General features: G+C 40.5%; 3 protein-coding genes across 8 annotated transcripts in view; 2 read left to right on the top strand and 1 right to left on the bottom strand.

Moving 5' to 3' along the window:
* LOC145652792 (NACHT, LRR and PYD domains-containing protein 3-like) overlaps positions 1 to 3,750 on the bottom strand; it is a 14,071-nt gene extending 10,321 nt beyond the window's left edge. Inside the window, exons 1-3 of the mRNA XM_081704274.1 lie at positions 3,683 to 3,750; positions 2,400 to 2,548; positions 1,821 to 1,889 (exon numbers count right to left, since the gene is read on the bottom strand). Of these exons, the coding sequence (XP_081560400.1) occupies positions 1,821 to 1,889; positions 2,400 to 2,517 (187 nt within the window). The 5' untranslated portion in view covers positions 2,518 to 2,548; positions 3,683 to 3,750. The remainder of the gene's footprint in view (positions 1 to 1,820; positions 1,890 to 2,399; positions 2,549 to 3,682) is intronic.
* Positions 3,751 to 23,830: 20,080 nt separating this feature from the next.
* Positions 23,831 to 49,358, top strand: LOC113568713 (NLR family CARD domain-containing protein 3-like). 5 transcript variants are annotated; one of them, XM_081704268.1, is made up of 12 exons: positions 23,880 to 23,935; positions 24,371 to 24,587; positions 25,875 to 25,945; positions 30,919 to 31,123; positions 31,250 to 31,279; positions 31,400 to 33,293; positions 38,342 to 38,515; positions 39,269 to 39,442; positions 41,638 to 41,811; positions 41,993 to 42,166; positions 48,063 to 48,109; positions 48,203 to 49,358. In XM_081704268.1, exons 4-12 carry the CDS (start codon positions 30,940 to 30,942, stop codon positions 48,739 to 48,741), a joined length of 3,390 nt encoding a protein of 1,129 aa, XP_081560394.1. In that variant the 5' UTR covers positions 23,880 to 23,935; positions 24,371 to 24,587; positions 25,875 to 25,945; positions 30,919 to 30,939; the 3' UTR covers positions 48,742 to 49,358. The 5 variants fall into 5 exon arrangements, with proteins under 5 accessions (XP_081560396.1, XP_081560394.1, XP_081560395.1 ...); XM_081704270.1 differs by lacking the exon at positions 24,371 to 24,587 and having other exon boundaries at positions 23,831 to 23,935; XM_081704269.1 differs by lacking the exon at positions 23,880 to 23,935 and having other exon boundaries at positions 23,953 to 24,513.
* An 11,692-nt stretch (positions 49,359 to 61,050) lies between these two features.
* The window catches only part of LOC145643329 (NACHT, LRR and PYD domains-containing protein 12-like), a 22,579-nt gene continuing 11,540 nt past the window's right edge, over positions 61,051 to 72,089 (top strand). Inside the window, exons 1-5 of one of the 2 annotated variants that reach the window (XM_081704266.1) lie at positions 61,089 to 61,130; positions 61,502 to 61,535; positions 62,258 to 62,412; positions 62,922 to 62,990; positions 65,092 to 66,859. In XM_081704266.1, the coding sequence (XP_081560392.1) occupies positions 62,295 to 62,412; positions 62,922 to 62,990; positions 65,092 to 66,859 (1,955 nt within the window). In that variant the 5' untranslated portion in view covers positions 61,089 to 61,130; positions 61,502 to 61,535; positions 62,258 to 62,294. Of the gene's footprint in view, positions 61,131 to 61,501; positions 62,413 to 62,921; positions 62,991 to 65,091; positions 66,860 to 72,089 lie in introns of both variants that reach the window. The other variant, XM_081704265.1, reaches the window with a different exon arrangement.

The raw sequence follows: 72,089 nt of genomic DNA, 5'->3' as shown, positions 1-72,089 counted from the left end.
TGTATTATTTGTGTATTGTTCCTCAGTTAGATAATACAAACTAATCAAACTATGTAAAGTGTTCTCACCAGTGTTATTACATTTGTTTGAGCAGATTTAATGACATGTTTAAAAAAAGTGTTAATCTAAACTTGTTTGATTTGTGTATCAGCGTAGTCCAGGCTATGCCATCTTTGGCCATCAGAGCGAGACACAGGGCCTACTCATTATAATCAGAGGCAATCAGTTACACCCATCATTCAGCCTACTTGAGAGGTGCTCACAGATGCCTTTGTTCAGAGTTTTGGCAAATGATAAAGTGGGTCTGTTGGGTCTCAAGTTCTCCCTATCCTTGCTTGGTTGAGAAGGTTGTTTTAAGCAGTTTTAAGTGTGCCAGACCTTTCCCCTAACAGCTTTAGTTGTTGAAGATTTCTATGCTGGTAGCACACTGGCTTGGGCACCCTGAGGATGGTGGTTCGTTTCCCTCCATGGGTGTTTTGGACTTCTTCTTTTGGGAGGCTCGTCTAACCCTCCCCCAGTGGGTCTGGTGTCTCCTCTAATCCTCCCCCAGATAGGTGTGAACTCTCCAGTGGGTCTGGAATCTTAGTTCATTGCTGGCTGCTCACTCGGTTTTCTGGGATCTGTTGGAGTCACTCCTCCATCTTATGGGTCACAGCCCCAAGTGCCCCCATCACCACTGGGACAACCTTGGTGTTAAATGTCCATATTCTCTATTACTACTTTAAGTCCCTGATAATTATCCAACTTCTCATATTCCTCCTTTTGGATGTTTCCATCACTCAGGCCTGGTACATCTATTAATCCTGCTGTTTATGCTTCTTGTCCACTGTGTGCCTCAGTCATACAGTACATACATACGCACTGTTGCTTACACACAGTTCTATATTGTCATAGTATGGCCCCGTTTGTGTGTTTGTGTATGTGTGTGTATGTGTGTGTGTGTGTGTGTGTGTGTGTGTGTGTGTATGTGTGTGTGTGTGTGTGTGTGTGTGTGTGTTCATCTGTATGGCCATGCCCTCCCTGTGTTTCACACCTGCTCCTCATTTTGTATCGTTAATGTGCATGTATAAGTCTTGTGTTTTGAATGTAAATGTTGTCTATGTTTGAACCTGGTTAGCCTGCTAGCCACATAGTCCTCTTTGTTTTGTGTAACAATAAACGTTTCTTTGTGTTTAACACGACTTGTCCCCGCATCCTGCTCTGCCTCCTCACGTCACATATATATCTCCTCTGTGACTGTGTCCTGCATGCCTGTCACTGTCCTGAGTGATTGTGTCACTGGTACTGTTTTGTACTTCATGTATTTATTTAATTTGTTGTTATTTCTGCATTTGTCTTCCATTTGCACTTATGTAGTACTGTGTAGTTATTTAGTCCTGCACACTGTACTGCTCTATTGTACACTTATGTCATCCTATGTGCTGCTGTATTGTATATTTCTGTTGTCTAATGTGATATAGTCTTGTGTACTTTATTGTACACTTAAGTCATCCTGTGTGCTGTTGTATTGTACATTTATGTGATGTATTGATGTATTGTACAATTACGTAGTCCTGTGTGGTGTGCTGCTGTAATTGTGGACATTATGTGTCACACCATAGTCTGACAAAAATTAAATTCCATTTTAATTCCAATGCAAACATTTGATATGAAGGAATGACAATAAACTTGGCTTGATATTACCATCAATAGGAGCAAACATTATCTACAATAAATAAGCAGCTATGTGCTTATGTAGATGTCTCCTTCTGTACATAATCAGTGATGTTCGTATTCAGATGTTAACTTAAGTAAATAAGAAGTGTTGTGTATAAACAGACCTTCACTGAGAGCAGAAGTGCTTGAAGATCCTCCAGTCTGAACTTTGCTAGAACTGGACACTTCCTGAGCTGGAGGAGAGAAGATTGGAAAATCTGAACTTTATTATCCTTATGTTAATTCGAATTTTATTATCATATACAGAGTACTAAAGAACCCCTGACTTAGAAAGTCGAGTTTACATCTCTAAGGACCATTATATTGATAGACCACATATGTTTATATTAAGTAATTATAAATAAATAAATATTAACAGTGTTCTTTTAGCAGATGCTCATTTGGACAAACAGATTCATCTCTTACCTCCATTTGTAATGTTAAATATGTTCACTGTCATTGATCCCTGAATCTGATTCAGTACAGGAGCACTGACATACCCTGATATTTATTATCATTATATTTATTGTAATTATCAAATACAGAGTAATAAAGAACCCCAGACTTAGTAGGGAGGATTTATAGCTGTGAGGACTGTTATATTCATGAACATCATATGTATATACCAAGTAATTATAAAATAATAAATATTAACTGTCATTTCTGCTGAAAGATGCTTATTTAGACAAACATTCATCTCTTACCTCCATATGTAATGTTCAGCATCACTGGTCCCTGAATCTGATTCCCATGCAGTACAGGAGTACAGATGTTCCCTCCTGTCTGGGCTGTGTTGGTCTGGACTGGACTGGAAGCTTCCATCTTCTAATCAGTCATTACCTCACAAACACCACTAAGCATCAAAGAATGATGATGTCATTGCTCTAGATGATTTCCTGAACTCAGTGAATCCATTTAAACTATTTAATTTGTTGATTTATTGTATTAGTTTGGTAGCATTAAAATAGAATATTTATAGTTGATCATAAATACACCTGCTTCATGTACCCTACCTGTATAACAGTAGAATGTGAAATAGAATATGAAATGTAATATGCATATTTCTTAGTTTTATGCATTCTTAGATTTCAATTCATATTCTTTTGCTTTCATACTAGTTATCAGTTTTACAGGTGAGAATAGCACCACCCAGAGCAGGACACCAAGTGTTTCACAATCTGTTTACTGGTTGATATCTGCGGTTCATGCTAGAGGTTTTGTTTGGGTAGGAGGCTTTAAGCACATCTATCCCACACAATTATCGTAATTATATTTATAAAAATAATTACTGATTTGTGTGATGAATTACAGCAGGGGCTAGTGGGAGTGCACCCACTTTAACTGCTGCAGGAATTTGTCAGTCAGTTTATAGATTTTCTGAATGTGAGCAGGTTCAGATTATTAGTGCAGGGATCAAACCCCTAACAGGCTGATACAAAGTTACTTGGACATATCAATACAATACTTTAATGCAGAATCCATCAAATGATGTTTTCAAAACACATGGAGATAAAACAGCAGCGTTTACAGAGATTACAGGAATCAGTTGATGCTTTGATACATGATTTTGGAACTACTTACAAATGCTGCAGTATCCTACATGTGTAATTTTCATGTAATGAAAACATACAACAAACAAGCTGTGGCCACACAACCTGTTCCCAAGACTAAATTTGAACCAAAGAGGAAGGAAATTCATTTGCTTTAAAGCAGTAGTTCATAACAAATCTTCACAGCAGATAAGAGTGCAGCTATCATCATATAGGTTCACATATGAAATAGACACAAACCAACAAAGCAATATAATATTACTAAATTAGAACAAAAACTGAACTAAACTGAGCTGGTTATCAAGACAGAAAGTTGAAGTCCAGCAGAAAGACTAAGGAGCTCTACTATTGCTGTCTGTCTCCACTAACACCATCTACTGCAGCTTCAGTCCAAATTCTGATCATTCTGAATGTACAGCACAGACTCACATACTCACCGTGTTTGTGTCTCTCATAAAATGATGATCATGCTCAGTCTCTCTCACTCTGATTTGAATCTGTTTGTCCTGTTCAGTTAATGCTGTTGGAGGTGGAGACTCCAGATTCAAGTTTAACTTCATAGTTTAACAGATCGTCTCCTACTGGCCTCCCAGTGCTGAATAACAGGAACAGGCCCAGACAAGTCACAAGCCCAGACAAGTCACAGGTAAGTGCAATACAAACAGACTGGTACAGGTATATTGATATACAACATCCACAACTACTAAAATAATATCTGCTGATCTGAGAACAGTATAGCTGTCCCTCATAAAGGCTACTATCTTATTCATGACTATATCTAATTATCCTATTGAATTCCTTTATGTAAATGGAGAATACCCACAAAGTTGTGCAGAAGTGAATTTGTGACATGGTGTCAGTTTACCCACCAAAAAACTGCATAGAGTGGGGTAAGATTTTCTTACAATGAATAATTCACCTCTTGCTTTAGGCCAATGTGGTTCATTCTGATCTTTAGTCCCATACATTAGTGTGTATTACACACCTGAGGTATTTATGGATGAGATGTAAAATGTACTAAATCATCAAAGCTGAAAACTTCCAGCATCTCACATCAAAACTGAAGCCACAGAACAAATGTGAACTAAAAGAATCTGATGAACATCTGCCATCATATTCAGCAGAAACTGTGCACCAAACAGCTGAGGACTGACTCAAGATTAAAATTCACTAAATCCAGTTATGAAAACTGGACATTCATCAACCTGATTGTTTTTTATTCAGCCCTGTTGCATAACAAGTTACTGTCTGTGTATGTTGGTGACAGTAACAGTGAGTTAAGACAGGTTTCAGTGTGTACCAGCCCCTGCCTCTATGTCATGTGGTGTGTTCACCACTTGGTCCTGTTTGTTTTTCTTGGTCCTGTTAGTGTGTCACCATGTGTGTTGTGTTTATACTTCATCTCCCTCATGTTGTCACATCCCCTCATTGATCTCCATTTCTCCTCATCCGTTCCACCTGTATTTAGTTTCTGTCCTCGTTACGGCCAATATAAACACTCCCCTTAACTCTCACGCATGTCACGGTTATTAGAAATCTCTCTCCCCTCCTGGGTGTGTGTGTATATGCTACATGTTTTGACTTGTGTGTTTTCAGGTAGTCGTCAGTGTTATATATATATATATACATACAGCTCTGTAAAAAAAAAAAAAGAGCAATCCATTTTTTTCTTAAATCAGCATCTCCACATGTACAGCAGCCATTCCATTCAAGTGTTTGTTGAATTCCATCACAGACACACATCATTCTACTTAATGAGATGCTGAATAGTTGATCACCTTAACAAAATCCTATTCTAACGAGCAACGGTATAAAAACCTCTCCTGCTGTCATCACTATTCTCTTGTAGAACCAGCTGGATGGGAAAAGCAGTGCTAGGACTACCCAAAAAGTAAGTGTAGTCCAGATACAGCTACAGATCATGCCAAAAGAGTTGAAAAGAAAGGTTCTTAATGAGGAAAAGAAGGGTTCAAGTGTAGCTTTACTAGCAGAAGAACTACAGTTCATAAGAACAAGGTCAAGTATCAAACACATGGGACAACAACAGCTACAGACTCTCAGAGGTCGGAAACGACTCTCTACCAACCGTGATGATCGCCACCTCATTTGAATGTCTCTTAACATCTGTAAGATGATGTCAAGTGACCTACAAAAAGAATGGCATGCAGAAGCTGGGGTGAATTGCGCAGCGAATACTGTTTGAAATGGGCTTCTGGAGGCAGGGCTGAAGTCGTGCAAAGCTAGAAAAAAAAGCCCTTCATCACTGAGAAGCAAAGAAGAGCCAGACTGAAGTTTGCAAAAGGCCATAAAAACTGGAGTAAGGTCATCTTCTCTGATGAGTGCAATTTTTAGTTTTGTCCAACACCTGGTCGTGTAATGGTTAGACGGAGACCTGGAGAGGTCTACAAGCCAGGAAATTTGGTGCAGGGCTGGTTATGATCTGGGGGTGTTTCAGCAAGGCTGGAATCGGGCAAATTTGTCTTTGTGAAGGACACATGAATCAAGCCACTTACAAAACTGTGCTGGAAGAAAACTTGCTTCCTTCTGCTCTGACAATGTTCCCCAACTCTGATAATTGTTTGTTTCAACAGGACAATGCTCCATGTCACACAGCCAATCAAACAAAGTATGGATAAGGGACCACAAGATCAAGACCCTATCATGGCCAGCCTAATCTCCAGACCTGAACCCTACTGAAAAACTCTGGAATGTGATCAAGAAGATGATGGATGGTCACAAGCCATCAAAGAAAGCCGAGCTCCTGGAATTGGTGTACCAGGAGTCACGTAAAGTTACCCAACATCTGTTAGAAACTGGTTCAAAGTGACCAGTCCTTCAGGTTAGAGCTCCTCTAAGTTACCCTCTGCCCTCTGTAGCCGGATCAATCCGGGGAAGTCAAGAGACACTAACACCCGGGTAGTGAATCAGGAGAGTTCCACTTTTTTGAGGAAAGCACAGAGTATATATGTGTCCTATATCTACTATATAAATCTACAGGATGATGGGGAAAAGTGGGGCATGTTCTACGAATCTACATAGAAATGTGAAAGACTGGTGCAAAGCATGCCAAGACGCATGAAGGCTGTGATTAAAAATCATGGGTATTCTACCAAATCTTGACTCATCCCACTTTGAAATGTTAGTACTTTGTTGTTTATAAATGAATATGAGCTTGTTTTCTTTGGATTATCTGTGGCCTGAAATTTCTGTAACTGTTTTGTTATTTTGACCATTAGTCATTTTCATAAAAAAACATGCTCTAAAATACAATATTTTTAAGAATTGTTGCCAGTAGTTTATAGAATAAAACAAAACTGTAACGTTTGTTGCAGATGGGCTCTGTCATATCTCTCAGATTCTTTCTTCACTCAGCACCATGTGGATAGTTAACAGCAGAAAGTTGAAAGTCATATTTCTTAATTTAATGAATCCAAGTAAATGTGGAATCTAAACTAACATCTGTTCAGTATTACAGTGGCAACAGATTCACCAAATTACTTCTAAGCAAGCTCGCAATGGCGGTCATGCAGCCCAAAACAAATGCGATCAATCCCCTCTTGTTAAACTGCAGATGAAACTGATATTCCGGGATTTTAGCACAAGACAGAAGGTCCCCAACACACCTGGACGATGTCATATTTTCTCATTAAGGGACCAGTGGTTGAGATTTCTTCCTAATACTAGGGGAATTCAGCGAGATGGGATAATCACCCAAATCATCAGCACATGAGACTAACACTGGGGCATAGTTTATACAAGTTCAAGTTCAAGTTCAAGTTTGGTTTATTTGTCACATACATAGTCATACACAGTACAACACGCAGTGAAATGGTGGAGAGTGCTCTGTCCAAACTGAGGAAGAGAACCAGGGGTGCATAGAGAAAAAAAATATATATACAGATAAATATATATTCTATGTATGTACAAAAATATATTAACAATGTATGTACAATATATGTATATTATGATTATATACACAATGTACAATGTATATGGTTGAGTATATATGTACACAATCTACAGAATGTACAGATCCATTGTATAGTACCATATCTACAGTTGTTGTAACAGGTTAATTGAGTATAAATCTAAATCTATATATACAGATGTACAGATATACAGTCATGTTACATGGTGTTGGTCCCCACAGTTTATCAGTTTCCCTGATTCAGGGCCCGAATGGCCTGTGGGAAGAAGCTCCTCTTCAGCCTCTCTGTCTTGGCCTTCAGGGAGCGGAAGCGCCTCCCTGACCTCAACAGAGAGAAGAGTCTATTGTTGGGATGGGTGGGGTCCTTCACAATTTTCCTGGCCTTGCTTTGGCACCGCTTGTAGTAGGTGGTCTGCAGGTCAGGAAGTTCCGAGTGAGTGATGCGCTCTGCTGAATGCACTACCCTTTGGAGTGCTTGTCTGTCCTGCTTGGTGCTATTTCCAAACCAGACTGTGATGTTCCCCGTGAGGATGCTCTCGATAGTGCAGGTGTAGAAGTTCCGCAGTACCTTGGAGGGCAGTCTGAAGTCCCTTAGGCGTCTGAGGTGGTAAAGACGCTGACGAGCCTTCTTTGCCAGGGAGCTGGTATGGCGGGACCAGGACAGGTCCTGTGAGATGTGAACACCAAGGTACCTGAAACTATCTACTCTCTCCACCGTGGTTCCACTGATCGTCACAGGTTGGTAGTGCCGCTCCTGCTTCTTGCTGCAATCCACGATCAGCTCCTTTGTCTTACTGACGTTTAGGAGGAGATTATTTTCCTGGCACCAGTTTTCCAGGTGTTTAATCTCCTCCAGGTAGGCCCCCTTGTCGTTGTCCGAGATCAGACCCACGACAACGGTGTCATCAGCAAACTTGACAATGGTGTTAGAGCTGGAAGTGGCTGTGCAGTCGTAGGTGTACAGTGAGTAGAGCAGGGGGCTTAGGACACAACCCTGAGGAGCTCCAGTGCTGAGGGTGAGGGTGGATGAGGCGCAGTTGCCCACCCGTACTGATTGTGGTCTGTCTGTTAGGAAGTTGGAGATCCAGTCGCACAGGGATGTATGCAGTCCTAGATCTCCCAACTTAGTAGTGAGTAGGGAGGGAATGATAGTGTTAAATGCTGAACTGTAGTCGACAAATAGCATTTTAACATAATTTCCCCTCCCTTCCCCTCCCTATGCCCCTACAAAGGGCATAGTTAAACAGTAAAGTTTAAATAAAGTTTAACCTAGCACTATTTTGAATGTATCTGTGCTTGGTGTTCAACCCATTTTGTTTAAATAATCTTAATCAGTGTTTGCACACACTGGCAGTTCCGGATGTGTTCTTGTAGCAAAACTCAACAATGCATGTCTCCATGGTGCCATTATGAGCCGTGGCTCCTCCCTCTTTGTCGTTGTTCAAGTCTCGCTTGCATACAGCATCACAGACAAGACTGGGCTTTTAGAGAGGCTGGCACGGTTGGACATGTCCAACGTTCCCTTCAGCAGGTCCTTAATCGAGTTGAATGCCATCCATCCTTCTCTTATTCTGTGCGAAATCTCCACCTTCATATCGTGTCTCATGTTCACCTCCTGTTCGAGACAGACAAGCTCTTCCACTCCTTCGACTATAATTTGACCAGGTGTTACACCATCAGACTGCATGAACTTTGTTTTATAGAGTTGATCTTCAGGCCCACTGATGAGCTTCGGGTATTCAGCTCACTCAGCTCAGGTCTGTAGCTGATTGGTGCTTTCTGTGGTGAGAACAATCTCATATGCAAATTGGAGGTGGGTCAGCAGCTCTGTTGATACACTGTCCCAGTCGATGTCTCTGATGACAGCAGGAAGACGTTGGCAGTGCAAACAGAGTTCACCTCCCTGAGGAGGTCCACATGCTGCGCTACGACTCCTTGCTTCTTGAGCGACTATAGCACTGCACTTTTCTTGACACTATCGAAGGCCTTCTCATTGTCAATGCATGTGATGTAAAGAGGTAGCTTGTACTCTTTGGCTCTCTCTACCAGCTGTGTCAAAGTGAATATGTGATTGATCTTGCTGTAATTCCTCCTGAATCCTGGCTGCTCTCTAGATTGCTGCTCATTCATTTGTTGCAATAATTCATAATGACCTTCATGAATATGTATGAGGGAGGAGGCAATTAAGGCTGTTTTGAAGATTGAAGATTGAAGAAGCATAGAGTGAGAATTTTCCAGAGCTATTCTCCACGTGACTGCAGCATCTCAGATGTTATACCATCTTTTCCAGATACTTTTCCATTATCCAGGAATAAATAAAAGGGAATTTAATAACCTCCTACTGCACCTCTAGCATCTAGCATAATCAAATAAATCACTTGATAGCACTGAATAGTCTTAAAATGCAGCATATCTATCAACAAAATAATCCAACATAATATTTATTAGGACTAATATAAGTATCTGCTTACGAATTTGCAGCCATCTACGTGCAATTATTTGCCAGAAATCCCACACCATGCTTTTGGTTTTGAGCCCTATAAGATAGATAGAAAGTTTGTTTAGCTTGTTAAAGGCTTGTTAACATATAATTCCCAAATAACTTTATTCACAGTTTCTCAGTAATGTCAACAATGACCGGAGTCAATCTAATTATACAGGCATTAAACACTGTATATGTTGTTAAGAGTGGCCAATTAAATATATAGGAATGCAAGTCTTACCATTTTCTATCAGGAAACATTGAGTTATGCCCATAGAATGGCAAAATGGACACAAGGGGAGCTTGTTTAGTTGTTTCACAGCAGCCAGACTAACAGTTGCGCCCGTAGGCATTTTATGATTTTATGATTGCCATGAGCGCAGACATCGACTGATGCTGACTATCTCAAAATGGCCTATTTAGTGGCTGATCAGTCGACCACTAACTCAGACATGCACACATATGGTTGCCTGAGCTTAGATAATGAGCAAATGTTACTGTTTATTTATTTAATTTTTTTTTTTTTTAAAAAGCTTAACTTGAAGCTCTTCACAGGGGTCACCAGGTAGGCACCTCCCTACAACAGTGTTTCAGTGAATAAGCCCACAACACCTCCAGGAGGCTCAGCAGTAAGGTCTGCCACCGCCTCCCTGATGACTAAGCCGAGCCCCACTGATGTATTAATGTATGCTCAGTGCCACTGGTTCCATCTGGATCTATCACATTACACAATGACACCCCACTCACCTGCTCGGTCCTCCATGCACCTGAAACCCTGAGCCTCAACCATCCCTCCTTTATAGTACATTTCAGGAGCTAGTCTCTGTTCCCCTCATCCACAACCACTGACTAGACCTTTCAGCTACTTCTGATAACTCCTTCACAGCCAGCATTAGCTTACAACTAAATTAGCTTACAATTCTTTTCTTTACAGAAAAGAAGCCTGATGCCAGAGAGGAAGTTGGGGTTCTGGATGAACCCTTGTCTCAGTGCCTCTTCTATGTGCTGATCCATAGCTCTCTCTTCCTCTTGAGAGAGGTGGTAAATACGTGCCTTGGGCAAGGTGGCACCCTCCAGGAGTTCTATAGCACAATCGTAGGGATGGTGAGGGGGTAACTGTGTAGCTTTCTGTTTGCTGAAGGCGTTGGCTAAGTGCTGGTATTCATTTGGAAGGGAAAAATGATGCTCGTCAGCGGGACTCTCTATAGTCGTGGAACAGTGTGTAAGTGTGGGTAAGGACAAACAGGTCTTATGACAATAATCTGACCACTGTGTTCTCCCCCTCTGAGGCCAGGCTATACTTGGGTTATGCTGCTCCAGCCAAGGAAGGCCTAGAATAACTGAGAAGGAGGATACTGGTAGGACCAGGAATGAGATGAGTTCTGAGTGGAGTGCACTGGTGGTGAGTTTTATCAGTGTGGTGCAGACTGATATGGTCCCAGCTCCTACGGGTGATCCGTCCAAAGCGGCCAATCGAAGGGGCTTGGGTAATGGCTCGACCGGGATGTGCAATTCCTCTATAACACGAACGTGAAGGAAGTTACCCTCTGCCCTGCAATCCACTAGGGTTGTGAAAATAGATGATGGAGTCTAAGATCCAATACAAACTGGGAACATCACACATATGACAGTGCCTGACGTACATGTGTGACATCACATATATGAAACATTGCCTAATTTGTATCTGTTACATCACACATATGACATAGTGCCTAGTTTACATCTGTTACATGACATATGAAACAGTGCCTAAGTGACATGTTACATCACACATAAGACAGTATCTAAATAACATCTGTTACATAAGACAGTTTCTAATTTACATACATGTGAGACAGTGCCTAATTTACATCTGTTACATCACATATATGAGACAGTGCCTCATTTACATCTGTTACAGCACACATATGAAACAATGTCTAATTTACATCTGTTATATCACACATATGAGAGTGCCTAATTAACACCTGTTACATCACAGATGTGAAACAGCACCTAATTTATATCTGTTATATCTGTATTGCCACAACATATGTGATGACAATCACATCTGTCCTGTTTGTTTATGATGGTAAAGCACAGACACTCATTAATGCAAAAGATTACAGCACAGTCTGAAGTCAAGGATCTGATCATACAATCACTCATTAAAGTAAAAGTTTACAGCAAAGTCTGAACTAACTGATCTTAAGAGTACACCGCCCACTTTTATAAAGAGTACACCAACACCACCCAATTTTATTAAGCTCTATGCTTGTTCTGGTCCTAATATCTTTTCAGTTATGAGGCCACACAGACTTCAACATGCAGATACAAAAGGTGATGATCCAGGTGATGATCTCTGTTATATGATACAGTAGTAAGTGTAACGTCCATGATCTCTGGTTATATGGTACAGTAGTAAGAGTGACATCCATGATCTCTGTTATATGGTACAGTAGTAAGAGTAATATCCATGATGTCTGGTTATATGATAGAGTAATAAGTGTAACATCCATGCAGTCTGTTGGCTGCACTGGAGAAATTAAACTAATGTAACAAGTTAGTACTGGAAGACATTCCACCCATTTCCTTTCATAAAAACACTTCTAAATCTTCACTCACTTCAGACAGCATTTTAAACTCAGTTTGTCTTTATTTACACATTAAAGTTCAAAGTGAAACCAAATCAACATCCGCATAACTCATACACATCATAATCGTAATAAACATACACATTCGGACTCTGTGTGTATATCTTGTTTTTCTGGTACAGTTTCACATTCAAATGAAGAAAGCAATTCCACTTATCCATGATAGCAGCCCCATAATATTACAGTGTTGAGGCTTTTGTGGGGGTAATTAGGGGGAAGTCTAAAACTGCACATTTAGTTTTTTAATAAACCTTTTCTTTACACTCATGTGTAGGTTTAGCTTTAATTATCTCTGTAAATTTCATACTAATGAGCACTTGAGAACAGGAAGGCAGCAGAGTTTCAGATCAGGTCAGGCGTGTGTGACACACAGCCCTGTGCAGCAATTATGTTCACACATATTCACACTAACACACGTTACCATGGAGAATCACGTGTAGTTACATGTGTGTTTTTTGGTCTTCTTCTCTGTGTGAGACTTAGAACACATCAGCAGTGTGGTGTCCAGGTCAGGTGTGTGGTGTCCAGATACTGTAAGAACAGGACAAAATGATCAGACATGAACACACATCACAGTCAGACATCAGGTAAAAGGACTTCATCTCACACACACAGTAAACTAAATACACAACACAGAAACTGTGAGTTGTAGATTCATTCTCTCTCTTGCACAAACAAAACACTCTTTCTGTAACCCCACCAAACACACACCGATTCAATGTGTGTATGGGAATCTAATCAATAGGATGATATGGAATGTGTTTGGGGAGAATATTGAGTGTGTGAGTGTATGAGAAAAAGAGAGAGATACTGACTGTGTGTGTGTGTGTGTGTGTGTGTGTGTGTGTGTGTATGTGTGTGTGTGTGTGTGTGTGTGTGTGTGTGTGTGTGTGTGTGAGTGTGTGTGTGTGTGTGTGTGTGTGTATGTGTGTGTGAGGATACTGACTGTGTGTGTGTGTGTGTGTGTGTGTGTGTGTGTGTGAGTGTGTGTGTAAAGAGACAGTAGGTAAGTAACTCACTGTAATTTCTCCAGTTTACAGTGTGGATCCTCCAGTAGATCAGAGAGCTGCTTCACTCCTGAGTCTCCTGGTTCATTGAGTTTCAGATTCAGCTCTCTCAGGTGTGATGAGGGGTTTGACCTCAGAGCTGAAGCCAGAGCAGCACAGCCTTCATCTGTAATACTGCAGTCAGACAGCCTGCAGAGAGAAGGAGAAAAACTCCTCACTTACAGATAAACACATACAGCCATGCACAGGGATACACACACACTTCCACACGTACAATATGTTGTGTGTGTGTTTGTTAGAGAGATGCAGTAGTATGAGTGTGTATACTGAGAGGATGAGTGGGTAAGAGTGAGTGTGTATGTGAATCTAATTAATACAGTGATAGTGTGTAAGTGTGAGAGAGAGAGAGAGAGAGAGAGAGGGAATACTGACTGTGTGTGTGTGTGTGTGTGTGTGTGTGTGTGTGTGTGTGTGTGTGTGTGTGTGTGTGTGTGTGTGTGTGTGTGAAGAAGAAAAACTCCTCACATTTATAGACAATACACACACACTCACACACACACACAGAACAAAAACAAATGTGTCTGCCAGACACGTACACACGTTACACACACACACACACACACGTTACACACACACACACACACACACACACACACAGTCAGTATCCTCACACACACACACACACACACAGAGCGGCAAAATCACGTGCTGAACCGATATCACAAATATTATTATGGAACAATAATAAAAATAATATGATAATAATTATTCATGTCATCATGTTATATCATGTAGTAATGAAAAACTGTTGATATTTATAATGCACATCACCAAAACATGTCTTCTTCTTAAACACATATAACCTTTAATCACAGATATGAGTTTTACATTCTCATTTTGAAATGTGTTCGCTAGCTAACCGATTAGCTTCATTCGTGTTAATGTTAACAATTATCTGTTTATTCGACCCCAGGTGCCGCATGAATAATCTTACTTTCGTTTATCAGTAACAGCAGATGAAATAAAGTGTCTGAATCGCCGTCTGTACGCTAATACACCGTTAGATGATCAACACATAGTCCACCCCTCCCCAACTGAATCTCCATAGTCAAACATACAGTGAACTGTCCATAACTCCACACAAATATTAGTGACAGTAACACTACATGCACCAGGAGAGGGCGCTGTTGCTGCTCATTCAGGAATTTATTTACATCAGTGATTCTCAAACTGCTGCACCTCAGACCTTGAAAAATGCTGCATGCAGGTACTGAGAAGACAAAACAACAGCAAATGAAAAATTACAAATAATAAACATTTATGTTTTATCTTTAAAAGTTTAAATCTTACATGTTCAATGTTTAATGTACTTGATTTTTTTCAGTGAGACTGAGAAAAGTTTTCATATTTCTGAGTGTAAATAAATAAAACACAATTAGTGTGTGTTTAGTGTTTAATAAAAATATAGAGTGGGCTAAGCAGACATCATACTTTACAAACTTAGGAGGCCAATCATCCTCACTAGATAGAATGACAAAAGATGAAAACAGATTCCAGGAGGAACGAAGCTGTGAGGTTTGAAGTTTATAAAGACTCAACCAAAAACTTCTATCTTTTTTCAGTGTGCTTTGTTATGTATTGGGCAGTGAACATGTGCAACATTTGCTACATGCTGAAGTGAGATGTTATCAAGGGGAAAAGTGCCCACAAGGCTCTTTGAAATGCACCTGAACTACACGTGTTTATGCAAGAAACACAATCTCTTGGTGAATATATTTGGAGATTCAGTACAGCAAGGAAAATGACTCTAACTAGATTCTCCTGTTTGGATGAGCTTAACATGTGAACACAGTGTCTGATATGATCAGGGCCACGACGGAAGCTGCATCTTTAAGGAGAGAAGAAAAAATAGTGATGAGCTTGCATGGATCAAATGATGATTCGAATTTTGCTCTGTAGTAGGATGACTTTGCTGATCTTACTTTCAGTGAAAATTGGAAAGGAGAGACTTGTATGAGCTGAGATCTGAATCTACGTGAGATTTATTCCACTGCCTCTCTGCAGTCCTTAGTTCTCTCCTGTGGCAGCGAAGTGTTTGTTAGCCAGGGGGCAGGTGGGGAAGACTTAGCAGGTCTAGAGGAGAGAGGGCACAGAAGATTCATTGATGAGGAGAGTGTAGAAATGAAAGAATTTGTAACTGTATCCAAAGAGAGAGAAGATAGAGAGTCAGGGTGAGGAAGGGTGGACAAAATAGTAGAAGTAAGGGAAGAGGGAGTTATGGAGTGCAGATTGCTATGGAGGGAGGAAGAACACATTGGGGAGGACTGGATGGAAAAAGAATGAAGGAAGGGAGAAAGAGAAAGTGATGGTCCGAGAGGTGGAGGGGGGTGACTGCGATGTCTGATGTTGTGGTGGTACGGGTGAAGATCAGGTTCAGAACATTGCCCACTTTGTGAGTTGGAGGAGAGTGGATGAGGGTGAGGTCGAATGCTGTCAACAGCAGAAAGATGCAGGAGGAATGGAGCTCATTTTATATTTATTTCATGAACACCAATAAAATCTGTACCTTTATGGCAAGGATAGAAAGTGATGGTCCAAGAAGTGGAGGGGGGCAACTGCAATGTCCGATGTGGTGTTATGGGTGCAGATCAGGTCTAGAACATTGCCCACTTTGTGAGTGTGGTTGAGGGTGAGGTCAAATGCTGTCAACAGCAGAAGGATGCAGGAGGACTGCAGCTTGTCTGATGGAAGGTTGAAGTCACCAAGGAGAATGAGTGGATTTCCTTCAATGGGGAATTGACTAAGAAGGATGTTGAGCTCAACAATGAAGTTATCTAGGGAATCTGGAGGGTGGTAGATGACAATGATAAGGAGTTTGGTGGGAAAAGACACTGTAATGGCATGAAATTCAAAAGAGAAGATGGAAAGTGGAGTGAAACGGCACTCTGGAGACATTAGTAAACCTGTGCCACCAGCCCTGCCAAGACGCCTCGGAGAATGTGTGGATGAAAAGGCAGAGGACAGGGCAGCCGGAGTCACTGAGACGCCTCGGAGAATGTGTGGGTGAAAAGGCAGAGGACAGGGCAGCCGGAGTCACTGAGACGCCTCGGAGAATGTGTGGATGAAAAGGCAGAGGACAGGGCAGCCGGAGTCACTGAGACGCCTCGGAGAATGTGTGGATGAAAAGGCAGAGGACAGGGCAGCCGGAGTCGCTGAGACGCCTCGGAGAATGTGTGGATGGAAAGGCAGAGGACAGGGCAGCCGGAGTCACTGAGACGCCTCGGAGAATGTGTGGATGAAAAGGCAGAGGACAGGGCAGCCGGAGTCACTGAGACGCCTCGGAGAATGAGTGGATGAAAAGGCAGAGGACAGGGCAGCCGGAGTCACTGAGACGCCTCGGAGAATGAGTGGATGAAAAGGCAGAGGACAGGGCAGCCGGAGTCACTGAGACGCCTCGGAGAACGTGTGGGTGAAAAGGCAGAGGACAGGGCAGCCGGAGTCACTGAGACGCCTCGGAGAATGTGTGGATGGAAAGGCAGAGGACAGGGCAGCCGGAGTCGCCGAGTTCTCAGGAGTGATCCATGTTTCTGTCAGAGCCAGGAAGTGTAGGAAGTGGAGGGATGCTAATGCTGAGATGAAGTCAGCCTTCTGGACAGCAGACTGGCAGTTCCAGAGCCCTCCTGCCACCATGATATGTGATGTTGTGAAGCGTTGTGAGTCAGTGAGGTTGCTGAGATTGCGATGTCTATGATTGTGTCGAGGAGATCTGTGGGATATGTGGACAGAAATTCTGAAGCACATTGCAGATGCTTGATTTGTGGATGTATGAGATAAAGGATTGAGATAATATAAGGAGATACTTAGCTGAGTTTGTGAGATGTAGATGAACTGATTAAGAGCACCACCAAGTCTGCTTCAAAGGCTAATGAGATGGCTTTACAACGCTCAACCCTCCCCTTTTCCACCCTTCGTCATCAGAACAATTGCTCTCTCTCTCTCTCTCTCTCTCTCTGTCTCTCTCTCTCTCTCTCTCTCTCTCTCTCTGTCTCTGTCTCTCTCTCTCTCTCGCTCTCTCTCTCTCTCTCTCTCTCTCTCTCCATGTCTCCCTTACATATGAGTGTTAAAGGATAAAGAAGGTGTTGTCCTTGGACTCAGATCATCATATAATTATGTAGTACAGTAGTTTTTTCTTCTTCAGCCATTTTTGCTGCCCTGTGGATAACTGCACGTCCACTACTTTTGTTGTAGCTCCACTCAGTTGTTGAGAAAATTAAGTGTCCATGTCTGCCTGTTTCTGTCTCTGCACATACCAGCCTCCAGGAGTCTTTGGTTTCCATTTGTGAAATCAGCGTCCATGCCTGTTCTTTCGCCTCTTCACTGTGGATCGAACATTCACTATGGAGAGGCTCCAAACCAGCATAGTTGTTCCCCTGCTTCACCCACACTGGTATGTAACCTCATACATTTAAAATTCCCTCAAAAGTCACCAAAATTCAGTACATAAGCAAGAGTTTGTTCTGGATAACCCAGAGTTTGTCCCAGGTAACCCAGAGTTTGTCCTGATAAATCAGAGTTTGTCCGAAATAACCCAGATTTAGTCCTGGCTAACCCAGAGTTTGTCCTGGTAATCCAGACTTCTTCTGTGTTCTGTGCTCTTCCATGTGTTGCTCTCTAGGAGAAAGATTCTGCCATTCAGTAGTGATAACAAATGTGCATTCAGGCCTTCATGAAAGTGTAGGTCAAAACTCGAGGTTCCAGTTTCCCAGACTGATTGTGCCCCTAGGATAAAGACTTGTAAGAATTCATGTTGAAGGTTAGTCCAAGAAAAGGCTTACTCCATATCTGGGCTAAACTGAGCCAAACTGGGCTGTACTTTGGTCAGTAATGCTGTGCAAAGCCTGTTCTTACCTGAGACTTGGCCACACACCAGGATCCCCAGCGTGGCAGCAAAACCGAAGGCAAAGTTCATGGTGAGGAACATTCCATGAGATCTCTCGCTGAGGACCAGCTGGGGCACTGCCCCGCAGCCAAACATCTGCACAGGAAACAACAGCATTGTGGACCACATGACGAAATCATCCAGTATGCCCTAAGTGTTGTAGTGGCAGAGTACAGATCCAGAATCAGGTTACTCACTCACAACAGATATTTTCATAACAATACGAAAAGCTAAAAGTGATCCTCAATGCTTCTGATCTGCCCTATTTCATATTGCAAGCCACTTACCATAAGTAAAGCCTGCTGTGAACATATTGAGCTACTTTCATGAGAAGTTTCATTTTTTAGAGATTATAGTGCTGATATATCAGGAACTCAAGCCTACAAATGCAGAAGAATTACTTTTGAATGTTTGATTGAGCTCAGATCTCAGTGACAATCAGTAGCAATGGAATTTTTGTAAATTTAGTCTTTGCTAACAACATGTATGTGGCTAAAATGATATAACTACCGCTTGTCTCATTCTGGATGAACATAGGGCACAAAACATCCATCAAACAAAACATCAGCGTTCAGCGTTCAATGGTCAGCGTTCATACTCTCTAGAGGAGAGAGTGTGAATAATTAGCTCTAGATAGTGGACATATACAACTATTTGTATAGTATGTCCACTAGTTACATATGACCTGATTAAAAGTTTGAATGTTCTTTTGGCATTAGTGCAACATGCCCTTTAGCAAGACGGTCATCATTACCAGGGTCAGATGCTCTGTTTCTCTCATTCGCGTGGAAGCTCGTTATATTGCTCAGCTGTAAGTCTCAGCTGAGTCTATGGGGTAAAAGGTTTGAGGCCTGGCTGTACACACACCATGGACCAAATTGAAAAGCAGCTCTGTAATATAGCAGTGCACTCTAAACATGTCAGCACGAAAGAGAACTATGGCAGGACAGGAAGTGGTCACAAATTGCAATGTCAGGCTTGGCTAAGAGAAACCTGTTTATGTCTGAATTCAGGAGTCAGAGGATGCAGTGTGAAGGAAATGAATGTAATCAGTGTGCATGTGTGTGTACAATCCTATTCACCCCAGCTGTGTAATAAGGGTCATATGTCCAGATTGGAAGACTTCAGCCTTCATGGGATGAGTATGAAAATAACTGGATAAAGTCCAGGTTCCCCCGTAGACATCAGTGCTTCAGAGTCTGGAACCTCACACGGGTAAAGAGAGATGCCAGACCTCCACATGGGATGATCAAATGACCCATGACCTGCAGAATGGCTACAGTATGGCTGACTACAGGGTGTGTTTAGCATGGTTACAGTATGATTGACTACAGCATGTGTTTAGCATGGCTACAGTATGACAGACTACAGCATGTGTTTAACATGGCTATAATGTAGCATGGCTACATTATAACTGACTACAGGATGTGTTTAGCCTGGCTACAGTATGACTGACTACAGGATGTGTTTAACATGACTACATTATAACTGACTACAGCATGTGTTTAACATGGCTACATTATAACTGACTACAGCATGTGTTTAGCATGGCTACATTATAACTGACTACAGGATGTGTTTAGCATGGGTACAGTATGACTGCATAATAATAATAATAATTATTATTATTATTATATATATATATATATATATATATATATATATATATATATATATATATATATATATATATATATATTCCAAAATCATAAAATCAACAGGAACTAGGTATATTTAGCCTTTTTTCAGTTACTCACTGAGTGCATCACAGAGTTTGTTAAATCCAGTTGGGATGCAAGCGGAGGGGTTGATTCGAGTATGTACTAAATTCAGGAGTTTACAAAATTGTTTTTTATGTTGAAAAAGTGTTTCGATTTTCCTTATGACTGACTCCTCTAAATAATGCCATGGAAAAACTTCTGATGCAACACATCAAAATTTAGTTCTCACTCAGGTTTGTAGATATCAGGCTATCATTAGTATATATACATGTAAGTGCAGAGCGTCTGGATAACTCCCACTCTGTTTTTAATTCTCACTCAGGTTTGTAGATATCAGGCTATCATTAGTATATATACATGTAAGTGCAGAGCGTCTGGATAACTCCCACTCTGTTTTTAGTTCTCACTCAGGTTTGTAGATATCAGGCTATCATTAGTATATATACATGTAAGTGCAGAGCGTCTGGATAACTCCCACTCTGTTGTCAATAACGTCACTCGTGCCGTGTACCATCTAATTAATCATGGGACTGCAAACCAATGCGAATGACACATTTCCCTGTGGTTTACCACCAGATATGCAAATTAACAACAGCATGAATAATACAATAATTCAGCATAAAATTATTAGTTTCAGGATCATTAACTTATTATAAATTTCCTTTTCCTAGTTGGATAGTAAATGTGTGTTTTCAAATTGTTTGCATGAATATCATGATGGCACAAAAACAGATGAAGACACCCAGCAGTGATGGAGAAGAAGATCTCCTGGCTTGGTGGAAACTTCACCAAATGAACTTTCCAAGCTTGAGCAGGTAGGCTGTAGATATCTGTGTGTACCAGCCACATGTTCACCCTGAGAAAGGCTCTTTAGTACAAGGGGCACCACTGGTCAGCGTTCATGGTCAGCGTTCAGCGTTCAGCGTTCAATGGTCAGCGTTCATACCTTAAGCTGAATAAAGTAGGCATGCATGTCTTTTTGGCAGGAAACTATGAACACTGCTTTCTGACTAGCTATACATGCAAGCAAAATCATTTTCCTATGATGATACAAGTTTTTGCATTTAGTAGTTTAATGTTGAATAATATTTTCATTTTGCAGTTTAATATTGCAAAATGCAAGATAAAACTGAATAAATGAGAAAAAACTAAAAAAAAATGACTGTTAAACAATAATAGTTTATGGTGCACTTTATGTGGAAAAAAACCTTTTGATGTTAATTTTAAGTGCATTGGTGATGTACTCTGTAGGCTTTACATATTTAAAAATAAAAGTAAACTGCCTTTCATCTGAGAGCCCTGAGGATCTTTTCATGTTTATATTTGATAGATATGTGAACCAGTGATACAGGTTTGGAAATCACGTCATAAAAAATAATTGAGTTTTAAGTGCAATCACAATATTGCAGAGAAAAATCACAATTAGATAATTTTCCTAAACAGTTCAGCCATACAGTTCATATTGTAACTGCAGCCCATAGTTTTCTTTATCATATCATTATTTAGATTTTCTGTATGACCTTTCATGTGAGTGGGAAATTACAACATTTAGCTGATGCTTTTGTCCAAACTGACTTACATTTATGAATGAACACTGCTTGAGTAATTGAAGGTTAAGGGGCCCCACATTGGCAACTTGGCGGGACTTAAACTGGCAACCTTCTGATTACTAGTCAAGTACCTTAATCACTGAGACACCACTGCCCCTAGTTACAGCTGTCAAAGCATTTCACTGCTATTTGGATCAGGTATGACGATGTATGTGACAAATTAACTGACATGATTTTCATTTGCTGAAGGCAAACAACCAGCATTCACTCTACTAGCTGGCCAAGTTAGCGAAACACACAACTCCATAGTGATGGAAATGTGTGTGTGTGTGTGTGTGTGTGTGTGTGTGTGTGTGTGTGTGTGTGTGTGTGTGTGTGTGAATTTAAATAATAATTCTAACAACATTTTATGATGTGTGCATGATTCTTATAGTTAATAAGATTTTCTAGGTTGTTTCTGTTTAGCAGTATCAGTGTTTCAGTCATCGGTCCTATTCAGATGTAACTTTTTAAGCTCTTTTTAACATCAGGTTTAGAGTTTCGTTGAATCCACAGTGTTATTCCTCCCTCCTATCTGAAATATCATTTTAAATATGTGAATTTTCATGAATGAGCATTTACACCCTTGCAAGATAAGTGCTTTTATTAAACATTTATTAAACATCACATATCAATAATGTACCAGCTGCCATTTACATTTTCAGCATTTGGCAGAGGAACCTTACATATCAATAAAATTTAAGCTTTCTTGACATTACAGAATTCTTCCCTTTCAAACTAACTCCTTTAACTGTGCTTTTTTAACATTTCATGAATATTCTTGAATATTTGTAGCACAACAAAACTGACATTTTATTTTGCCATGATCACTGATCACTGAAGAAGAAAGCTTATTTAATTTAGTGGGTATCTGTCCTTTAATATTCAAACTATCTCTTTAATTGTTTTTAACCGTTCTTGAACTTACGAATGTGACACAACGTTCATATTTCTGGAGGTTTCACTGCAGTTTTCTTTCTTTGAAAATTTCTTAACTGAAGCCTGTTAATTTTCATGAGCGAGTATTTGGCTCCATCTAGTGTGCATAAAGAGAAGTTGCTGCTTAGACGTGTCTATTGGCCACTGATTTCCCTACTGTGGTGCATGTATTCTTTTAACAGTGAGGCTGAATACAACATCTCTCTTCTGCAGAAAATGGACACACACACACACACACACACACACACACACACACACTAGAAAAACTGGAAATTGTACTTTGTGTATATATACATATTATACATCCCCCTCTTCATCCATCATTACATATTTATTTATTCACATCCATTTCCCTGTAGTTCCCTGTATCTACTCTCAGCTCAGACAGAGCAGTTACAAAAGCATTTCACTGCCAGTTATACCATGTATGACTATGTACGTGACAAATAAGCTTTGAACTTTGAACTTTGAATCTAAACAAGTCTCATTCAAACCATCTCCTTCAGCTGTGGTTTTTAAAATTCTTGAAGGTTTAACAGATCACAGTGTAATGGATTCACTGGATTTTTGTCATTTAAAAAAAACCCATGTAACTGAAATTGGTAACAGTGCAGAGAAGTACACCCCTCCACACATAGGACACACAGGTAGAAAGAATACAGTCTAGAAATTATAGGTGAGAATAAAATTGTCCATAAACAAAAGTACTTACACTAAAGACCAAACAAAACCTCTGGCTCAAAAACAAAGAAACTTTGTGTGTGTGAATGTGTGTGTGTGTGTGTGTGTCTGCTCTGAGCACTTATCTAGAATTATCAATAGGTCCCATTCACTACCATTACTTTCACTCAGTATGATGAGTTACCAATAATAAAGCAAGAAAATTACATAATTAAATAATTAAGTGAAATACATAAAGTCACGGACCACGTGATAAACAGCATGTTTCCGCCTTTTATTGACCCATCTGTGTCTCATTTCCCCGCGATTGTAGTGTACATTTTAACCGTGTTTCTCAGTCCTTATGGTCGGTTCTCTGTTACTGTTGTAATGTCGTTGCTGTAAGCTTATCTTCTTCAGTCCACCTCTGAAATAAACATGTCTGAACAATGAAATAAAATCCTGGTCAGAACTGCTGTAGAAAGTCCATGATAAACAAAACTCTCCAAAAATTTACTCGTGATTTACGGTCACTATTCTATGCTATACAGAAGATTCTCTACCCAAAGAACATTTTAGTAGGTTTACATCGATAAACAGCTGAAGACGGAAATGGTGAAGGATATGAATAGCGCTGAGAAATCATTTTTCGGTTTCAGTCACCAGGGTAACTATGAACAAATACACAAGGAAGTGGCTGAAGGTTCCGTGTTTAAATACTGTGGCAGGTTATGAGAGAGGGTGCTGGAGCTACCACTGATGAGTTTAGTTGAGGAACCGAACTGTGCTAAGGTGAGTTTATTAGAGGAACTGAACTGTGCTATGGTGAGTTTATTAGAGGAACTGAACTGTGCTAAGGTGAGTTTATTAGAGGAACTGAACTGTGCTAAGGTGAGTTTATTAGAGGAACTGAACTGTGCTATGGTGAGTTTATTAGAGGAACTGAATTGTGCTATGGTGAGTTTATTAGAGGAACTGAACTGTGCTAAGGTAAGTTGAGATGATCTTGTTGGGGTTTAAGGACGCGGTGATAAACATCACAACAGCAGGAAGAAAGTGGAACGCGCGCGGCGAGCTGGACTAGAGCGCGTGACGGCGCGGATGTACGTGCTCGAGCAGCTGCAAACCGGAACACCAGGGCTTGGGTCGTGTTATTCATAGAAAGCGTTTAATAAGGCAACATCGCCAGAGAGAAAGCGAATGATCACTCGTTTTATCCGTGAAAAGGAATAGGAAGTACGGTGCGCAACAGCAGCTTCGCAAGGAAAACAATCCCAGTGGCTTCGCTTTAGAGAGGCGAAGAATCACCTGGCGAGAGTTGTGGAAATGGATGTGAGTCGCGTTTGTTCAGCACGTCTCCTTCAAGACTGGTGAGGAACCATTCCAGGTGACCATGAAGCTCAGACAATGCCAAGGTCGTGCAAAGCTGTAATCAAAGCAAAGGGTGACTACTTTTAAAAATTTGATGTATAAAACATATTGTGGTGTTTATTTATTTATACACTTTTTATTTATTACACTTATGTAATTTATTACATAAGTCCACACGTGTTCCTTCATAGTTTCAATATTAATATACTATTTTAAAATACATAAATAAAGTTTAAAAAAAACATTGAAGATCTGACAAACACACAGTGGCGGCTGGTGAAAAATATTCTAGGTAGAGATGTTGGTGACATGCTCAGTTTCAACAACCATCCCAATACAAGTTAACACAAACTACCAGTCGTCTGGGAAATAGCCAGTAATTATTTAATTGGCATTACAATCAACAGAATAATATGTCAATTATCATTAGTTGCAGGTCTAATGTGCTCAGATAGATGGTACATCATTAGAAAAAAAAAAACATTTGAATATTTTGCTAACTAAAGGAAAACATTTTTCAACAAATAGAAGGCTTGCATTTTAAAAGTTAATGCAGTTGTCTTACATCAAATAGCTTTCCTTTTTATACCTAATTTATAACTAATACACAGCTAGCTTGCTAACGTTAGTCATTTAAAATGTTTATTTTAAAAATAAAATAATTTCTACCGGGGCGGCACCCTAGCATTCTATTGAACAGCTGCCACTGCTAATTAGGCTACATGAATGAAACAGTTAGTTAGCAAGCTGTGCTAGTAAATTCTCTTTTTGTGTGGAAATTTAGAGTTTATTGTTGGACGTAATGTGTTTCGGTAATGTGTGTTGAAAAGATTGACTGCTGTTCATTAATTGAGATAACAGATCAGAATGTTAACATCATTATTACAATACAATGTTATTAACATCAGATCAGTGTAGGAAAGCAGGCCTAAAAGTGTGCTGGTTATTTCTGCCACATTACGCCACTGATCGTAGTCGCTCTGATGACGCTTGAGTCTTACCAACTATTGTTGAACGGTTTTTTGTGTGTGTTTGGGTCTGGAAACACATTACTGAAGCTTCCCTTTCATGACTTATAACATGTGGAATCGTGTTTGATGCATATTATAGCAAGTGCCTGAAGACAGAGGCGATGTCTCACCAGCCTGAACTGTGGATGGAGAGAGTTTAATTTGGTTTTAGTCAGGACTAACACTCACTCTTTCCATCACAAACACACACATGTGTTTTTTGCTGTGTATATTTTAATATAAATTATACACACAATTGATCACTTATCCACTGTGCAGGATTGAGAAATTGTGTGCATACATGTGTGTTGATCTGTAAGTGTGAGGAGATTTTCTCCTTCTCTCTACAGTCTGTCTGGCTGCAGTATGAAGGCTGTGCTGCTCCACTGAAGGATCCACACTGTAAACTGGAGAAACTACAGTGAGTTACAGATGACTGAACCCAAGATTGGTATCAGCATAATCAAAATTCGAGCTGTTACTGTAACTGTCACATAGCATAAGGCAAAGCTAATAATTCAGGACCATTTTCATTTATCTAGTCTGTTTTTCTTCTTTTCTACTTCTATCAATCAATAAATTATTCTCCATGTGAATACTGATTAGTTCATGAACATTCTATAAGTTTTCAAGCTTGTAGCATTTCTGACCTCAGGTAGGTGATCGCTAGTTACTGTTAACTTGTGGCCTCCAGTTGACATTGAATCAGCATTTATTAATGAAAAACTTTTAATTACATTTAAATTTGGTATCCACAAATTCGAGTTAGCACATCTGGGATCGTTCCTCAACTCCACTTTCTGGAATACCCTCCAGGTTAGTTGCTTATTCTCCCAGAAACCAACCGTATCCCTCCATTTGTCATGTCCTGAATTCTGATGTTTTTCACCTGTTGTTCCTCATTAGCTTGCTTAATCCATCTTCCCCACTTCCTCTTTGTGAAGTATTGTTTCTACCAAGGCTAAGCATACTAAACCTTATTTAGTTTCCTCTCTCTCTGGTCATTTCATTCCCCTTTTCCTTTGTGAACTCTCACTGCCTGCCATTATTGTACTACTTTTGTTCTCCACTCTCAGGTTTTTGAACTGTGCCTGTCCTTGTTATTCCTAGACAGAAAGGATAGTGTGTAACCCCAAACAGCACGTGTAGCTAGTTATGTATCCCCCCCCCACATGTAAACAGCAGTTAAGGAGGCCTAAATCTTTTCAAGGTACAGTTTCCAGGACACAATTTAATGTGTTTATGGTTCTGTACTTTAGCCCAGTTTAATGGGGTCTATAAGCTTGCTAAGGGGGTAAAGGTAAGAAAATGACTCCTTACTGGGCAGCACCAGGACTGGTGAATAGACCTTTACTGGAAACATCTACTAAGTATTTGAACTGAACTGAAACATTTAGCGCACTTTCACTTTTTTCATAAACCTAAAAAGCATAATCAATTTTTTCGCATACACATACATCAAGGAACAAGTTTAGTTCACGTCATAGTTTTCATTCCTCTAATGAAATGAAAAGCACACATATTCTCAGCTATGCTATTTAATTAATCTGTTCCATTTGTGCATCTTGCTTCTGTTTTATGCTTTCAATTTGTATACTGTTTTACACTTTCACTTCAAACATAGTCACCAGTTACTAGCATTCCTGAACACCTTCTTACTGAAAATATAAAGACTGTGTGTTTAGTTTACTTGTTGGGCTTGTTTCCTTTATCTACACTATCACTACAGGTTTAGATCATGGGTGCAGTTTTAAAAGTTATTATCATTTCAAATGAATTCTTCAGATGTTGCATTTCTGCATTCTCAGACTCCTTTGATGGTGTATGGAAATTAATTTAATTAATTGATTAAATATTTAAAATATTTAACTAACAAGTGGCAGAAAGTATGGGTTTATTTTAAATGTTACAGCAGTCGGCTTGTGGATGGAAAGGATGCAAACGCTGTGCGACACGGCTCATGCAGCAGCAAAGTGTTTGAAATTGGGGTGTTTCCACCCAAAAATGTTTATTAAACTAAGTTTTAAGTAGAATTTTTATGAAATTGGCCCATTTGAATTTTCATTGTGTTTTGAGTGTAAAGGGGGGCTGAGCTGCCTGCAGTCCTGAGTTCAGGTTTGGCTTTGTGCTGTGGGTGTGTCCTCTGTGATGGTGTTACAAAACAAAGTAGTGGCAGTTTTATTCTTACCTTCTTAGATAAGTGAACCTGCTGCTTTTCTTACTCTGGCAAGTTTGTGTAACTGTGTACTTGTTTAAAGTAAGCAGACCTACATGTATGTGGAAAACCTTTTTTTCTTGTAAATGGAACATGCATTACAAAAAATGAGCTATGAACTAGCACACTGAGTACGACAGCACATATTGCGTAAGCATGCATACAGAGGAAACGTGTAGAACACAGGATCAGCATGTAAAGCACGGGGTCAAACACAGACAATGAATGACCATAACACAGGACTATAACCAGAGACAGGTGTAACACATAACAAACTAACAAGGGAGGGGCGTGGCCATGTTAGACACACACACCGAATGACAAACAGCAATGACACATCAAACTGACATGGGGAGGAGTCGAGGTGGAGCGGCCGTGCCATGACATATAGCCTATAATTTTGCAGACTCTCGTCTTTTCTGGTTCTCTGATTGTTGATTGTTCACAGTGTAATACTAATTGTAACAATCTGTGTTAAATAATTGGCTAATGTTGATGCTAATAATGTGATTAAAGATGCACTCTGAAATTCATCAGTAATGTGCATCGTCCGTCCTGAGCCCCTTTATTAGTTTCCTAAGTAGTTTATAGGTGATTCTTTACTGCTAAAAACTTCCATCTCTGACACATGTAAGACCTTCTCTTTATAGGTGATTCTTTACTTCAAAACCTCTATCTCTGACACATGTAATACTTAGTTTTTTGTCTGTTAATGTTGTTTACAGTATCTTATTTTTTAGATTATTATTATTAAGGTAAGATTATCAACGTTTACCGTTAACGTTGCATCCTTACTAGCATGTGATTACCCCAGCAAAGCATCATTTTAATTATTACTGTGCTTTTATTTTCAAAACATTAACACATAAGCAGACATGTACATTATAGCAGACATATACATTAGAATAGCAATATCTGCCATGAAAACAATGTATTTTATCTTTTTCCACCATTTCACTGCGAGTTATACTGTGTATGACTATGTATGTGACAAATAAACCGAACTTGAACTTGAACTAATGTTGGAGGTTTCCACAGGATGCAGGGACGAGTCGCGTGGAACATAAGCATAAGTTTATTTTACAGGTAACATTCACATCCAAACATACACACTAATGGAGTCAAACACCGACAATACAAACGCGTAAACAACAGACTTTTATACATATATGATAACGACACAATGAGGAGCAGGTGTGAGACACAGGGAGGGTGTGGCCACATTGAAGAACACACGCACACACACGCGCGCGCACACACACACACACACACACACACACAAGGAAACATTCAGGGAGAGGGGCCATACCGTGACATTGTGTTTATGAAGACTATTGACATCTAAATTTTCCATGTCATGGTGGCAACCATGAAATCACCCATTTTTTAAAATATTTTTAAAGTATTTTTACAAGTATTTGCAATGATGCGCAAAGCTTGATGAAAATTAGTTTAAATGCACAAAAACATACAAATTGAAAACGGAAAATATACTACATGAATGTTATTGTAATGTTGCAGTTAGAACCATTTGATTAAAACCAAAAAACATATGCATGTTCCAGATTAAAATGTATGCAGTTTTGGGGCACAATTTGGGGTACCTGTTTACATGTATACTGACTGTGATGGTTAAAATAAAATGGTTTTTGTTTGTTTGTTTGTTTGTTTGTTTTTTAATATGGGAGAGTCAAGCGTGACCATAGTAGCAGAAGCACCCTTATATGTAGTTCATCTTGGTGATCGTTCATATTTCTTGAAGCTAGTTGCTTATCAGCAAGGACTCCTTGGGAACAGTGTGGAAACTTGAGAAGGCATTTTATTGGGAGGGCACTTTATTGGGAGGGCAGTTTGGATTGTGCTCATTTCTGGTGATTGCAAGCAGTTGGCAGGGCATCAGATATCGGGTAAAGGTGGACCTTAGTACACGGGGCCCACCTTGGATGCAGGGCTGCCCAATAAACCCTGAAATAAATGGATTTTGGTTTGTAATTTTTATACTCTGTTATTATAGAGATAAATAATACCAGCGTGTGCTCCATGATGAGTTCTGTTTATCTGCTCATTGTGTCCTTTAATTCACACCACGCCCTGCCTCAAAAGTGAATGTGGTTGTGTAACCAAGCATTTGATCTTCTGTTCAGAAAACGAGACTTTCAGTGAACTTGTACTGACTGGAAATGTATTTAGGCTCTAGTAGCAGTTGACTACCATAATTCAATAAACAGGATTTTTACAGGACAAACATTATACTGGATCATATCTTGCCGCTGTTGCTATGGAGGATTCACAGTAATTAACAGTAGCAACAAGTGTTAAATTCTTGTCTAATGCATACATTTTTTATTTTATTTGGATACCAAAGGGGAGAAACGTGTACTCAAGTGAGTGATCCTGAGGACAGATATGATTGTCTCTCTCTTTCTCTCTCACATACACTGTCGCATTCAGGAATCGGTTTGCACGCAGCTGCTGCAAGCGATCGGCAGGTCAAGCACACCACTAGCAGGAGAATCAATATGCAGATTTAAAAGTAGAAGGTAGCTGGAGCCAACTACGCCTATTAGACTATTAGACTCACTACAGTCCTCTCCTCACTTTACACAAAAGGGCCACAACTAGGCAGTGAATCTATTCACTAAGAGGTGGCTAAGTCACAGCTGGGTTACAGTTGGGTCCTCCTGCATGCAGATTTATTGTATAAGTTCTAGCGATGTTGTTGACTAGAGAGATAGTTAAGAATTCAGACCTGATTACAATGAAACCAAAATCAGGATTTCAGAAAAAGTGAGCAAGAAAGGGGGCTGAAGACAAACTACTGTGTCCAGAGCTTTGCCTCTGCCAGCATGGCTCATTCTCCTGGTAACAAACATCAACAGAATCTGCAAAGCAAGTAATATTTGTTTTCTCCGATATGCTTGCTTTATTACTTCCTCGTGGTGCCAGGCTAGTACTGATGCTGGGCATTTCAAATATGTTGATATACCACATGTCTTGGGATGGGAAAATGTTTATAAATAAAACATTAATTATAATGAGGGACATAAACAAATGTGTGTTCAATATTTGAGAGGCAGTAAGAAATTTTGTGCACTTGTGACTGTAGAATTTTATAAAACATGATTTTTTTGTCCTTTTGGGCATCTTGCTATGTACTAAACCATTGGTTTCTTTATCAGAATTACAGGTGAAAGGTACTGATGGAAAGGATGACATCACCATCACCAGCACGTGCTGCTGTCCGTTCCACCTCAACTTCTGATGCCCCTTTGGTTCACACCATAAGGGCTCATGAAAAAAGTTCTGTAATCGCACCCATGCTCTCTAGAAACACATTCAATGCTCCAGTTAAATTGAACATCTACTCAGACACAGGCCATACAGGTATGTTGTGACACAGCACTGATGCAAGTCTGATTATGCCATGGCTGAGATTAAATCTGCACAGGATCCATGTCATGTGATGCCTTGTGTGACAGCTATTTCTCTCTACTTTATGCTTCTTCACAGAACACAACTCAGTTGTTGATCATGAACATGGTAAATATTGAGCGTTTTATCATATTCCTTCAAAGCAATTCCGAGTTTGTCTTGTAGTTATGAGAACCTGCAACCATCTTTTGCTGTGCCAAAATTAAGTTTCCTTTTTTATTTCTTTAGTGACAAGTGTTTTGATGAAGCATAAAACCAGACTGAGGAAGAAGTTCAAATTCATATGTGAGGGTGATTCTAAAATTGAGCACAAAACCCTCTTCCAAAAGATTTATACAGGACTCTTTATCACAGAGAGACAATCCAGAATGGAGAGAGAATGTGATCATGAGGTTCATCAGATTGAAAGAAAATTCAGTACACAGTCCAAGCATTATACTCCTATTCATTGCAATGATATTTTCATTGAAATTCCTAAATGGAAACCAAATACAGAACCGAAAGAGGAAGTTGAAGGAGAGGCAGAGGCAGAGGAAGAGCAAGACATAAGAACTGTGCTGACCAAAGGCATTGCAGGGATTGGAAAAACTGTCTCTGTGCAGAAGTTCATTGTGGACTGGGCAGAAGGAAGAGCCAACCAGCACATAGACCTCGTGCTTGTGATGCCTTTTCGAGAGCTGAATGTGGTGGAAGCTGACGAATTCAGTCTGTATAAACTTATTTGCATTTTCAACCCTGAACTTAAAGGCCTATGCAAGAAGATGTATGAAGAATTTAAAATTGTATTTATTTTTGATGGCCTAGATGAATTTTATTGTCCTCTGAATTTCCACCAAAAACTGGTGTCAGATATTACTGAAATATCTACAGTTGGCACACTTATAACAAATCTAATCAAAGGAATACTACTTCCTTCTTCACACATCTGGGTAACCTCCCGACCAGCCGCAGCTGATCAGATCCCATCTCAGTACATCAGCCGTTTGACAGAAGTTCAAGGATTTAATGACCTACAGAAGGAGGAGTATTTCAGGAAGAAAATCGGTGATGAGGATCAAGCCAACAAAATCATCTCACACATTAAAACATCTCAGAGTCTTTATATCATGTGCCACATACCGGTTTTCTGTTGGATTACAGCAACTTTGCTTCAGCAAATCCTAAATGAGGACAGCTTTACAGAAATCCCCAAAACTCTGACTGAAATGTACACACACTTCCTGTTCATTCAGACAAGGATTAAGAATCAGAAGTATGACAAGAAGGAAGTGAATGATCCCAAACATCTGATGAGATCCAACAAAGAAGTCATTCTGAAACTTGCTGAGCTGGCTTTCAAACAGCTTATTAAAGGCAAAGTTGTATTCAGTGAAGAGGACCTGAGAGAGTGTGGCATTGATGTCACTGAAGCCTCACTGTACTCTGGGATTTGCACTGAAATCTTTAAGGAGGAATCTGTGCTTTATGAGAGGAAGGTCTACTGCTTTGTGCATCTGAGTTTTCAGGAGTTCCTTGCTGCTGTATATGTGTTGAACTGCCATTTAAACCAGAACATTGAAGCACTGCAGTTTTTCATGCACGATGAGTCAAATGATGTGGGCCAATCTGAGGGAGGTCCAGTGGCTGGCATTTCACTGGATGAGCTGCTGAAGAGAGCAGTGAATAAAGCCTTACAGAGTCAGAATGGACACTTGGATCTTTTCCTCCGATTCCTCTTGGGCATCTCATTGGAGACCAATCAGAAATATCTACAAGGTCTCCTGGCAGTCAAAAACAACAACTCAAAGAGCATCAAGAAGACAATCCGATATATCCAGAATCAAATTAAAGGTGATGATGATTTTGGAAGAAAGAGGATGCCAAATATGAATGCAGACAGTTCCATTAATCTGTACCTCTGCCTGTCTGAAATGAATGACCAGTCTCTTCACAGAGATATTCAGAACTATCTAAAATCAAATGAGCGTACAGAATATCTCTCACCTGCGCATTGCTCAGCAATAGCATACATGCTACAGATCTCAGAGAATGTGCTGGATGAGTTGGACCTGAAGAAATACAACACATCAGAAGAGGGTTATAGGAGACTGGTACCAGCTGTGGGCAACTGTAGAAAGGCTCTGTGAGTATTTCTTTTAAAGATTATTTAAGCAATATTAATAGCATATAGGAAACCGAATATAGCTACAGCTACAAACAGGTGGTTGTCAATCCTTGTTATCTCTGTTCAAGTACAGTGAAGGGCAGGCATCCTGGGGCAGAGCTAATTTTATTTAAAGGGATGATGCACAGAGTCGGAAATAACAGAGCAAAACAAGAATATAACTGAAACTGACACTAGTGATGGAAACAGCTGAAAATAACAAGAACTAGGCTGCAGCTAACACTGGTAAACAAATAGAGACAATGACATAGAGAGTGATGAAAATCGACATTCAGGACTAACCACAAGGTTTAATAAATACATAAAGCAAATGAACAGGAACAAACACCTGGCAAAATAAGACTAGGGTGGAAAAAAAAGACCACATGGCAACAAATGGCATAAAAACAAAACACCAACAAAGTTGCATGATACTAAGTATAGTGAGTATCTTTTTGAGCTTTTGTTAAAACTGCCTTGGCAAGAGGTCATATATTATAGGCTACAGCTTATGCATATAGTTCACACAAGCTTGGCATATAGACATCTGGCATACACATATATTGTCTAGGACATGGGTGTCAAACTTAATTGAGGTAATGGGCCATATTTACGTACACTCAGTCTAATGTCAAGTGGACTTTAGCAAAATAGCATTTGAGTAATAAGCAGTCAACTCCTCTTAAATATGTACATTTATTATTTATCTAAACCATAGATTCTGTTTGATCAAGTTGAGCTGGAATCACATACAAAGCAGATGAACAGGATGTAATTCAATGCTACAAACAAACAAAATAAAAGATGGAGTTTGCTTCTATTGTGTCTTATGGTAAAGAAAAAATAGTTCAAAATTCAAGTTTTGTCCCACATGAATAATTCTCCAAAAATATCACTAGATCCTTTGAATTGTGAGGTCATCAAAACACCCTATCTACCAGTATTTATAGCCTGCACTTGATCTGCAACATGTCCTTCTCACACAAACTTAATCACTTTAGTACTAACACCACTCAGCAATGCATTAACTTCTAGGTGCTTACTATCAAATAATACACTAAGGACTTGATTGTGTCTCCATGTATATCAACCCTGCGACAATCCTTACACAGTGATAAAATATGCTTCAGGGTGCCAAGCCCCACATATAATTTATAATTAGGATTTTCATCCACCCACTCTCTGAGGTTTTGCAGGTTGGAAGGACATCGTAAGTTGTGCATTCCACTTCCTCCCTGTTTTTGTCACTGGTGCCACTGTTTTTATCAGAGGAACATTAGCAAATCTCCCGTTAGGTAGTTTTTCAATGACTATTTTCAAACTAAAAGTTCTGTGAAGTCTGCTTCTATTTAGCTTACAGTTATCTATTTGCTGTTGTTAATCAGTTAGCTTGAGCTATTTTGAAAGAAATATAGGCTATAATGAAGTTGTCTAACTTACATCTGATAAACTGACAAACTAAAGTTTTCCTTTCTGTTGATAGCTTGTTTTGACAAGCTCCACAAGCTGGCCTGCAATCAAACTGCACTGACGAGACTGAAAGTAGTTTGCGCTACTTTTAACACTCGTCTGGTCAACCTTGAAAAAGGCTGACAAACCACAGAGGGATACTACTGCCATAACCCACCTTACTTTTAAATAACTTGATGTCATTTCAGTATGCAGTAGCTTTATCTTGTGCAAAGTGATATTTGACTGATTAATGATCTTTTGGTTGAGAGAATCGTAACATTTGGAAGGAAAAAATACATCGGACTAAACAGAAGATTTAAAACATTTTTATTTGTCATAAAGTATATATAGGTGATTTTTACAAATGGTATTTATTATTTCAAATAAGAAAAATCCTTTAAATGACATATTGTCATTATGCCAAATAGTATGACTTGTGACTTCACTGCTCTGTTCCCCCTGTTTGGAATAAGAGAGGTCTTTTGTTGTTTGTAATGCATGATTTTTTAATTAAATTATGGTCCACAAGAGAATTTAAATTGAAGACATTCTAAATTCATTTGATGGGCTGAATTACAAATATAATTGGGCTGTATGTTTGACACCCCTGGTCTAAGGTCATTTAAGTTGGCAATCTTTTTGTTTTAGATATTTCTTTAGAGGCTCTATTTAAGTGTAGCTATAGTATTAAGGTATAGGCTGTACCATTGTTTGAGCTATTGTAGCACTATTTGGAGATCATGATTTAAACAGTGAACACTTCAGCATGGAAAAAGTTGTAATAATACACAAGATAAGATGTCAAGTATCCTGTGTCAAACACACTGACTTTCACATAGGGCCCAGCCCACTGACTTCATACTAGACACCACAATATTGCAAGCTCTTCACAACTGTGATTATGTAGGCACCTCCCTTCATCAGTGTTTCACTGAATTAAGTTCATGACAACCAGAAGGCTTAGCAGTGAGGTCTGGCATCCTAGTCCCACTTCCACCTCCCTCCAAGATCACCTTTAAACCAATCACATACACATATTTAGAGGTAAACCCACACTGGCCTTCCTGGTGACTAAGGCACTGTTAATGTGTACTCAATGCTGCCAGTTCCACATGGATTTTACCTATTATATCAGAAAGCATTCTCCAACATAACAGCTCCACCCTGGCTTCCAGATAAACAACATTATGATCAGATATGCCAAGCAGAGTTCTATACCAAGATTTGTAAGCCCCGTTAATTGAACCATAACACAGGTCCAAACATTTAATCTGCTTAGAAAAACAAGTAACATATTGGTAAAAATCACTAAGCAACTTTCCAAGTTTGCAGTGGTTAAAATCACCCATTACAACGTTATGAGATACTCTATAGCCTATACACTGTTTTCACAATATTGTAGAGGCCACATTTGTCTTTGTCTGGATTTACAAATATGAAACAAATAATTCGGGAAATTCACTTGGAAAAATAAAACAGGCATAGAGACACAGATAAGAGTTCTCTAACAATCGCCATGTTGCATGATGCTGATTAATCTCTGTAGGAAGAACTAGCATTGTCTTGATGACTCCCATACCCAAGTTCTGAAATAGAAAAGGAACTCCCAGCTATACTGATGGGGCTCATAGTTCCCACAAAGTACTCTCCAAAATTGGAAAAATCCCCATCAATGTCAGGTTAGTGATTGTTATTTAAGTTGCATACAGACAAATAAAAAAATAATAAATACTAATGTTAAGAAGAATAAAAACAGTCAGTGTGTCATATGCGCAACACACAACTGCTGCTGATTGTCACCATTATTCCAGCAGCTGAATGATATCCCTATGAATGCCAAAAATTCAGTGGTGAAAAATATTTGCCAATGACTTGAACTGCTGAATGATCAAGTGCTTCGTAATACCCACAACTGCTATCTCCCACTAGTAAGCCCTGCAATCTGTTTGTCTGTTTTCTCAAGACACTTCCTTGTAGCACTTCACTGGTAGCCTATTCATGCACTCTGCTTTATCATCATTCTTGTTGAGCTGCTGTTATTTTTCTGTTGCTGGAGAAGACTCTAGTAGCCTGCTTGCTCATCCGATCACTAAGGTCTGCAGCCCTGCATGAACAGTGCAAACAATCAAGCCTGTGTTGATGAAAAAGTGACAGCTTGTTTCTCACACTAAGGCCACAGAACAAGTGTTCTGGATTCTCTGGAACAGTGGATTCTCTTAGACACCAGAGCTGGTTGGAAGCAGCGATTTACCTTGCAAACATTTTTCTTTGTATAACGCGTCTTCAATTTGTCTACCATTACACTTCTTTCTCACTGGTCAGTGATTGATATAGTTGAGCAGTTTGGCCATTTTCAGCTCACTTGACTTCTGTCAAGCTTCATCCATTGATATTGAGGCTAGCAGGTGTTACATGGTCTTGTAGGCTGTCTGGACATAAAGCACTCAGGAATGCTTGCAGGGCTAAGTTATGCTGTATCTATTAGCAAAGAAGAGGCGCATACAGAATATACAGGGGTTGGGGGAGTCAGTGGCCTCTTGCAGTGGGGGCCCAGAATTCTGCAGGATAACTGGGGTATGTAGAACTTTGTCTGACCACACATGGAAGTTGCTGCAGCTGTTGATATGAATCCACTCTTGTTGGCTGCTGTCTGGCTGATCTGGCAAGGCAGAAAGGTTGTAAGCAGGATCCATCTGCCTTATCCTTGCCAGGTACTTGTTGAAAAAGTTTCCAAAATATATTCTTCACTTGTTCTAGCTGTTGTTAGATCTTACTTCTGACACAATTGTAGCATGTAATTATTTCAATGTATGAAACTCCTAGTGTATGAACAGGTGACAGGATACAGGTGGTAAGAATTTTAGGAAGTACTGTTTAGTTTGTCAATCAAAACAAAAACAAAAATCACAGCATTGCTTTTCAGCAGTTTCTCAAACAAGAAACCTCTTGTATGCCAGGTAGATTCTCTCTCTGGATCTGGCAATCTACTGACATTGAAATCCACATATGGGCTACCAATAACCATGTACAGATGCATCCAGTTTTACCTGCTGATTAATTTGGCATGTCTCTCTAGCTTGCTGCCATATGCTGTTGTAGCTCACACGGTAGAACTGGTAGAGCAGGGTGCTGGCAAGAACATAGTAAGATGCAATCTGTTGAATAAATGAACGTTTTCCTGTCCATTCTTTAGAACACTCATATCTGCTATTTCCAATTATACAGTTTATTATATATACACATTTGCTTGTCTTGAGATTTCCAGCAATGTAGGAGGTAATACTAAATACTTATATTATGTTTGTGTGTGTGTGTGTGTGTGTGTGTGTGTGTGTGTGTGTGTGTGTGTGTGTGTGTGTGTGTGTGTGTGTTTGGAGTACAATAGAGAGTATTAAAACATCACATAAATGGAAATTAATGAATATCAAGTAAGGACAAATTATTCAATGTTGACATTTTTCATTTAAACATAAAATGAAAAAATAGACAAATCCCTATAAATGCTAATATTTAATTACTTGACATCTGGTTACAGTTTCCTGATCTTAGTAAAGAATAGTTACTGCTTCTTTTAGATTGGCTGGTTGTTATCTGACTGAACAATCCTGTGAGACTGTGGGTACACTGCTACAATTGAAAAACTCACCCCTCAAAGAATTGGACATTAGTAGAAACAACCTGCAGGATTCAGGAGTGAAATTACTATCTGATGGGCTGAGGAGTTCATACTGTAAACTGGAGCTGCTAAGGTCAGTATGTCTTAGGTTCTTTTCGTGGTTGTTTTTTGTTTCTTTTTGTAATACAAATTATATTGAGCATACACATGGTTATTAACACCTGCATTAATAGTATACACTCTTAAAAAATAAAGGTGCCAACTATCGCCTAAAAGGTTTTTGGAACCATTTTTGGAAAAGAACCATTTTTGGTGGTGCCAAAATAATCTTTTTTTGGTTCCATAAATAACAAGGTTTAACAAGGTTTAATAATTCAGAGCACTTAAAAATATTATTTTTCAGAACCTCTGCTTAAAAGGCTTTTTGTGAATTATCCAAGAACCAATACCAAATGTTTCTTAGTAGCAAATGGTTCTTCAACAGCTAAATATAAACCGGAATGCATTGGAACTACAGGAGTAACCAATGAGCAAATTCTAAACATTCTGTTTATTATTAATCAAGAACTTTCAATCATCACACATGTTTTTTATTTTTAAGTGAGGAGAAATCAGCTTTCTAGAAAGAAAACAATTTAGTTTTAGCAGCAGATCTTAAATTATCCCTAAAAACAATCTGAAAGTACTCAGACATCAATATTAATATTAATATTAGGTCAATTTAGGCCAATAATATAAAATCAATGTTAGGTCAATTTAGGCCATTAATATAAAAATATTTTCTATTGGGTGACCATTATATCTTGATCCAAAAAGGCTCAATGTTAACAACATGATATATGCAATACATGTATTTTCTCTTATTCCTTCTTACAACTTATTGTAGACTACTTGGATGTAATCTCAGTGAGCAATCCTGTGAAAATGTGGCTACATCATTACTGTCAGCAAGTACGTCACTGAAAGAGCTGGATCTTAGTTACAATGACCTGAAGGACTCAGGAGTGAGTCTGCTCTCTGCTGGACTAAGCAGTTCACATTGCAAATTGGAGATCTTGAGGTTAGTGTTTATGATTGAGACTCTTGTCTTACATACATTTAGACCCCTATCTTGGTATGTCAGCTAAAAAAATGACAACATACACTTAATAAAGTAATAATAATTATAAAGTAGTAATAATTATAAACATATGTGAGTATTAATCCATCCCAGTTCCCTTGACACATTGAACTCTGAAAGAACTCAAGGCACTGGGTAAACATTACTGCTCAAACAGTAGCTGAATTACCTAAGCATTAACTTGTATTTAGTAAAATCATGATTGATTCAGTTATGACTCATCAATTAATCATTAACATCTCTGCCAACGGACAGACTTCCACAGAGCTATATTCCTTCACATTTTAGTCATTTAGCTCTGATTACATTAAGCTCTGAGAGGTCTTCTATTACTAGAAGACAAGAAGAGCCCACCTTTCTTTGATTATTCCAGTGAAGCAAACATAAGACAGACGTGTTATTGAGTCATGAAAGTGAGGTAATTCCAAATTATCATGCATTTTCAAAGTAAACGATGAAAAAAACCCAATCATCTTTATTTATATAGCACTTTTCATTTTGAATGTTCATCCAATATTTTTAAAAAATGCAGTACATGGATAATGTTTAAATAAGTAATATTATTATTCTAAAGGTTATACTAATAGTCTAACAGAACCAGTGCAGCAGGTTTTTTATTTCTACTTATTATAAACCACTGTAACATGGTTTAATTATTGTTAACCACTGTAACATATGTAACATATGCCACTATTAACTGTTACAGTAAGTAACTGGAACTATTAATAGTGGCATAAAATGAAAAAGATCATTATTTGTGTGAAAACAGTGCAACTAAGGATGTGTTCATATTTGGCAGTTTTGGTTTGTGTAAAATGAACCCTGGTGCAATTAACGGTTAAGTTATTGAATGTATTTTGGCAGAGAGTAGCCCACTATTCAGCAAGCTTATATCTTACCCACCTGTCTTGCATCATTTCTGTAAGGAATTTCACATAAATTTGTTGACTCAGTTCTATATCGCAAGGTTAATACTATGCCCTTTCAAAAGATAGCAGCTAACCAAACTGCCTTTCACTTGTTATTTACTTGTAGTAATGGGTTGGTTTACAAAAACAAACATCTAAAATATCTAAACATATATGCCTTTCAAGATCAGCGGGTAGCAAAAGTGGCAAAATGTTTGTTTGAAGACCACATTATTTTAATTAATTACGGATTGCCTATATTGTTGACATTCAAAATCTTGTTGTTTTGTTTTCTAGACTTGAAATAACAGGACATTTCTTTTCATGAGAGAGGAAGTATTGTAAAAATGCAATTTGTTACAATAAATGTGAATGTACATTTTATTTTATTTATTTGGGGGACATTGACAGTTTATGCAATGCTTTGCTATAAAGGTTATATTCATGTTAATATTTGTTGGAGAGAGTGAAGATTGAGTCCTGTTGTATGGGGCTCTCTGTGCAGATTAGTTGAGTCTGGAAAGGTAAAAATAAGAGGCAAGTGAGGGTGACAGCTGTTGTGTTTGGAAAATATTGAAGTCTTAAAAAAACAATAGTTTGATGTTAATTCATCCCCACTCATGCTACCTATATAAGTCCCAAAGATTACACTACCAGGTAGAGCATCCTGTGGTAATTCTTACAATGAGCATTAGTGGGTGTGTACATGCACATATTCTGATTGTCCCCACTTGTGCCACTGTGTGTAGTTGTCCTTGAAAAGCCTTGTGGGCTGGGAATCTTGAATTGAAGGATGTCAGTCATGTGTGCATAGAATTTCACCCTGATGAGTTGAATAGTTGGTTTTTGGGTAGTGCCTTATTTGTTTTATTTAAACTTTGCTGGATGTTTAATATAATGTTCTACATTAATATCATACATACATACATACATACATACATACATACATTTTTAAAACTACACTACGCTTGAATCTAAACTGACTTATGTTTGTAAAGTTACTATATGTTCTGTGTTTTTGTATGTTATGTGAAGAGACCTTGAACATGGGAATGGACCTATACAAGTTAAACTGATGATGATGATGATGATGATGGTGGTGGTGGTGATTACATTATTTCTATTTGGAGGATGGTGTTAAGCACCATTTAGTGGATGTGCCCTGAATGATGTACTGGAGTATGAAATTTTAAAAATCCTTTCATATGTTCACACTTTCCCCCCCAGATTAACTGTCTGTAACCTCACAGAAATATCAGGAGAAATTTTAGCTTTGTCTCTACAATCACCCAGTTCATTGCTAAAAGAGCTGGAGCTTTGTAACAATGACTTACATGATTCAGGAATAAAAATGCTTTCCTATGGATTAAAGAACTTGCACTGCAAGCTAGAAATACTCAGGTGAGCCTTCTTTTAACATTTTTTTTAAAAAGCATTTAAACTATGGTTGCAAAGCATTTAAGTTTTGTGTTCAAAATAAAAATATTTTGTCTGTATAGACATTTTAAAAATAATAATTATGATCTTAGTTACGTATATTTATGATTGCATTCTCATGCTCTCATTTCCTTCCTCTCTTTAGACTGAGTGGCTGCTTAGTCACAGAGGTTGGCTGTTCTTGTCTGACTTCTGCCTTGAGTTCCAACCACTCACGTTTGAGAGTACTGGATCTGAGCTATAATCACCCAGGACTCCAAGGTGCTGAATTGCTAACTACTGGAGTAGATGATCCACACAGCACATTGGAGTCTATTAGGTATGTAGGGCATATTGTGTATAATCTCATAGCTGTCTTGTCTTCTTTCAGAATCCCGTCAGTCATTACTCAGCCAGCCCACACTGTTCAGCCTGGATTAAGTACTAACTCTACACACCCCTGTCACCTCCTTATATAAGCCTAGTCCTTCTGTTGCTCCATGTGAAGTATTGTTCACCTACCACCTTCATACTGAGCGTTTCTTAGTGCTTCTGTAGCCTCCGGTTCTTCTCTCTTTCTGCCCATTTCTTTCACTGCAGATTTTGGATTTTGTACTTCTGCTCTCGTCTCATGGTTTTTGACCCCATCCTGAGCTCCCTGTTTTGTTTTTGTCTTTGTGTTTGTTTCTGGATTGTGTTTTTTGTCCTGTTCCCTCTTCTGTAAACCTTACGCCCTGTCTGTAGTGATTTTAGACTCAGAATCTTTGTGGATCAAAATGTATAACTTAAGTACATGAGGTCCATATGTAAACATGTAATTTAGCTATCTAGTATATTCACCACTCAGACTTGTCTCTTCTAGCCATCTTAGTCTAACAAGTGTCCATGCAAAATCTGAATAATTAATATTTTCCTGAGTAATTATTCAGGGCTTCAGATAACAGTAGCACCAGGTTTGATGTACTGCAATTGGTCAAATTAAATTTAGCATTTTGTACACTAACGTTACATTGCTGAAGTCATCCATGGTTTCCAAGTCACTGTGTACTCAAAAATGGATGAGCTGTGTCAACAGCAAGAACATCCTTAACAAGAGAATTTAAGTTTGTGTAATGTTAATTAAACAATAGAGCAAAACAGGAAAGCAGCTAAGAGTTAAATAACAGTTAACTACACTGTATATCAGCATTACATGACTGTTACAAAGTTTCCACATATGCTTGCGGCTTGTGATGGAAGTCATTTTAACCAGTTACCTCATATGAGGACATATGTCTGCTTATTACTGAACTTATAAACATGTTTCATTTTTATGGTCAGTCATGCCATTTTGTTTTTAGCACCATTGTGCATTATACTTATGTAACGCGCGGTGGCCCGAGTGCTGCAGGGTGTGAGGCAGGACGTACAGACTCCTCCAACTGGGACGAACATTTATTAACATTTAAAGACAAAGGCACTCACACTTATCACAAACAAGAAACATGAAACGGTTAACGCTAAACAAACACGATACACAAGAATACGACACCTTCTGCAAGATGGCGCCGGTGAGGTTGGCTGCCGTCACAACTGCTCCGGCCACACCTGGCACTTTTTTCGCTCTTTTCGCTATCTTTTTCGCTCTTTTCGCTCTTCCCGCTTCCCGCTGATTTCTCCGCAGCCTTTCTGTACACACCACGGCTCGTATCTTGTACAGCAGAGATGCCCTTATTTCTCTTAATCTATATAGCACTCACTTCAAGCCGTATCTAACCCCGGACCCAAGATGGCCGACAGAGATCCTGAGGGAAAACAAAGGATGTGGTGCGAGGAAAAGGCCTCGAGGGAAGCGAGCAGGCATCAGGCTGAGGGCTCACGCACACCGAGCTCCCTTACCCAGCATCCTGCTAGCCAACATCCAGTCTCTGGACAACGAGCTAGACGAGCTCCGGGCCAGGATAAAGTTCCAAAGGGACATTCGGGACTGCAATCTCCTCTGCTTCACCGAGTCGTGGCTGAACCCAGCGGTACCAAACCACGCTATCCAGCCGGCCGAGTTCTTCTCGGTTCACTGCATGGACAGGACGGCGAATTCGGGGCAGTCGAGAGGCGGTGGAGTGTGTGTGATGGTAAACAACAGCTGGTGCAACAATGCCAATGTTGTTACTCTCACCCGCTCCTGCTCATCCAACCTGGAGCTGCTCGCCCTCAAGCTTCGTCCTTTCTACCTTCCCCGGGAGTTCACTTCGGTCATCATCAACACCGTGTACATCCCATGGACACTGCCCTGTGTGAACTTCATGAGGCTCTCACAGTTTCAGACACAGCACCGGGACACTGCACTTATCGTGGTTGGGGATTTCAACAGCACTAACCTCAGGCGTGCAGTGCCCAACCTTTACCAGCACGTAACCTTCCCCACCAGGGGAAATAGGACACTAGACCACTGCTACACCCCATACAAGGACAGTTACAAGGCACAAGCTCATCCACCATTTGGTAAGTCGGACCACGCCGCCATCTTCCTCCTACCAAAATATAAACAACAGCTGAAACGGGAAGCTCCAGTTCAGAGGGAGGTCGCGCGCTGGAGAGACCAATCGGTGGCCACTCTGCAGGACGCTCTGGATGACGCAGACTAGGACATGTTCAGGCGCAGCACTGATGATGTCAGCGAGTTTATGGAGGCAGTAGTGGGGTTTATTGGGAAACTGGTGGACGACACGATTCCATGAACCACCATCAAGAAGTTTCCCAACCAGAAGCCCTGGGTGGACAGAACCATCCGCAAGGCTCTGAATTCTCACACTGCTGCCTACAATGTGGGGATCATCAGCAGGAACATGGACGAGTACAAGTCTGCAGCATACGGAGTGCGCAGGGCGGTGAGGGAGGCGAAGCGGCGCTACGGGAAGAAACTAGAGACACAGTTCCAGCAGAGTGACTCTAGATCCCTGTGGCAGGGACTACGGACGATCAAGGACTACAGGAGCCCTCCCTCTGGACTGATGAGTGCAGATGAGTCTCTGGCGAATGAACTGAATACATTCTTCGCTCGCTTCAAGGCTACATCTAGCAGCGCTAATGCTAGCAGCGCCAATGCTAATGGCGCTAGTGCTAACAGCACTAATGCTAGCAGCGCTAGTGGTAATGGTACTATCAGCGCAGCCAATGGCGCATGCGCAGGGCCCTCTCATCATCACGGAGAGTAACGTGAGGAGAGTGTTTAAAAGGGTGAATACCAGGAAGGCGATGGGACCAGACAATATCTGCGGGAGGGTCCTCAAAGCCTGCGCAGATCAGCTAGCCCTGGTACTCACCGACATCTTCAATCTCTCCCTGATGCTCGGTATCGTCCCGTCCAGCTTCAAGCGATCCACCATCGTCCTCGACCCTCCAACCTCAATGACTACTGCCCTGTTGCCCTCACATCAGTCGTGATGAAGTGATTTGAAAAGCTAGTCAGAGACTTCATCACATCTTCACTGCCAGCCTCCATGGACCCACTGCAGTTTGCATACCGCCACAACCGCTCCACTGACGATGCAATTGCACATCTGCTCCACACTACACTGACTCACCTGGACGAAGGGAGGGGAAATTATTTTAAAATGCTGTTTGTTGACTACAGTTCAGCATTTAACACTATCATCCCCTCCCTACTCACTACTAATTTGGGGGATCTAGGACTGCATACATCCCTGTGCAACTGGATCTCCAACTTCCTCCAACAGATAGACCACAATCAGTATGGGTGGGCAACTGTGTCTCATTCACCCTCACCCTCAGCACTGGAGCTCCTCAGGGTTGTGTCCTAAGCCCCTTGCTCTACTCACTGTACACCTATGCACAGCCACTTCCAGCTCCACCATCATTGTCAAGTTTGCTGACGATACCGTTGTCATGGGCCTGATCTCGGACAACGACGAGAGGGCCTACCTGGAGGAGATTAAACACCTGGAAAACTGGTGCCAGAAAAATAATCTCCTCCTAAACGTCAGTAAAACAAAGGAGCTGATCGTGGATTGCAGCAAGAAGCAGGAGCGGCACTACCAACCCATGAGGATCAGTGGAACCACGGTGGAGAGAGTAGATAATTTCAGGTACATTGGTGTTCACATCTCGCAGGACCTGTCCTGGTCCCACCATACCATCTCCCTGGCAAAGAAGGCTCGTCAGCGTCTTTACCACCTCATACGCCTAAGAGACTTCAGACTGCCCTCCAAGGTACTGCGGAACTTCTACACCTGCACTATGGAGAGCATCCTCACGGGGAACATCACAGTCTGGTTTGGGAATAGCACCAAGCAGGACAGACAAGCACTCCAAAGGGTAGTGCGTTCAGCAGAGCGCATCACTCACACTTCCTGACCTGCAGACCATCTACTACAAGCGGTGCCAGACCAAGGCCAGGAGGATTGTGAAGGACCCCACCCATCCCAACAATAGACTCTTCTCTCTGTTGAGGTCAGGGAGGCACTTTCGCTCCCTGAAGACCAAGACAGAGAGACTGAAGAGGAGCTTCTTCGCACAGGCCATTCGGGCCCTGAATCAGGGAAACTGATATACTGTGGGGACCACCACCACCATGTAACAATAACTGTATAACTGCATATATATATATATATATATATATATATATATATATATATATATATATATATATATATATATATATATATATATATATATTCAATTACCTTGTAACACAACTGTAAATATGTTGTTATTCTATAAAACGGATCTGTACATTCTGTACATTGTGTCCATATATACACAGCCATATACATTGTACATTGTGTATATAATCATAATATACATATATTGTACATACATTGTTAATATATTTTGTACATGCATAGAATATATATATTTCTCTTTGCATATATATATATATATTTCAAATATATAGAATATCTATATTTCTCTATGCACCCCTGCTTTCTTTCCTCAGTTTAGACAGAGCACTCTCAACCATTTCACTGCGAGTTATACTGTGTATGACTATGTATGTGACAAATAAACCAAACTTGAAACTTGAAACTACATCTAACAGAAACGTGTTAAATCTAGACATTATGCCAACAATAACCAACACCCTGCACACTTTAACATGGGTTTATATACATAAAGACGAACGAGGTGCAGGTGTGGTTACAAACAAGACAGTCCTCCTGCTGCACATGGCGGGCCAAACCACTTGACTCATGGGAGGCGAGCGTTCCGTGACAACTTACATACCATGAAACACAGTAAATAGCAAAGTAACCTACCACAGAAGTGAAGTGCAGCAAAGCTATAATTCTTATTATTATCAGGACCCCTGATATGAAACAGGGATGGTGTTTTTGAGAGGGAGCCTGAAGTTAGACAATGATGACAGAACACATTCGTTTACTATAAAGTAGAACATCCGCTTACTAAGGACTCAGAAATATGTTTGATACTCTGATTCTAACATTAAACAAACGTAATGAATGTAATCATCTCTCTCTACAATTATTTATATCCCACTTTTTTGTCTTGTTGGTGATCCAAAAAAGAGGGAAATATTCTGCCTCTTGATTTTTCAGTTTATTTTCTCCCAAATGGTAATTGCTCCAAAATGTGCTTTAACTGAGTACTACCTGAAGGGTCTGAATATATAAAATGAATTTCTCCATTTTTTAAATTTTAATAAATATACAAAACAAAGTCTGTTTTTGCTTTGTGATTGTAGCATATTATGCATATGTTGATTAAAAAAATTAAATGACACCATTTTAAGAGTCTGAAACAACAAAATGTGGAAAATATTTACATATGCAGCATTTGGGAGATACCTATGGCCAGTTAGACTTACAGAAGTGCTTTGTAGTCTCCATCAAAAATATAACCTGATGTGAGAATAGCTGGGCCAGTGTCCTAAAGTGAGAATATAGGCCCGTGTTAAGAATACCACTACCAAGTTTTCTTTTTTTAAAAAAACTATTTTACTATTTAAAAAGTCAAATATTATTAGTAATGGTTCGTTAGTGATGTAATTCATTATGCCTGCTGAAACATATACTGATTATAAGTATTATTTGTCACAGAATCAAACCTTTATTATTATTTTTTTTAAAACAAGGAATCAGTTGAGTATGGTGTAGAGAGAAACAAGCTTGAATTTTATGACTCACAAAAGGTGAGCTTGCTAATAGCTTTTGAATATTGCAAGAAAAGTTATTATTTTATATAGTATGGCCTACAAGTGGTGTGTGTGTGTCTTTTAGAATGGATCATGGTGGAGAATTCAGGATTAAACCAGGACTAAAGAAATGTAAGTTTACACACACATGCACACACACTCACTCACTCTCACTCTTTTTCTTATGTTGATGTTTTCAACTCAAATCTCTGTTATTGTATGCAGACGCCTGTAATCTCACACTGGACTCAAACACAGCACACGCATTTCTCTCTCTTTCTGAGGGGAACAGAAAGGTGACATGTCAGAGAGAGCAGCAATTGTACCCTGATCATCCAGACAGATTCGACTGCAGGTTTCAGGTGCTAAGCAAAGAGGGCACATCTGGACGCTCTTACTGGGAGACTGAATGGAGTGGAGACATCGATATAGCAGCAACATATAAAGGGATCAGCAAAAAAGGAAGGAGTCGCAAATGTAGGTTTGGATACAACACACAGTCCTGGAGAATAAGCTGCTACAGCAGCAGTTATTCTGCCTGTCACAATGATAAGAGCATTGAAATACCGGCTCCCCCTTCACGCTCCCACAGAGTAGGGGTGTATCTGGACTGGCCAGCTGGCACTCTGTCCTTCTACAATATCTCTGCTGATGCGCACACACTGACCCACATATACACGTTCCACTCCCGGTTTACTGAGCCCCTTTACGTGGGGTTTGGTTTTACGTTTGACTCCGTAGTGTGCTTGTGTCCAATGGAATAAGCAGGCGCAACTCAGATTTTTGGCAAATATTTCTTTTTGAATTCCCTTTGTCTCACATACACAGAAAAGAACGAGGAAATGTCGCAGATTATTACTTTGATAACTGATTGCTCTGGCATGAGTAATGGTATGTGGTCAAAACATGGTTTGCACTGAGCCATTTCTGTGACCAAAAACAGAATCTTCTTACAAGCCTAAAGCTTTAGTTCATTGACCAACTTCATTATGCTTGTGGCTCTTAAATTGGTCAAAAAGACCAAATTTGTTCTACTAAAGGAAGGACTGTCAAATTCTACAGCATTTGGGGAATATAGAAAAAAGTCAGTTGATTTTCCTAAATTGAACACTTGCACATCTTTAGTTGTTTTTTTTTAATGTATGTATGGTTTATTACTTGTTTGTACACATATATGAAATTTAATCATAGTTGTGTTTTTGTAATTTCGTGAAAAATTCTATAGGAGCTATACATGTTTTTATGATTTCCAAATTGCAGTTTAAATGATTTATCTTATGTGAAAAGGCCCTGAACAGTGAGCTGGTTGTAATGTTATACTCATAAAATCTTTGTATTTTTATCTTTTTTTTTCATGCAAAATAAATGAGTTTTATTTTTATGGCAGTTTCATATTTTTCATTGAGCATTAACAAAAAGCAGAGGGGAAGTTGAGATCTGCTCCGATTCTTGCTTTGACTCCACAATCATCCGGGGTAGCATAGAAACAGTAGATAATGTTTCTGGACACAACCAAAGCCAATATGAATATCTTCTAGTATTGAGACAGCTGCCAAGATGTCAAGGAATGTGACTAATTAAGTGGGAGGAAGGCAAGGATGAGGTAAGGAAGAGAGTTACTTGTCATGAGTAATGTCATGGGTACTTGTCATGGGTAACCTTGCACTGTCAGGCACTGCAACTAAGGATTTGCCCCTGAACAGTGAGAAAGAAAATGTAATTCATAGTAGGCAGCAAACTGATATTTGAATCCTATGGACTGCAAATGCATACTAATGAATTATTGGTTTCCTTTCTTGAAGCTCATGACTGTGTGTATGTTATCATTATTATCTGTTTTGCGCAGGTAATGTTTATCTTGTCCCATTAGCAGATTCACATCTTTTACTAGCTGGTTGTGGAGGGGCTTTTTGTCTGCTATTATTCCTTAACACTCCCATAGGAATCCATCAATCTATTCTTTTCTCCATCCATTCTCCCCTACACAATCTCTGATTATAATCCTTGAAAATTTAAGATAATGTCATCATCCTTGATGAACTTTATTTCCCATCAAAAACAGCTGCAATGCAGCGATGAAGGTAAACTAAATAGGCCTTTGGCTTGGATCAGTGTAGCGGAACTCAGACAAAGAGCCCTTTGGTCGGCTAATGCGCAGCACTCACTTCAGGAACCTGTGGGCTTAAATAGTGAGAGAGGAGAATAAGGACCAGGTGACTCCGGTTAATATGCAGCTGATTGTGAGCGGGGCAGGTGTGTGATGTGGTTCTGACCAGGAGTGGGCGCGTCCCTCCAGCCCACCCTGACAACAACATGCTTTAAGGTTCACTGTATCTCACGGCTATAAATAAATAAATAAATAAAGGCAGTCCTCCACATAGGGGAAAAAACATGTGCTCAACACTCGGTGCAAGCTCCGGCTTATAGCAGCTTCCTGAACCAAAGTCCGTCCTACTGTATTGGTCAGGACAGTTCACTCTCAATGAACACAATCCATTCACTGTTGTTCTCTTTGAAGATGTTTCCATAACTCATGAGTGGCTCACCATCTTGGCCCTCCTGTAGTGACAAATGATCGTGGGGGACGAAACTGACCTGTTTTTAGTCAGTGTCGTGTTAGACAGTGATCTCACATATATACATATTGTCTCCATAAGTTATAAATGAGCCACTCCAATTCTCATGTTCAAATCCAACAAATAATACTATTGTGCGTAGTGTTTACACACATTCAAAATGGCAGCTCCATTACACAAAATATATTCAAGTTCAACTAATGTATTCAGTACCAACAAAAATTACAAAAAACTAAATTACCATATATTTTGAAAAAATTGTATTTCAATTAAATCTCTTTTTTGGCCGATTTTGCCTGAGGAAAAGAAGCTGCCTTCTGATAATTATGACACCTTGATATAGGGTGTTTATCTTCTTAGGCCACACCATCCTTCATTATGCAAATACACATCACCTGATATGCTTAAATCCAATTTATACAGCTTGTAGTTGGAAAATATGCATAAAAATGATGATATGGTCAAAATACTCTCTTGCCTAATAATTGTGCACACAGTATACAGTGTGCTATGACATCCAGATACTCCAAGGACACAGTGGACACTGTGGACACTCCAAGGACACCAAGGACACAGTGTCCTTCTGCATCTCCCCTGCTGCCAACAGGCATGCTCTTTTTTTAAAGCAACTATGAGTATAACTTTTTTACAAGCTTTGGTGCCACTGCATCTCACCCATCTGCAGCTGTTCCATTTTCAAAACATTTTGCTGCACATAAGATTGTGGTGGGAAGAAGGTCTAGAAGGATCCACAAGCTGAATCCTTCACTCATCCAATAGAGGCAGCCATTAGTTAGTAAAAGCTGAGAAGTGTAGTCTGCCTCCCCAGTATCCTCGACTTTGAGACACTCCTACTGATGCAGTTCATATGTTTCTAAAACTTGTTATGCTACACTTCATTTCAGGATTGACTGGTCCTAAATGTGGATTGCATTGTACTCCTCTCACGTCTACTTCCTGTACACATCACCACTGCTGCTTTTGCAACAAAGCATTAAAAAGAAAACCCTGGCTTATCAGTCACATGAATGTTGACAGGTGTAATGCAATGGAGAGAGGCTTGATGACAAACTGTGCAGCAACAGATGGGCCACAGTTACTGTAAGTTTATATTAAGGGCACCTATATGGTAGGTATTGGTTTTTACTTTCATTTGCCACCCATTTATATGCATTTACAAATGACCCTACAAGTACACAAATGTACATTTATGAGAGTTGTTTCCATTATGGTTTAATGCAGTACATTGAAAGAGTAAAAGTAGTGAATATTTTAACATTTGACAGGATCATTTGTGCTCTTTTCTTGCAAGGGGCCTTGCCTGTGGAATGTTCATTTTCAGATGTAACATGCGTAAGAAATAAGGTGTAAGGTTCAGGAGCATGAGAATCATCTGAGTAGCTAGGGTTAGTCGCAAGACCATGTGAAGCACTGGAATTAGCTTCCAGATTAAGACCCACTAAGTGAAGGAAAATATTACAGTAATGTTACTCCTTTAACTGACATGTTCGCATGCATTCATTCTGAATCAATAAACAGATATGACACAAACACAGAAAATGAGTATAGTTTAGGGAGTAAATCAAAATAAGATCTTTCTATATGAGGACGGGCAATTTGATTGAAAAAAACTTGAAATTTCAAATGAGTCATGCAAGATAGAAATGGTAATAAACAATGTGAGAAGTAAATTACAAATGTTTTTTCAGATGTGACGGATAATATGTAAATCATTTGCAAAAATAAAACCTAATTAGGTTTAACCCGTTGTTCAGCCCATAGTACAGTCAAATGACTAACAAAGCTAGTTGTATTAATTATTAATTAGTGTGAGTCTGAGTGAAACGTTTCTACCATCTTGTGAATTTTACCCATCATGGATAAATGTTTAAAAACAGGACCTTTTCACAAACGATCCTGCGACTGGACCATTTGCAAGTGAAGCAGCCACTCTCTCCTAGCTAGAAAACCGAGAAAACCAAGCATAACCCAGAATGAAGGAAATGTTTACTGTATACATTTAGTGTTTATTTTGTTGTGAGATTATGCAATCGAAGTGTGATGGGTGACCTTGATTGTTGTGCTGTATTTGTTTAAATTTTAAAAAGGTAGATTATTTTCATGTGTACCGAAGAAAGGCTTGTTGGTGAATCAAGTGGGTCATGGGGTGCAAAAGTGTGGGAACCCCTGTGCTTGACCCCCACCGGTGATCAGAGGATGCTGTCCACAGGATGCTGTTGGCTGGATATTTTTGGTTGGTGGAATATTCTCAGTCAAGCAGTGACACCAACATGTTAAGAGCTCAAAGACACTGAGACGTCTAATCCTCTCAGTGTGTGTGTATTAAGTAAATGTATACTGCACTAAATAAAAATTTAAAATGTGCAATAAGTTTTGCACGTGCCACTTTTTATGTTTACAGAATACAGAATAATTTCTAGAATTTTCCATGATTGATTGCTTTCATAACTCAGGGGGTCTAATTTTTCTTTAAAACTTAGGCTGCGAAGGCTATTATGTCAAACATACACTGAAAGTGAAATAAGTGAATAATCTATGGAAGATTAAATGTTTAATTCATCTTAATACTTCCATATCTATTTTTTAATCATCGAGAACTGACAAAAATGTCACACCCTGGCCCACAAGCAGGCAAACCCACACAAATAACCCCATTCACCCATCCATGCAGACCCATTCACCCTGCTCAAGCCAATCAGACACCTTCAGCAAATCAATTACCAGTCTCTCCACCAGTCATATCACACAGCCACTTCCATGTTGACAATCAAATATTTATTGATTATCATTCCTACTTAAGCCCACAGGATCATCCAGTCAGTGTGTTGCATTGGTATGAGAATGTGTCTTGTAAGCCATCAAACTCCAAGAACACACAGTTGCTTGTTCACATTTTGCATAGTTACTTCTTTTCTGTTACAGTTTGCCCTCAGTTCATTCCTGTGTTTGCCTTTTTTCTTTTTTTATTAAACTTTCTATAAAACCTTTTAATACTTTCACTCAAGCCTTGCTCCTCTGCTCAAAAATGTCACAAAACCATATTCACGTTTCAGAAATGTACACAATTTAATATTTTACATTACATTTACATTTATGGCAATTAGCAGATGCTCTTATCCAGAGTGATTTACAAAGTACTTTGTCATTTACTCATAGAATACCCTATTACAGTACAGTAGGTTAGAGTCCAACATACCAATGAACTAGAATACTGTAGAATACAGGGATCAATGCTGATACCTAGAAGTACAAAATACATATGGTCTATCTTAAACAATGATAAGTGCAGTAAACAATAAGTGCTAGAGTTTGTTAAACAATGTCCTACAATAAGTAATAATTTAGTCAGCCAATATGGGAGCAGGGCCAGTTGTCCTTTAAATATTCTGCAAATAGATGGGTCTTCAGTCTGCGTTTGAAGACTGCAAGGGACTCTGCTGTCCAGACAGCAAGTGGGAGTTCATTCCACCATCTTGGAGCCAGGACAGAAAAAAGTCTCGATGCTTGTTGTCCATGAGACCTGAAACAAGGTATTTCAAGCCGAGCCGTACTTGAGGTTCAAAGTACTCGAGGTACGGATCAGGCTTTGACTATTGACCTCATGTATGAAGGGGCTGGTCCATTTTTGGATTTGTAGGCAAGCATCAAGGTTTTAAATCTGATGCATGCAGCTACTGGGAGCCAATGAAGGGAGCAGTGGAGTAACATGTGAACTTCGGAAGATTGAAGACCAGTCGTGCTGCTGCATTCTGGACAAGTTGTAGAGATTTGATGGCTCTTAGAGGAAGACCAGCAAGTAGCGAGTTGCAGTAGTCTAACTTTGAGGAAGTTCTCAAAGGAAACTGTGAGGCCATGGTATGGGTTGGGTGTACCTGGGATGAACAGAAGCTCAGTTTTACTGGGGTTGAGCTTCAACTGGTGGGATGTCATCCATGGCACGATGTCAGTTAAGCATGCTGTGGTGGAAAAAATGAGAGCACATCAAACATAGACAGCTTTATGCATTGAGTAGTAAAAAAGTTTATTGAGTTCTGTCTCCTGTATAACAGAGAAAGAGAACTGAACCGCAATACAGTCCCCCTCTCTTTATACACAGACAGTGGCAGTGATGCCCAAAGTGAATAGAAAAGAAGAAAAAAACGACTCCTACAGTGTATCTGCTAATCATGCTTTGGTTAGTCTGAGCGTTCATGATTCCTCTATCTCTATGGTTAGAACAGTGCGTGCACCTGCTGGGTCAGCACAAGAAGAATGCATGTGAGTCGCTGATGCCCCTAACTTGCACGCCTATCTGCAGATTGTTATGCTGTGACTATAGAAACAGAAAGCAACGTAACAGAAAGCAAAGTAAATTACATGCTCAGATATGTCTCTAGACCTGCGTATAAGAGGCTGGAAAAGAAATAAATAACTGAGTATCATCAGCATAGCAGTGGTAGGAGAAACCATGAGAAAATATTACATAACTAAGAGAACGAGTATACAAAGAGAAGAGATGGGGGCATAATACTGACCCTTGTGGAACACTAGTGGAGAGTCTACATGGTTTGTATGTGGATCTTCTCCATGTCACCTGATAGGACCGTCCCTCCAGATAGGACTGAAACCATCTCCAAGCAGAGCCAGTCACACCAAGCCTGGAGAGAACAGAGAGAAGAATGTTGTGGTTCTCTGTGTCAAAGGCTGCTGAAAGGTCTACAAGAATCAAAACAGATGACAGATTGGCAGCTTTAGCGGCATGAAGCTTCTCCGTCACTGCTATGAGGGCTGTTTCTGTAGAACGTGCCGGTTTGTAGCCAGACTGATTGGGATCATGCAGCTGGTTTGGGGTGAGCTAAAGAGACAATTGATTGTAAACCGCTTGTTTGAGGGGTTTTGGGAGGAAAGAGAGAAGTGATACTGGTCTGTAGTTCTTAACATTGGAGCCATCAAGTGTGGCCTTCTTGAAGATTGGTACCACCCTGGCAGTTTTGAATGCTTTTGGCAAGTATACAGAAGACAAGGAGTTGTTGATGATGACAGAGATGAAAGGAAGCAGATCTCTTGTGATTGTCTGGAACAGAGTGGAAAGAATTGGATCCAGCAGACATGTTGTCAGACTGCTGGAAGTCAGGAGTTGAAGAATTTCATCTGAGGAAAGAGGAGAAAAAGAAGTCAGAGAGTTGGATGTTGGGGAATGCATATTGGTTGGTGGAGTGGGAACAGAGGAAAAGGACTGGTGGATTGCTGCTACCTTCTCCTCAAAGAAGGTGATGAAATCTTCAGGAGTAAGAGATGAGTAAGGAGGTGGAGGGGGAGGATTAAGTAGAGAATAAAAAATAGTGAATAGTTCGCGTGGATGAGATGCTGATGATTCAAATTTTCTCTGTAGTAGGATGACTTTGCAGATGTTACTTCCAGTGAAAACTTGGAAAGGAAAAATTTGTATGAGCTAATGTCTGAATCTAGGTGAGATTCTCTCCACCACCTCTCTGTCATCCTTAGTTCTCTCCTGTGGCAGCAGTGTTTCTGTTAGCCAGGGTGCAGGTGGGGAGGACTTAGCAGGTCTAGAGGAGAGAGGGCACAGAAGATTCATTGATGAGGAGAGTGTAGAAATGAAAGAATGAGTAACTGCATCCAAAGAGAGAGAAGACAGAGAGTCAGGGTGAGGAAGGTGGACAAAATAGTAGAAGTAAGGGAAGAGGGAGTTATGGAGTGCAGATTGCGATGGAAGGAGGAGGAACATGTTGGAGAGGACTGGATGGAAAGAGAAGGAAGGGACAGAGAAAGTGATGGTCCGAGAGGTAGACGGGGGTGACTGCTATGTCCGATGTTGTGGTGGCATGGGTGAAGATCAGGTCTAGAACATTGTCCACTTTGTGAATTGGAGGAGAGTGGTTGAGGATGAGGTCGAATGCTGTCAACAGCAGAAGGATACAGGAGGATTAGAGCTTATTTTATATTTATTTCATGAACACCAATAAAATCTATGTTTACGTTATGGCACTTAGCTGACACTTTTATCCAAAGCGACATAATTTTGACTGAATACAACTTGATACAATTTAGGGTTAAGGGTCTTGCTCAGGGTCCAACTACCGCCCTTCACTGACTGTCTGCTACTGGGGGTATTTTATTGTACCTGTCATATCTACCTGGCCTCTGTCCACCCCTGGTTTTCTCCTGACCACATTATACATTGTTTAGCTAAAGGGGCATATGGCTGGGACCTTCCTTGGATTTCTGTACTCACATCAGAACATACGTCACAGTTTTCATCTTTCCTACACTCACTTGATTTTCTGCACTCTAATTAGTTTCAGAACTCTCCTTTTGTCTTTCCTGTTTTCCCTCTTCAAAGGACCTCAAAATCATTCATCTTTGTCCTGTTCCCCCCTACTTCTTTCCCATAAGTGTATCACTGTTCTTTCTGTTTCACTAACCATGACGCATCTCTCTATCACAGGACCCTGACAGAGGCCACTGTTTTCTCTCTTTTCAGCAGGGAGTGTTGTGATTTTGTGGATGTTGTTGCATGTTGTGACTTGTGTGTTGTATATTTAGTGTTCCTGGCTGCAAGACAACTTTCCTCTGTGGATTATAAAGGGAATGGAACTGAACTGAACATAATTGTTGCACAGTCAACAGTCTCTCAAACCAGCCTGGAGTTACAGTGCAGTCCTTCTGATATTGTACAACCTCATAGCTTAAAACAAAAATTAGTTTCTCACTAATTTCATACACTCTAAGCCCAGCTGTTCTGTCACCACTGTTCTGTCGATATATCTAGCAGTCCTACTGAGGGTTTTACATACCATTGACATGTTTGTTTAGGTCAGGGCTTTCAAAGACTGTGGGTCTCCTCTCTGACTAAGCTTGGAAAAGGTGTGATGGTGCAAGTTCTCAACATTGACTGGGTCAGACCATTCCAAGCCAAACTGCAAGTTCCCAACATTGATTGGGTCAGATCATTCCAAGCCAAACTGCAAGTTCCCAAAATTGACTGGGTCAGATCATTCCAAGCCAAACTGCAAGTTCCCAACATTGACTGCGTCCGACCATTCCAAGCCAAATTACAAGCTAACGTAACTTATGAAACAACAAGCTGTACATGTGATGTCCACATCACTGTTTTAATGACATGTCAAGAGAAATGTCTTTCTGGCTTTTCTCCCTTTTTAAGAATTTGGAACTATGCTTTAATATTAATTTTGAGCATCTACTGTATAAAATTCATATTGACAAATGATTGCTGTGGTGGAACTCTGGAAATCAATCACACCTCAGGTAGAAGGTAATATTTGAATGCTTTGTGCACAAGGGACTCTGTCCCTCTGTCAGTAATGACTGCTAGTAGAGCGAGTCCCAAACATGATCACACTTGCTTTCTTATAGTTCCTCTCCACCCTTGTGGTTTTCCTGCCCCACCTTTGCTGTTCATCAAGCGCTCCCTTATTGGAAGTCGGCCAACTCACTCATGTCACATTTGACAGCTGTAAACACACACATGGTTCCTGTGATTCAGGTCTTCTCTTCCACTCGGGGTGAGAGACAGTCTAAAGTGTAACAGATATTAAGCTCAGACATAAACTTATACAAATACATTGTTGCCTTTATAGGTAATACAACATTTATATATAATATAAAGTAAGCAATATATATAAATCCCTTCACAATGTTTCTCCTGTAGAGGCTCCTATAGAGACTGCATTTTGCATTCTATGGAGCTCTGCTTTCCTTTTATGACATTCTCTAGCCCAGTGGCCTTTTATGTGTCAACAGTGACATTCAGGGTTTTCTTTAACATTGCCAGATGCCTCCAGCATAGGTAGTATAATTGTTTCCCTCATAACAAGCTTGTCGAGGTGCTTTATATTTCTTCTCTGACCATTTTTTTATTACTGGAACCACTGAGGTGTACCATTCTGTGGGCCTGGTGAACTCCCTTATGGTTCCTATGGACCACATCCTGTGCAACTTTTCATTCACTTTTTCGAATCAGCAGAACACACTCTATGTGGAGTGGCTAGACTGTGTGACTTAAACATACTACATTGGGATTTAGTTCTATTTTAACTAGCTTGCAACTCAGGAGCACAATTTCCTCAAGCACCAGGGCACTGACCTGCAACACCTGGTCACTGACCTCCACCACATGGTCACTGACCTACTAAGCTACTAAGCCCATGTTGCATGCCATGTCCTGACTGAGGAGATTGTGAGCATATTACTACAAAAATCCAAAATTTGTAGTTGACTCCTTTTTTCCTGTCTTTGTTAGAAATTTTCCAAGCATTCTCATTGATCAATTTGGACTCTTGAAGACTATGTCAGTTTTCACTAGCAGAGGTGCTGTAGGAGAGCTAAAGATGTGCTGCAAAACATAATTATGACATCAATACTTTAAAGGTGACTATTTTACCACATGCTGTAAGATCCACCTTCACTTATTGTCTGAATGAGCCCCCACTACACTACTAAGTAAGGATGACTCACTGTCTCTGGCAAGGCTGTCCTGTAAGACCGCTGACCTCTCTGTTTTACCTTTCCATGCTGCCGCAAAATGCCTAATTTTGTTCCATGTAAGACAATTCCATTTGGACGCAGGGCTTTCATACAGACAGTGTGATATATTACACCTTGGACAGACTGCTCCCTGCTTCTGTTTGTGTTCATCTTGGCCCTTCTTATCAGGTAAAGAATTAACCTCAACTTCCTCCTTGTTCAGCTTCACTGCAAAACAAAAGTGTGAAAAGCATTGGATCCATAGTGGTCAGTGAGAACATTGCCTAAAGTCAAAGGACTCTGGAGCAGGACATTCCCACATTCACCCCACTTGTACCCAACTCTTACCCCATTCTTACCCCACTCTAACCCCACTCTTACCACATTCTTATCCCACTCTTACCACATTCTTATCCCACTCTTATCGCATTCTTACCCAACTCTTATCCCACTCTAACCCCACCCTTATCCCACTCTTACCCCACTCTTACCACACTCTAACCCCACTCTTATCCCACTCTTACCACATTCTTATCCCACTCTTACCCCATTCTTACCCAACTCTTACCCCACTCTAATCCCACTCTTATCCCACTCTTACCCCATTCTTATCCCACTCTTACCCCACTCTAACCCCACTCTTACCCCATTCTTACCCCACTCTTACCCCACTCTAACCCCACTCTTATCCCACTCTTACCACATTCTTATCCCACTCTTACCCCATTCTTACCCAACTCTTACCCCACTCTTATCCCACTCTTATCCCACTCTTACCCGATTCTTATCCCACTCTTACCCCACTCTAACCCCACTCTTACCACATTCTTATCCCACTCTTACCCCATTCTTACCCAACTCTTACCCCACTCTAATCCCACTCTTATCCCACTCTTACCCCATTCTTATCCCACTCTTACCCCACTCTAACCCCACTCTTACCCCATTCTTACCCCACTCTTACCCCACTCTAACCCCACTCTTATCCCACTCTTACCACATTCTTATCCCACTCTTACCCCATTCTTACCCAACTCTTACCCCACTCTTATCCCACTCTTATCCCACTCTTACCCGATTCTTATCCCACTCTTACCCCACTCTAACCCCACTCTTACCACATTCTTACCCCACTCTTACCCCACTCTAACCCCACTCTTATCCCACTCTTACCACATTCTTATCCCACTCTTACCCCATTCTTACCCCACTCTTACCCCACTCTAACCCCACTCTTATCCCACTCTTACCCCATTCTTACCCCACTCTTACCCCACTCTTACCCCACTCTAACCCCACTCTTATCCCACTCTTACCACATTCTTATCCCACTCTTACCCCATTCTTACCCAACTCTTACCCCACTGTAATCCCACTCTTATCCCACTCTTACCCCATTCTTATCCCACTCTTACCCCACTCTAACCCCACTCTTACCCCATTCTTACCCCACTCTTACCCCACTGTAACCCCACTCTTATCCCACTCTTACCACATTCTTATCCCACTCTTACCCCATTCTTACCCCACTCTTACCCCACTCTAACCCCACTCTTATCCCACTCTTACCCCATTCTTATCCCACTCTTACCCCACTTTTACCCCATATTTACCCCATTCTTATCCCACTCTTACCCCACTCTAAGCAGTTTTTTGGTGGGTAAACTGACACCATGTCATAAACTCACTTCTGCATGGCTTTGGGGCATTTTCCATTTAGTTAAATTAATTTAATAGGATATTTAATTAAATATAGTTTTAATAGCTTTGGTGGTCATTTCCAGTAGTTCTATATGTTGTGTTTGACTGTACTTGTACCAGTCTGGCTGCATTCTTTAACACCTGTCTTACCTGTGACCCACTCTGAGTCTGTTCCTCTTATTCAGCACTGGGAGGGAGCCAGTAGGAGATGATCTGTTAAAATATGTAGATAAAATTGAAACTGGAGTCTCCACATTCCAGCAAGTTGTATGATAAACTGAACAGGACAAACAGATTTAGATCAGAGTGAGAGAGACTGAGCATGATCGCCATTTTATGGGAAACACATAAATGTATTTCAGAGGAAAATGGTGAGTACGTGAGTCTGTGCTGTACATTCAGAATGATCGGAATTTGGACTGAAGCTCCAGTAGATGGTGTTAGTGGAGACAGACAGCAGTAGTAGAGCTCCTTAGTCTTTCTGCTGTACTTAAATTTTCTGTCTTTATAAACAGCTCAGTTTAGTTCAGTTTTTGTTATAATTAAGTAATATTATTTTGCTTTGTTGGATTGTGTCTATTTCATATGTGAACTGTATGATGATAGCTGCACTCTTATCTGCTCTGAAGATTTGTTATGAACTACTGTTTCAAAGCAAATTAATTTCCTTCCTCTTAGTCCTGGCAACAGGTTTTGTTGGGAGTGGCCACAGCTTGTTTTAATTTTAATCTGTTTTCATTAGATTAAAATTACACATGTAGGATACGGCAGCATTTGTAAGTAGTTCCAAAATCATGTATCAAAGCATCAATGATTCCTGTAACCTCTGTAAACACTGCTGTTTTATCTCCATGTGTTTTGGAAACATCATTTGATTGATTCTGCATTAAAGTATTATATTGATATGTCCAAGTAACTTTGTATCAGCATGTTAGGGGTTTGATCCCTGCACTAATAATCTGAACCTGCTCACATTCAGACCATCTATAAACTGACTGACAAATTCCTGCAGCAGTTAAAGTGGGTGCACTCCCACTAGCCCCTGCTGTAATTCATCACACAAATCAGTAATTATTTTTATAAATATAATTACGATAATTGTGTGGGATAGATGTGGTTAAAGCCTCCTACCCAAACAAAACCTCTAGCATGAACCGCAGATATCAACCAGTTAACAGATTGTGAAACACTTGGTGTCCTGCTCTGGGTGGTGCTATTCTCACCTGTAAAACTGATAACTAGTATGAAAGCAAAAGAATATGAATTGAAATCTAAGAATGCATAAATCTAAGAAATATGCATATTACATTTCATATTCTATTTACAACACATTCTACTGTCTTGCGGGTACAGTAAAAGCAGGTGTATTTATGATCAATCTATAAATATTTATTTTAATGCTACCAAACTAATACAATAAATCAACAAATTAAATAGTTTAAATGGATTCACTGAGTTCAGGAAATCATCTAGAGCAATGACATCATCATTCTTTGAGGTTTAATGGTGTTTGTGAGGTAATGACTGATTAGAAGATGGAAGCTTCCAGTCCAGTCCAGACCAACACAGCCCAGACAGGAGGGAATGTCTGTGCTCCTGTACTGCATGGGAATCAGATTCAGGGACCAGTGATGCTGAACATTACATATGGAGGTAAGAGATGAATGTTTGTCTAAATAAGCATCTTTCAGCAGAAATTACAGTTAATATTTATTATTTTAAAATTACTTGGTATAAACATATGATGTTCATGAATATAACAGTCCTCACAGTTATAAATCCTCCCTACTAATTCTGGGGTTCTTTATTACTCTGTATTTGATAATTACAATAAATATAATGATAATAAATATCAGGGTATGTCAGTGCTCCTGTACTGAATCAGATTCAGGGATCAATGACAGTGAACATATTTAACATTACAAATGGAGGTAAGAGATTAATCTGTTTGTCCAAATGAGCATCTGGTAAAGGACACAGTTAATATTTATTTATTTATAATTACTTAATATAAACATATGTGGTTTATGAATATAATGGTCCTCAGAGATGTAAACTCGACTTTCTAAGTCAGGGGTTCTTTAGTACTCTGTATATGATAATAAAATTATAATTAACATAAGGATAATAAAGTTCAGATTTTCCAATCTTCTCTCCTCCAGCTCAGGAAGTGTCCATTTCCAGCAAAGTTCAGACTGGAGGATCTTCAAGCACTTCTGCTCTCAGTGAAGGTCTGTTTATACACAGCACTTCTTATTTACTTAAGTTAACATCTGAATACGAACATCACTGATTATGTACAGAAGGAGACATCTACATATGCACATAGCTGCTTATTTATTGTAGATAATGTTTGCTCCTATTGATGGTAATATCAAGTCAAGTTTAGTGTCATTCCTTCATATCAAATGTATGCATTGCAATGAAAATGGAATTTAATTTATGTCAGACTATGGTGTGACACATAATGTCCACAATTACAGCAGCACACCACACAGGACTACATAATTGTATAATACATCAATACATCACATAAATGTACAATACAACAACACACAGGATGCCATAAGTGTACAATAGAGCAGTACAGTGTGCAGGACTAAATAACTACACAGTACTACATAAGTGCAAATGGAAGACAAATGCAGAAATAACAACAAATTAAATAAATACATGAAGTACAAAACAGTACCAGTGACACAATCACTCAGGGCAGTGACAGGCATGCAGGACACAGTCACAGAGGAGATATATATGTGACGTGAGGAGGCAGAGCAGGATGAGGGGACAAGTCGTGTTAAACACAAAGAAACGTTTATTGTTACACAAAACAAAGAGGACTATGTGGCTAGCAGGCTAACCAGGTTCAAACATAGACAACATTTACATTCAAAACACAAGACTTATACATGCACACTAACGATACAAAATGAGGAGCAGGTGTGAAACACAGGGAGAGCATGGCCATACAGATGAACACACACACACCCACACACACACACACACACACACACACACACACACATACACACACACACACACACACACACACACACACACACACACACACATACACACACACACACACACACACACACACAAACGGGGCCATACTGTGACAATATAGAACCGTGTGTAAGCAACAGTGCGTATGTATGTATTGTATGCCAGAGGCACTCAGTGGACAAGAAGCATAAACAGCACTATTAATAGATCTACCAGTCCTGAGTGATGGAAACATCCAAAGGAAGGAATATGAGAAGTTGGATAAATATCAGGGACTTAAAGTAGTAATAGAGAATGTGGACATTTAACACCAAGGTTGTCCCACTGGTGATGGGGGCACTTGGGGCTGTGACCCCTAAGATGGAGGAGTGACTCCAACAGATCCCAGAAAACTGAGTGAGCAGCCAGCAAGGAACTAAGACTCCAGACCCACTGGGGAGCTCACACCTACTGGATCTGGGGGACGATTAGAGGAGACACCAGACCCACTGGGGGAGGGTTAGACGAGCCTCCCAAAGAAGAAGTCCAAAACACCCATGAAGGGGAAGAAGCCACCATCCTCAGGATGTCCAAGCCAGTGTGCTACCAGCACAGAAAACTTCAACAACTAGGGCTGTTAGGAGAAAGGTCTGGCGCACCTAAAACTGCTTAAAACAACCTTCTCAACCAAGAAAGGATAGAGAGAACTTGAGACCCAACAGACCCACTTTATTGTTTACCAAAACTCTGAACAAAGACTGAGCATCAGGGTGTCTGTGAGCACTTCTCAAGTAGGCTAAATGATGGGTGTAACTGATTGCCTCTGATTATTCTGAGTAGGCCTTGTGTCTCCCTCTGGTGGCCAAAGATGGCATAGCCTGGACTACGCTGTTACACAAATCAAACAAGTTTAGATTAATAATTTTGTTAAACACGTCATTAAATCTGCTCAAACAAATGTAATAACACTGGTGAGAACACTTTACATAGTTTGATTAGTTTGTATTATCTAACTGAGGAACAATACACAAACCATACATTGTTCTTTGTTTACTTACCACATAAAAACACATTTGTTAACATGCTTATAATCATATAGCATATACTGATTTACCTTATCAGTTAATTTATGAGACTTTTCAGTATGTCACCAAGAGAAAAATAAGATATTCATAAACATATTCAAGGGTGGGTAGCATGTGTAACAAGAATACAAGTTCATGGATTAGGAGCCAGACATGGTGCAACACTACTGTATACTGTACCAGATTTTACTGATAGATACACTCGACTGATTATAGCTATTGAAATTAAAATGTTTTGTGTTGTTTTCTGTTTTCTTATTAGAGATTGTGCATGAAAAATCTAAACTCCACAAATCCAAACTGGAGAAGAAATATAAGAAACTTAATGAAGGAATCTCACATCATGGAAGCTCAGTCCTTCTGAATGAGATCTACACAGAGCTCTACATCACAGAGGGAGGGAGTGGAGAGGTCAATAATGAACATGAGGTGAGACAGATTGAGACAGCATCCAGGAGAAGAGGAATACAGGAGACACCCATCAAATGCAATGACCTCTTTAAAGACAAACCCATCAGAAGAGTGCTGACTAAAGGAGTTGCTGGAATTGGGAAAACTGTCTCTGTGCAGAAGTTCATTCTGGATTGGGTTGAAGGAAGAGCAAATCAGGATGTCGTCTTCATATTTCCACTTCCTTTTAGGGAGCTGAATTTGATGAAGAAGAAAAACTTCAGTCTGATGGATCTACTTCATGACTTTTTCCCAGAAACAAAACAACTACATTTAATAGACTGTGATGCTTACAAAGTCATTTTCATCTTTGATGGTCTGGATGAGTGTCGACCTCCTCTAGACTTCCACAACCATGTGAGCTTATCAGATGTAACAGAGTCGACCTCCGTGGATGTGCTACTGACAAACCTCATCAAGGGGAATCTGCTTCCCTCTGCTCTCCTCTGGATAACCTCTCGACCAGCAGCAACCAATCAGATCCCTCCTGAATGTGTTGACCAGGTAACAGAGGTACGAGGGTTCAGCGACCCTCAGAAAGAGGAGTACTTCAGGAAGAGAATCAGTGATCAGAGCCTGGCCAACAAAATCATCACACACATGAAGTCATCAAGAAGCCTCTACATCATGTGTCACATTCCAGTCTTCTGTTGGATTGCAGCCACTGTTCTAGAGAGAATGTTGGGTGAAGCAGAGAGTGGAGAGATCCCCAAAACTCTGACTGAAATGTTCATAAAATTCCTGATCTTTCAGATCAAACACAATGACAGAAAGTACCATGGCAAAGCTGACACTGATTATTTCCAGACTAGAAATATTATTCTTGCACTGGGAAAACTGGCTTTCCAACAGCTGGAAAAGTGCAACCTGATCTTCTGTGAGGAAGACCTGAGAGAGTGTGACATTGATGTCAAAGAAGTGTCAGTGTATTCAGGAGTGTGTACCCAAATCTTCAGAGAGGAGTCTGGGCTGCACCTGGGGAAAATGTTCAGCTTTGTACATCTGAGTGTTCAGGAGTTTCTTGCTGCTTTATACACATTTCTCTCCTTCATCTTCAACAACACAAATGTGTTGGACCAGAAAAAGAAAATATTCTTTAAAAGATCAACAATGTCTGCCCTCCTTATGAATGCAGTGGACAAGACCTTACAGAGTGAGAATGGACATCTGGACCTTTTCCTCCGCTTCCTTCTGGGTCTCTCACTGGAGTCCAATCAGACTCTCTTACGAGGCTTACTGACACAGACAGGAAACAGCTCTCACAACAAAGAGGACACAGTCAAGTACATCAAGGAGAAGATCAGGGAGAATCCCTCTCCAGAGAAATCCATCAATCTGTTCCACTGTCTGAATGAACTAAAGGATCATTCTCTAGTGCAGGAAGTTCAAACATACCTGAAGGGTGGAGATTACTGTCGTCTAGATGGAGTCAGGCTCTCTCCTGCTCAGTGGTCAGCTCTGGTGTTTGTGTTGCTGAACTCAGAAGAGGAGCTGGATGAGTTTGACCTGAGTAAATATGACCCATCAGAGGAATGTCTACTGAGACTGCTGCCAGTGGTCACAGCATCCAGAAAAGCTCAGTGAGTATTTTCATTCATAAACACATTACTGTGCTGCGATCAGTACATCATTAACTCCAGTGTAAAGTAATTTGTTAATTTGAGAGTGTTACCTGAACCCCTTTGTAACTGATGTATCATGTACCCTAATCAATATTTAAGGTGATAACTGACCCACTCATTAATCCTAAAGTGTTTCTTAAATGTCTCTGTGCTGCCTTCCCTCTGACTACAGGTAGTGCATGTCAAATACACCATAAAAAACATTTCACACACTTCTTACTCTCTGTCTCACTCGCACACATACACACTGTAAGTGTATATCTTTCTGACATTATCACTGCATGTCTCATTCTCAAACACACAGACATACACAGACACAGTAATTATCACTGTATTTCTCTTTCACACTGTAGGGGGTTTTGTTAGTGTTTTTACTTACAGCCCCATCCCACCTCCGCTTACCCACAACCACCCACAGAAACAAGAGCAGGTGAAGGTTTTAATGCTGTAAAATTATAATTACAAATGTATTGTAGTAAATTCTATTGTGTAGCCCAGTGTCATGAGAATATGTGTAATTACCATTATAAAGTTCCTTAATGCTAAGACACCTGCTCTGTCAGAGGTTTACCACCCAGCTGTAACGGTCCACTCCCTCTGCTCTAGTTTACGTCGTAGAGCCCAACATGTGGCTCTGTGTTGTTGTTCCTGTGTTTGAGGTGTGATCATGTGCTTCTGTGTACACACCCCTCAAATGTGGCCATTCCCCTTTGTTAACTGGTTGTTTTCCTTCTCATCAGCGTGTATTTAAATCCTCGTGTTAAACGTCTCCTTTGTTGGTCATCGTCCTGACTGTGCCTTGTGCTCTCTGTGTGCTGTTTGCGTAACTGACACCTTACTGTAAGCTTGTATATACTTGTGTCCTGCTTTCATTTTGCATTTCATACCTTTGTCTCATCCTTTTCACCCAACACTTAGTCATATCTGCATGGTTAATTTATGGTTTAGGAGCAGCAGACCGACATTATTTAGCTAATTCTTTTATCCAAAGCAACTTACAACTTGATCAACTGAGGGTTAAGGACCTTGATCCCAACAGTGGCAACATGGTAATGGTGGTGGCACTTGAACTGGCAACCTTCTGATTACAAGTTGAGTACCTTAACTACTGAACTACCACTGCTCCAGATTTGCTAGATTATAAAGGATTTATTATCATAATACAAGCCAGGTTGTTGCACATTACAGTTGGATATATATTGTAATGAGGCAATACACATCATAAATAAGAGAAATGGAGCATAGAGTACTACCTGAATGTTACCCAACAGATGGACAGAGAGAGAGAGAAAGGTAGAGAGAAAGCCCCAGGAAGAGGTTTCTCCAACCTCAGTCCACCAGCTCTGCTCCAGCTCCACTCAAACTCTCCTCCTAACCCTCTACCCCAAACCCTGAATTCAGTCTCCTCTTCATCAAGACCAGGGTTTACCACCACTGACCAATCAAAACTAACCACATACTGGTATCACCTGCACATGGAACAACAATCAGATATCACAGACACAGAAACTCATAGCTGGTGTTAGGACAGTGATTTACAGTCATGAATAATAACTCACCATCTGTGCCTTCAGTTCCTGTAAAAGTGACTGTGATGTGATCACTCTTATCCTCTTGAGTGTCATGACTGCTCCTCCTGTTGCACCTGAAACTGTGCTATTGGACTCCAACTCCCACAATCCTCCTCTCATCCTTTATAGATTCATTTCTTTGTTTTGACCTTGCCTGTTTCCCGTAGTCTCCCTTATTAGTCTTGTATTCAAACCTGCATGTTTGTGTCTGTCTTTGTGATGTCTCCTTTGAGTTGTCTTTCATTTCTGAGCTGTTGTATGTGTTGTACAGTTTCAAGTTTCAAGTTTCAAGTTTGTTTTACTCGTCACTTACATAGTCATACACAGTATAACTCGCAGTGAAATGGTGGAGAGTGCTCTGTCCAAACTGAGGAAAAGAAAACAGGGGTGCATAGAGAAATATAGATATTCTATATATGTGAAATATATATATGCAAAGAGAAATATATATATTCTATGTATGTACAAAATATATTAACAATGTATGTACAATATATGTATATTATGATTATATACACAATGTACAATGTATATGGTTGTGTATATATGTACACAATCTACAGAATGTACAGATCCATTTCGTATAATAATATATCTACAGTTGTGTTACAAGGTAATTGAATATATATATATATATATATATACACAGATATACAGTTATGTTACATGGTGGTGGTGGTCCCCACAGTTTATCAGTTTCCCTGATTCAGGGCCCGAATGGCCTGTGGGAAGGAGCTCCTCTTCAGTCTCTCTGTCTTGGTCTTCAGGGAGCGAAAGCGCCTCCCTGACCTCAACAGAGAGAAGAGTCCATTGTTGGGATGGGTGGGGTCCTTCACAATCCTCCTGGCCTTGGTCTGGCACCGCTTGTAGTAGATGGTCTGCAGGTCAGGAAGTTCAATGTGAGTGATGCACTCTGCTGAACGCACTACGCTTTGGAGTGCTTGTCTGTCCTGCTTGGTGCTATTCCCAAACCAGACTGTGATGTTCCCCGTAAGGATGCTCTCGATAGTGCAGGTGTAGAAGTTCCGCTGTACCTTGGAGGGCAGTCTGAAGTCTCTTAGGCGTCTGAGGTGGTAAAGATGCTGACGAGCCTTCTTTGTCAGGGAGTTGGTATGGCGGGACCAGGACAGGTCCTGCGAGATGTGAACACCAAGGTACCTGAAACTATCTACTCTCTCCACCGTGGTTCCACTGATTCTCACAGGTTGGTAGTGCCACTCCTGCTTCTTGCTGCAATCCACGATCAGCTCCTTTGTCTTACTGACGTTTAGGAGGAGATTATTTTCCTGGCACCAGTTTTCCAGGTGTTTAATCTCCTCAAGGTAGGCCCTCTCATCGTTGTCTGAGATCAGACCCATGACAACGGTGTCGTCGGCAAACTTGACAATGATAGTGGGGCTGGAAGTGGCTGTGCAGTCGTAGGTGTACAGTGAGTAGAGCAGAGTAGAGTAGAGCAGGGGGTTTAGGACACAACCCTGAGGAGCTCCAGTGCTGAGGCTGAGGGTGAACGCGCAGTTGCCCACCCGTACTGATTGTGGTCTGTCTGTTAGGAAGTTGGAGATCCAGTCGCACAGGGATGTATGTAGTCCTAGATCCCCCAACTTAGTAGTGAGTAGGGAGGGGATGATAGTGTTAAATGCTGAACTGTAGTCGACAAACAGCATTTCAACATAATTTCCTCTCCCTTCGTCCAGGTGAGTCAGTGTAGTGTGGAGCAGATGTGCAATTGCATCGTCAGTGGAGCGGTTGTGGCGATATGCAAACTGCAGTGGGTCCATGGAGGCTGGCAGTGAAGATGTGATGAAGTCTCTGACTAGCTTTTCAAAGCACTTCATCACGACTGATGTGAGGGCGACAGGGCGGTAGTCATTGAGGTCGGAGGGTCGAGGTTTCTTCGGGACGGGGACGATACCGAGCGTCAGGGAGAGATTGAAGATGTCGGTGAATACCGGGGCTAGCTGATCTGCGCAGGCTTTGAGGACCCTCCCGCAGATACCGTCTGGTCCCATCGCCTTCCTGGTATTTACCCTTTTAAACACTCTCCTCACGTCACTCTCCGTGATGATGAGAGGGCGCTGTTCTATGGTGGGCTCTGCGCATGCGCCATTGGCTGCGCCGATAGTACCATTACCACTAGCGCTGCTAGCATTAGTGCTGTTAGCACTAGCACCGTTAGCATTGGCGCTGTTAGCATTAGCGCTGTTAGCATTAGCTAGATGTAGCCTCAAAGCGAGCGAAGAATGTATTCAGCTCGTTTGCCAGAGACTCATCTGCACTCATCAGTCCGGAGGGTGGGCTCCTGTAGTCCGTGATCATCCATAGTCCCTGCCACAGGGATCTTGAGCCACTCTGCTGGAACTGTGTCTCTAGTTTCCTCCCTCACCACCCTGCGCACTCCGTATGCTGCAGACTTGTACTCGTCCATGTTCCCGCTGATGATCCCTGTGGTGTAGGCAGCAGTGCAAGAGTTCAGAGCCTCGCAGATGGTTCTGTCCACCCAGGGCTTCTGGTTGGGAAACTTCTTGATGGTGGTTCTTGGGATCATGTCGTCCACCAGTTTCCCAATAAACCCTACTACTGCCTCCATAAACTCGCTGACATCATCAGTGCTGCGCCTGAACATGTCCCAGTCCGCGTCATCCAGAGCGTCCTGCAGATCGTCCACCGATTGGTCTGTGCAGCGCGCGACCTCCCTCTGAACTGGAGCTTCCCGTTTTAGCCTTTGTTTATATTTTGGTATGAGGGAGATGGCGGCGTGGTCCGACTTACCAAACGGTGGATGAGCTAGTGCCTTGTAGCTGTCCTTGTATGGGGTGTAGCAGTGGTCTAGTGTCCTATTTCCCCTGGTGGGGAAGGTTACGTGCTGGTAAAGGTTGGGCACTGCACGCCTGAGGTTAGCGCTGTTGAAATCCCCAACCACGATAAGTGCAGCATCCCGGTGCTGTGTCTGAAGCTGTGTGAGAGCCTCATGAAGTTCACACAGGGCAGTGTCCATGTTGGCCTGAGGTGGGATGTACACAGTGTTGATGATGACCAAGGTGAACTCCTGAGAAAGGTAGAAAGGACGAAGCTTGAGGGCGAGCAGCTCCAGGTTGGGTGAGCAGGAGCGGGTGAGAGTAACAACATTGGCATTGTTGCACCAGCTGTTGTTTACCATCACACACACTCCGCCGCCTCTCGACTTCCCCGAATCTGCCGTCCTGTCCATGCGGTGAACTGAGAAGAACTTGGCCGGCTGGATAGCGTGGTTTGGTACCGCTGGGTTCAGCCACGACTCGGTGAAGCAGAGGAGATTGCAGTCCCGAATGTCCCTTTGGAACTTTATCCTGGCCCGGAGGTCATCTAGCTTGTTGTCCAGAGACTGGACGTTGGCTAGCAGGATGCTGGGTAAGGGAGCTCGGTGTGCCCGAGCCCTCAGCCTGTTCCTGACGCCGGCTCGCTTCCCTCGAGGCCTTTTCCTCGCGCCGCGTCTTCTGTTTTCCCTCAGGATCTCCGTCGGCCATCTTGGGTCCAGGGTTACAGACGGCTTGAGGTGAGTGCTATGTAGATTAAGAGAAATAAGGGCGTCTCTGCTGTATGAGATACGCGCCGTGGTGTGTAGAGAAGGACTGCGGAGA

The sequence above is a fragment of the Electrophorus electricus genome, chromosome 21, assembly GCF_041902795.1.
Source record: "Electrophorus electricus isolate QZ-2024a chromosome 21, ASM4190279v1, whole genome shotgun sequence".
NCBI classification, from domain to species: Eukaryota; Metazoa; Chordata; class Actinopteri; order Gymnotiformes; family Gymnotidae; genus Electrophorus; species Electrophorus electricus.
The sequence above is the reverse complement of the archived record's forward strand: the minus strand, read 5'-3'. Positions and strand labels throughout refer to the sequence as shown.

Coding starts and splice junctions, on each gene's coding strand:
- LOC113568713 (XM_081704270.1), top strand. CDS start 30,940: ATGGAAAGGATGACATCACCATCACCAGCACGTGCTGCTGTCCGTTCC. Junction 31,124..31,249: donor CTCAGACACAGGCCATACAG/GTATGTTGTGAC, acceptor GCTTCTTCACAG/AACACAACTCAGTTGTTGAT. Junction 41,812..41,992: donor TGCAAGCTAGAAATACTCAG/GTGAGCCTTCTT, acceptor TCCTCTCTTTAG/ACTGAGTGGCTGCTTAGTCA.